Below are 72,089 nucleotides of genomic sequence, written 5' to 3'. Positions count from 1 at the left end.
CTATCAGTAGGTTTAGAAAACGACATTTTATAAATTCTTTCAATGTACGTCTTTGAGGTTCTGGGTGAAACTGTATTACGTTTTTAAATGATAAATTTAGGGCATTGCAATTACAATTTCTAAAAATCCAGCTGCATTACGCGAAAAATGATACCTTTACGAAATTTTAGAAGTGGTTTAATAAATTGTGTGTTCAGTTTATAAATTACTTTACACTTTACAAAGAAAATTTTACATCTTTTTAAGCATTGTGGGCAGCGTGACAAATTGTTTGGGGTAGTCTAAAGAATAAGAAAAGATGAGAAAAATCACAATAATTACTGTCATTACCTGAGTGTTACAGATTGCCAATTAATTTCATTACCTGAATGTTACAGATTTCCACAAAAATTTTGCAATTTTCTCCTTGAATGGTGCAAGTTTTTTGCATTTATTTTTGTGGGAAATAAGTTTATCAGTTTACATTAAAAGAAATCGTCATTATTTCAATTTAAAACTTCCATGTAAAGTTTTTTATATCTATCATTTGCATGACATCGCTGGATTTTAACTGCCAGTAGACTCAAATGCTGTGGCATGGAAGACCGTACGGTTGTGCAGGCTTATGGCTGCCGAAAGACAAAAAAAGCTAATGTGTGGCATGGAAGGAAAAAATGCTGTGGCTTATGGCCGCCTGACTTCCCCCGCTGGTACACTCTTCTTGTCTCGTTTAAATGTTCTTTAACATAATTAAATGGAAATTTAAAATGGATTCATTATAAATTTTCAAAAGTCCTCAATTTGTCACCATACTTTTTATTTAATAATATCATAATTGTTTTTTTTTTGGTATATTGTTGGGGGGAGCCCCCCCCCCCATTTATATTGCCCTTAGATGTGAGATAGGGGAGTGTGATGCATGACCCCAATCCATCCTTATAAAACCAGCTTATTAAAACAAAAGTAGACCTCTTACTTTAATGGTTTGGATGCTCGGACGACGGGAGGTGAAAAAAAGTTTAAAAACTAAAATGTGTAAAAAACGTATTTATTTTTACTTTGACAAATTTTTACAAATGACACATGTTACAACATCCATGTTTCAAATAATTAAACTTATGATAAATATTAATTATTATCAAAAGAATTTACAAGAAATCCTTATCACCTCTTCTTTACTGCAAAGTTAGCCGTGTAGGAACATTGTACAGCTAATGTACTGCACTTTATAGTCTGTTTCAAACTGAACGCTGAATAAAGAGTTTTACTCCTAAATTATCATAAAACTAAATTTTTACTTGACACGAGATAAGGAAAAGCTTATTCATTGTTTGCTCTATATGTTAGGTGCAATAAAAGTTAAACAGAATATATTGCGTAAAACTACCTTGATAACTAGAAAACAATTTTATAAAAATGGGTCTGTGTCCCGTGCTCATTAGAATTTAAAAATTAAAACCTGATTTTTAAAGTCGTCTTCCTACTAGTGTGTTCTGGCTAACATTGTATACAATCAAGTAATTCAATTTTTAAACATGAAAAGTTTAAATCAACCATTTAGGAGTTTCGACAAAAAATTCTACTTCACTTGTTAAATAGGGATTCTTATGAAGGAGGGGGTGCAGATACAAAGAACTAGATTTGTTGATTGTTGTTAAAAACTATCGTTTTTTTCTAAGAAATTGTATCGTTATTGGAAACTGTACTAACGATGGGTAACAACGAACGAACCCTTCGTTTTGAATTTTGATCTTATGAAGAACGAAAATAATCTTTAAAAAAATGTCTCTAATAAATATTAGTTTTTTGACAATTGGTTTCTATTTTTTTTACAGTAGAAAATTTGTGAATGTCTTGTCTTGTATGTTTTTCATTGAGATGAATGACCAGAATGTTTTCTGATCTCAGACCAAAAAAAATGTATTTTGTGTGAAAAAAAAGATTTAATTTGTAATTTTTCCTTTTCATTTTCGAATTTTTTCTTGGTCCCCTGGTGATTTTCTATTAATTGTGATAATAACTAGATCAAATTATTTAATTGTTAAGATCCCTTTAGCTGTAGGGCTGGGCAAAGTTCCGTTAAGGAAACAGAGGTTTTAGAAAAGAAACGGAAGAGTCCGTTAACAAACGGCAAAACCGTTATTTTTAAATCGTTAACATAATTTTAACAGTTGAAAACGAAAACCAAACAGATTTTTTTTAAACGCCAAATTTTTTTTTCTGTTTAAAATTGCCTTAAACTTGTAAAAAAAATTATAAGTTTTTGGATTTTAAATTTTGTTTTTGGCGGTTTCTGTAAAAAAACGGAAAATACAGTTAACAAAACGAAGTTTTGTTCTTGCTCTCCAAAACTAACGGCTAAGTAAGACTTTATTTTAAAACTGTTTGGAACTAGCCGGTAACGAAATGGCTTGAAATGGTTGGAACTAACCTGTATCGAAATGACTTGAAACGGTTGGAACTAACCGGTAACGAAATGGCTTGAACCGATTGGAACTAACCGGTAACAAAATGGCTTGAAACGGTTGGAACTAACCAGTAACGAAATGGCTTGAAAAAGTTGGAACGTGCTCAGCCCTATTTAGCTGGAGCCAAGCATTAAAAGTACAAACTGAATAATGCTAAAAAATGTTTTGTCTTTCTCGCCATCAGTTAAAAATTTGAGAGTATAGATCTAGACTATCCTCCTTATTTCTGAAAATTGGGATATCCTCTTTTGAGAAAAATAAGACTTGTCTTAAACTCTAATTTTCATATCCTATATATTTCAAACTTCAATGATTAGTTCTAGTGAATTCCTATTTTGACATATCAAAACATCGGCTGCAAAGATATAAGGGACAGGCACAGTGACAGAACAGCTAGTCATAGTAAAAGGATCATTGACACGGACCGCCCTGCCTATCTAGCTTGAAAGGGATTTATACTAAACAGTAAACATGTATATATGTAGCTGCAATATTACACAAGTTAATCAATCAATCGAGCTAGGCGCAGAACTTGGGGTTGTTAAATATTTTTAGACTGATTGACGATCTAATATGATGTGGAACACCCTGTAGATAATGAGCGCCATGCATTTTTAAATATCTTGAGTTTATAAACGTTATCAGTATGTATACAAGTTTTATTGTTTTTTACTGTCCTTAAACCTTAAACAAACACAAAAGAACCTTTAAGCTCTACCTACATAAATTGTACGTATTATAAACTTGAGTCTAATCCGCATTTCAGAACAAAGGTCACTTTCATAACTTACAAAATAAAAAACTGGTTCATTTTTAATTTATTAATGTAAATGTTTTATTTATGTAAATTCTAATTCTCACTCCAACTTAACTAGAAAAAGAATTAATTTTAATCTTATTTAATTTTTAAAAAACCTTTGATTAAAGGGACTGTAAGCGTAATTTCATGGGACCCTTCATACAAAGATGGCAATGCCCAATTTGGTCAGCGTCAGTTCAAATTTCCATTGGTTCTAATTCCTCTGTGAGTAAATGACATTCCTTTATAAAAAGCTGGTTTTTTGGTTTAAAACATTTCAGGTGATCCTCCACGCAAAGATGACAATGCTGGATTTACAACAGTACCTAAAACAGCTTTGTCTTATATATCATTTTTTTTTAATTTTGAAAACTGATTATTTTCAATTGTAGTTTATTTACTAAAATGTCTTGCGCATTTCTACGGCAGGAAAACAAATAGGAAACATAAAGCACATGTTAACCTAGAACAACAACAATATATCTTTCCCATTATTGATTAAATAAAGGTTTCAAGGGTATCGTTGTGAATTGGGCATTGCCATATTTGCATGGAGGGTCACTTGATTTATACTTACAGTACTTTTAATGAAAATAATGTTTTGAAGAAATATGCACATAATAGTTTTTCAGTATACCAACCTAGAATAAATATAAAGGAATTGAGTCTTTGCCACAAACTCATATCTTTGTATCCCCATATCTTTGCAATTGATGGTGTAAACCTTTGATATTTCAAACTTACATTAACTAATAATTTAGGAATCATAGTTTGAAATATCTAGGATCTACGACGTTGGATTGCAAAGATATAGGGATTAGAAAACCATAATTTGTGGCAAGAACTCAATTCTTTTGTGCAGAATTATTTTTTCATAATTTTCAAAGAAAATTAAAGCATTCATTTTTAAGGGAGTAAAGAGACCTTTACTGATGTTGTCAGAACTAGTGGATTGTCAGTAAGGTAAGATGTGATTTAATGTTAATGCCCTCCTTGGTTTTTCTACTAAAGTTTCATTATTAAAATGCTTCCCCCCCCCCACACTGTCCTTTGTTCAGTAAATTCAATAAATTTTATTTATCTCAATATTTTGCTGTTCTAGTTTAAAAAAAACTCAGAAGAAGAATATATTTAGAAAATCAAGAGAGCTCTTTAACCAAACAAGAAAAAGGTGGATTCACAATATTCTGGAAGTGTGAACTGTAAAGTAAACCAACATATTGTATTTTCAAGATAACAATTAATTTCGGCATGCTCTATTTCCTCTTTACTAAAATATCGATAATTTGTCAATTTTGCAAATAGGTTTCCAGCAGAATTCAAAATTTGCACTGCTCACTGCATGCAAAAGGGAAAAAGTAGCGAAGCAAAAACAACATTTATTCCCCTAAATGATTCTGGGAACTTAACATCTATAGAAGAACTATTTGTTAAGAGACACTTTAAATATCAAACAAATATATAAGGGAATTAGAATGAGGGGGAGATCAGGTGCCCCGGTATATACAGTTTATCCAGCATTAAAAGTATCCCAAAAGAGAAAATGTTTATTTCTTTTATATTTTAGGAAAAATCAAGATGGAGAACATTGAAGAAGAAGAAGGCAAAAATACATACCAGCTCGAAGGGGGAGAAAAAAGAGAGTGGACACCTGCTGAAGCTGCAGACTGGTTTGCAGAGAAATATCTTCCAGATCTTAGAGAAGTCAGTGTCAGATTTCCAGAAGAATGGATGTACAGTGGTTGTTCTATCCAAACCCCTGATTTACCTCCTGATCAGTTAGAAAAACAGATGTGTGAAACTGTAGAATTGGGAGAGAAGGAGAAAGTTGGCAGCTTCATGGGGAATGTAACTGGCGACAATGCTGAACATGAAATGTATAAGTACTTGACAAGAACTCCTAAAACATCAAGAACAGCCCTCTTACAAAACTACACTGTCAAGAAGTTCCGTTTATTTACTGGTACAAATAAACAGAATCAAATTGAAGATAGCCAAGAATTTGACTTTATATATGTATTCAGTGATCACAAATATGTGCATGTAGAAGTCAAAACAGGAACACGTGGAGGTGGAGGTTTTATAGAACAGCTTGATAAAGGAGAGAAGTTCTTCACTGAAGTACTAGGTGTGCTAGCTGCTGCTGGTTTAAACATGATCAACTGGGAGTTTATACCTGTTGCAGCTTTTCCTAATACTAAAAATCAAAGCGAGGTAGACACAATTTATACATAAAAAACTACTTGAAAGTTCTGTAAAATCTTTGATAAAGCAGAGAACCTTCAAGGTACACAGAAAATTGAAGTAAAAAAATGTAAATATGTCATGCCAAAATGTTAGTATTATGCCTAATTTTATGAAATGTATTTGTACTATTTATCTACCGTTTCTGCCTGAGAAGTAAATTGATAAAGATATCAAGTAAATTTTAACAGCAATAAACTAATACTATAGACATGTCCATAATATATTTTTAAAATTTTTGAAATTGTAGATGTAAACGATATGTAAAAGTGTCTAACAAATAAAATCCAAAATATTTATTCTTATTCTAAATCATTATCATTGAAAACAAATCTAAATACATGATAACATTTAGGTAAGAGGACATCAAGCATTTAAAACAAAGTATCCCAAGGGCTTCATTTTAACTCAACATGAGATAAAAAAGCCAGAAAGGCTGGAAGACCTACTACTGCCCAGAGGTCAAAATTTCCAGATTGATAAAACATACCTTGCACTGGTAAAACTGTTTATGGCCCCAGCACACTGTTCAAAATCTGCTGCTTCTCTCTCCCTGACACCCTCAGACCCTGTCAAGGAAACTAAAGAGAAACTTGTTGGATCCAACACATCAGATCTAGGTGTTGGAGTGTCAGAGGATCCAGGACCTCCTGCCAAGAAAACTAAATGGAAACTTGTTGGATCCAACACATCAGATCTAGATGTTGGAGTGTCAGAGGATCCAGGACCTTCCTCTTCCACAAATACACTCTCTTCCTTGAATAGAAAACCAGTTGGTTCTCAGGAAAGCATTTTGTTCTGGAACAAGGATCAAGCTCAGTTCCTCTTTCATGATAACCCAAGATGTATTATAAAAGGGGACTTTGGTTCAGGTATAAAGAGAATTATTTTTACATTACTTTATTTTTAAGTCTGTAAAATCTTCATGGTAAAGTCTGCAAAATCTTCATGGTAAAGTCTGGAAAATCTTTATGGTAAAGTCTGTAAAATCTTCAAGGTAAAGTCTGTAAAATCTTCATGGTGAAGTCATCAAAATTTTCTGAAGTTACCTCTTGATAACTTATAGTGTCATGTTGGGATACACCTTCCGTCAAAAATATCCAAAGAAAGGATAATAGTCTTTTTAGGAAATTCATTTTACATTCTAATATTTTGCATAAATGAGCTATCTTTACCCTAATGCTTCTTTAATAATGTGGTGAGAACAAATAAATAAGGCGTTCAGTATATGTAGTACACTTATAAAATTATTTCACAATGATAAATATTTTAAGAAGATTCTTTTGATTTGACATGTTTTCAGAATATGAAATGTTTTCAAAATAACAAAATTTTTATGATTTAAATGTTTCCATAAAAAGAAAGTTATTCAATGATAAGAAATGTTTTTGATAAAAAGAAATGTTATCCTAATAAGAAATACTATGATAGTAAGAAATATTATCATAATAACAAATGTTATCATAGTAAAAAAAGGTTGGGGGGGGGATGTTTTCCACCCCCCCCCATCCCCCTTGATTTTTTCTTTAGAGTTGAGATTTGGGAGTGTGATTCATGTCCCTAGTCCAATAAGCAAAAATTCATAATAAGAAATGTTTTATAATACGAAATTTTTTCATAAAAAGAAATGTTGTTATAATAAAAAATATTGACATAATAAGAAATATTATCATAATAAGAAATATTATCAACATAAAAAATGTTATCATAATAAGAAATATTATCTTAATAAGAAATATTATCATAATAAAAAATGTTATCATAGCAAAAAAAGGTTGAGGGGGTGGATGTTTTCCACCCCCTCCCCCCCACATCCCTTTGATTTGTCCTTGAGAGTTGAAATTGGGGAGTGTGATTCATGTGATTCATGATTCATGAGTGTGATTCCAATAAGCAAAAATTCATAATGAGAAACGTTTTTATGAAAAGAAATGTTTAAGTAAGAAGAAATGTTTTAATGATAAGAAATGTTTTAGTAAGTAGAAATGTTTTTTTTTTGATAATGTGAGTTTTTATAATTTAAAATGTTTTGATGTTAAGAAATATATTGTAATACGAAATTTTTTCATAAAAAGAAATGTTATCAAAATAAGAAATGTTTTATGAATAAAAAATGGTAACGTTCTAAGAAATATCATAACGTTATCTGATAAGAAATAATATCATAATAGGAAATGTTATAGTAATAAGAAATGTTACCATAATAAAAATTATTATAATAAGAAATAGTATTATAATAAGAAATGTTATCATAGTAAGAAATGGTATCATAAAAAGAAATAGTATCATAATAAGAAATGTTATCATAATAAGAAATGTTATCATAAAAAGAAATATTATTATAATAACAAATGTTATCATAGTAAAATACCAAATGCCTTTAGAGTTGAGATTTGGGGAGTGTGATTCATGTCCCTAGTCCAATAAGCAAAAATTCATAATAAGAAATGTTTTTGTAAGAAGAAATATTTTTACGATAATAAAAGTGTTTTTAATTTGAATTGTTTATACATTTAGAAATGTTTCATAAAAAGAAACGAAACGCAAAATTTATATTTCGTTGCTAATGTCATTTCGTGCAAAATCACTATTCCATTTTTTTGCGACTCTGCTTTAAGCAATTTTGCTTCTAAGGAAATGGTCATAATAAAGAATTTTTAAGTTAAACTTGGGGGGGGGGGGTGAAAACGTTCACATACTTTTATTTATTTTACAAAACTGAGTAGTTAATTAAAACGTCAATCATTTTGAATGATAAACATTAAACAAGTCTAACTACCTTTAATTAATTAAAAAAGTGACTGTAAGCGTAATTTCATGCAAAGATGTCAATGCCCGATTCACAATGATACCATAATACATTAATCTGAAATGTGGAAGATAACGTTGTTTTCATGATTTGAAAAATGTTTAAATTCTAATTTCTCCATTGTTTCTTGTAAGCAAGAAATTTGCAAGTTACTTTTGCAGAGAAATCGCAATTTAAAGAAACAAAAACATGGAAATACAATTCAGACTTGGTCAGACAAAGCTTTAAAGGGTACCCTTGTGAATCCAGCATTATCATCTTTGTTTGGAGGGTCCCTTGAAATTACACTTACAGTCCCTTTAAAGAATACTGTTGTTAATCCAGAATTGTCATCTTTGTATGAAGGGTGACTTTAAATTACGCTTACAGTCCCTTTAAAGGGTACCGTTGTTAATCAAGCATTGCCATCTTTGTATGAAGGGTCACTTGAAATTACGCTTACAGTGTGGCGGAAGACGATCTATTATGAAGAGACTGAAGCCGGATATTGGAACGCGGCAAGACGTACTCAGAAGCTGCCACGTCACCTTGATATTTAATACTTAAAATCTTAAACTTAAATTTGTACTTTTACCAGTTAATAAAGTAATTATTTATTCCTCGGTCGTGTTAAATTGAGCGTAGCCAAATTGGTGACCCCGAGTTTTTCGCTCTTATAGACTGTTCGTTCAACACTATAAACTATTTTAAAGCTACCCGCTCAAGTGAATATGCCGAAGGACAGTGATAATGTCCAGGTCCGAGCCGAGCCAAGCTCTTTAGACCTTCTAAACACGGTATCAGTGAAGGTTCCGGCGTTTTGGCCTGAGTCTGCGGAGGCCTGGTTCATACAAGTCGAGGCCCAGTTTGCTCTCAAGGGAGTGACGACCAGTTCCACGAAGTTTGTTGGCGGTGTCGGAGGTGTCGGCGGTGTCAGTTCCTCAACCTTCTTCGTCGCCCAGCAATCAATCAATCAGTCAAGATTTTTCAATTCCCGGTTTTAATTTTTCTGAAATATTATCTCTACAGAGGTCTTGCTCATCAGTACAAGCCATGAAGAAATTATCTTCACTCTCAATTGTAAACATTACCCTGGATTCCGGTGAAATTTTAATTTGCGATAATTCTACAGGAAACCTTAGACCATTAGTTCCAGCAGTTCTCCGCAAACCTGTGTTCCTTGCTCTTCACAATATCTCTCATCCTGGAGTCAGAGGTTCACGGAGGTTAGTCTCCGCTCGTTTTGTCTGGCCTGGTTTAGCGTGAGATGTTGGAATGTGGGCCAGATCTTGTCTCCAGTGTCAACGGAGTAAAATACAGAAACATGTGAAAACTTCTGTTCCAACGATTCCTGTTCCCTCGAGACGGTTTTCTCACGTTCATATAGACATAGTTGGCCCTCTACCGTCCAGTCTGGGTTACTATTATTTGTTAACCATGATTGACAGAACTACACGCTGGCCAAAAGCAGTTCCTTTGTCTTCAATCTCCACGGAGGCCTGCGTGAGAGCGTTTATCTCTTCCTGAATTTCAAGATTCGGAGTTCCAGCAACATTAACTTCAGACAGAGGTGCTCAGTTTACGTCCTCTGTGTGGGCTGGAGTCTGTCGAATCCTCAGAATTTCTACCTCTCAGACAACAAGTTTCCATCCACAGTCAAATGGCATGATTGAACGGTTTCACAGATCCCTCAAGTCTTCTCTCCGAGCCAGAGCTGCTGATTCTGACTGGGTTTCTCACCTACCTCTGGTTTTGTTGGGACTCCGTTCAGTTCCTAAAGAAGACACTGGTTTCTCCGTCTCAGAGGCAGTGTACGGACATGGTTCTCCCCTGACGGTTCCTGGTGAATTCTTGGAAGCTCCAGAGATTCCAAATGCACAATTCATCAGCAAGGTGGAGAAAGTTATAGCTGGATTTTCAGCTCCTCCGCCCCACTTCGTTCAGTATTCGCCTCCAGTTGAAGTTCCGGCGGCTCTCAGGACCGCCAAGTTTGTGTTCGTTAGAGAAGATGCAAGCAAACCTTCACTCGTTTCTCTATATTGTGGTCCTTACCTGGTTGTCGAACGGCGGAGTAAGTTCTTCCGCCTCCAGATTGGTGACAAGGTAGATTCAGTTTCCGTGGATCGTCTAAAACCAGTGTTCTCAGATTCTCCAGTGATTCCTGCAGCCCCTCCGCCTCGAGGACGTCCTCCTCTGCGTCAATCAAAGGATCCTCCTGATCATTCTTCCGCCGCAAAGTCATCCGCCTCCAAGAAGAAGTCTGTTTTGTTCCTAACCCAACCTATAGTTATACCAAGAAGGAACCCTCACAAACAAGTCAGGAAAGAAGGCCTTGCTCCGCCGTGACTCCGCCTTGCCTTCTTGGGGGGAGTACTGTGGCGGAAGACAATTCAACAAGAAGAGGCTGAAGCCGGATATTCTGACGCGGCAAGATGTACTTATTTTCTGCCACGTCACCCTTGAAATTCAATCCAATATTTTAAACTTAAAATTTGTATTTTACGAGTAATAAAGTAGTTATTTAAACTAGGCGTTGTTTAAACCGAGCGTAGCTAAATTTGGTGACCCCGAGTTCGAAACTATAGGCAAATAGACTGTTGTTCCGTGCCATTATAGACTTTTTTATAGCTACACGCTCGTCAAGTGAAATGCCTAAGGACAGTGATAATGTCCAAGCTCAAGCTGAACCCAGCTCGCTGGATTTATTAAACACAGTATCAGTGAAGGTTCCGGCCTTTTGGCCAGAGTCTGCGGAGGCCTGGTTCATCCAAGTCGAGGCCCAGTTTATGCTCAAAGGAGTGAAGTCCAGCTCTACGAAGTTTTACTACTGTGTCTCCGCCTTCAACCAAGACACCGCTAACCAGGTTCTCGACCTTATCAAGTCTCCTCCCGCTGCTGGTCCCTATGAAGCTCTGAAGAACCGGTTGCTGAAGTTATTCGCCCTCGACGACTACCAGAGGTATGAGGCGATTTCTAATCTTCCGTTATCTGGGGATATGAAGCCCTCTAGGCTAGTGTCAAACATGCTTGCCTTGCTTCCTGCTGGTCACGAACCGTGTTTCTTCCTTAAGGGAGCCTTCCTCAAGAGATTGCCCGCTGATATTTGTGCCCATTTGATCAGAGACGATTTCTCCGACCCAATCTCTTTCGCCCTCAAAGCAGATGAAATATACAAAAGCAGAGTCTCCTCTTCTCAGGTTTACTCAGTTTCCAGCACGCCGGAGGACGAGCCCTCTGTCAACGCCGTTAGATCTTCAGTTCCTAACCGTTCTCGACGCTCTGCTACTCCTCACGCCTGCAACCGACAGGATAGCCGTTCCCAGTCTCCTACCATGTGCTATTACCATCATGCATGGGGGTCAAGGGCGAAGAAATGCAGAGCTCCGTGTTCCTGGTCGGAAAACTAGTTGACCGGCAGGAGGACCTTCGTACACTTCCTGCCGGGCCGTCTACTTCAACACATTTGGTTTATTTACAAGATTCACTCAGCTCACGAAGATTCCTGATAGATTCTGGTGCATCAGTATCAGTGTTCCCTGATCCACGCTCTGCTTCCACCTCATCAGGAGTCAGGTTGCTTACAGCAGATGGTTCCTCGCTCACATGCTCTGGTTCTCGGATTATACCTCTTCGATTTGGAGACCACAGGTTTGAATGGCCCTTCCAGCTTGCTCCGGGAGCCATTCCCATCCTGGGCGCTGATTTTTTGAAGCATTTCAGCCTGTTATTAGATGTTGCAAACCAGAGGGTTTTCAGCTCCGATTCACCAACCTCCCCGTCCTTCGTCCTTCCAACTGTTCCAGATTCCACGTCAGCTCCGTTCAAGGCAAATCTCCTCACCACTTCGAAGTGCATCCAGGACCTACTCGCCGAATTTCCAGACGTAGCCTCTTCGGACGGTTTCACAGCCTCTAAGCCTTGTCATGGAGTAAAACATCATCTCCTCACGCAGCCGGGTCCTCCAGTTTTTGCAAGAGCCCGTCGATTGGATCCAGAGAAGTTGGCTTCCGCCAAAGCAGAGTTCTCCGCCATGGAGAAGGCGGGTATTATACGTAGATCTACCTCTCCTTGGTCTTCCCCCCTCCACATGGTCAAGAAGAAGGACGGAGGCTGGCGTCCCTGTGGTGATTACAGTAGACTGAACACGGTTACAATCCCTGATCGTTACCCGTTACCTAATATAGCAGATTTTTCATCAAGGATCGCCGGTTCTACAGTATTCTCCAAGCTAGATTTGCAGAAGGGATACTACTAGGTTCCCATGGCTGAAGAAGACATTTGTAAGACAGCGATAATCACACCTTTCGGCATGTTCCAGAGAATGATGGATTCTATCCTTGGCGATCTACCCTATTGTATCACTTATGTCGATGATATCCTGATCTTCAGCAGCAGCCTTGATCAACACATAGATCATCTCCGTGAGGTCCTCCTCCTATGTTGACAGCATGGACTGACTATCGGCCTGCCGAAATGTGAGTTTGCGGTTCCTGAGATAGAGTTCCTGGGTCATCTAGTATCTGCTACAGGTTGCTCTCCTCTGGTCAAACATACAACAGCAGTTTCTGAGTTCCCTGTTCCAGCTGACAAACCTGCTCTGCAGAGATTTCTTGGCATGCTTAACTTCTACAGGAAATTTCTCCGGGGGGCTGCTGGAGTACTAGCTCCCTTGACCAACGCTCTGAAGGGGGCTGGTAAGACTCTCACCTGGACCCCAGACCTCGACGTTGCCTTCCGCCGTGCCAAGGATCTTCTCATCAAGGTTCCTGAACTGACTCATCCTCGTCCATCTGCACCGATCTCCATTGCTGTCGATGCCTCAGATTCTCACGTAGGCGCCGTAATACAACAGAGGATTCAGGATGCCTGGGCTCCGTTGTCATTTTTCTCCAGGAAGTTGTCAGAAACTGAGAAGAAATACTCAACCTTCGACAGAGAGCTCCTGGCTGCCTGTCTGTCCATCAGACATTTCCGCTTCATGTTAGAAGATAGAGAATTCTCGTTATACGCTGATCACAAACCTTTAACATCTGCCTTGTTCAGGAGTTCTCCGCCCTGGACGAGTAGACAGCAGAGACATCTGGCCTACATTGCAGAATTTACAAGTTCTATTGTGCAAGTGCCTGGCCAGGAGAACGTGGTAGCTGATGCTCTTTGGCGCCCTAGCCCAGCTCCAGTCCCCTTCTCTCCGTTGTCTCCACTTCCGCCCCATTCCAAGTCAGCTCCGCCCCCTACCAAACCTTCTCCAATTTCTCCACCCCTGCTCCAAAACTCCACATCATCTNTGTCGGCGGTGTCGGAGGTGTCGGCGGTGTTGGCGGTGACGGCCGTGTCAGATCTTCAACCTTCTTCACCGTCCAGCAATCAATCAATCAGACAAGATTTTTCAATTCCAGGTTTTAATTTTTCCGAAATATTATCTCTACAGAAGTCCTGCTCATCAATACAGGCCATGAAGAAACTATCTTCACTCTCAATAGTGAATGTTACCCTGGAATCCAGTGAAATTTTAATTTGTGATAATTCTACAGGGAAACTTAGACCTTTAGTTCCAGAGGTTCTCCGCAAGCCTGTGTTCCTTGCTCTTCACAATATCTCTCATCCTGGGGTCAGAGGTTCACGGAGGCTAGTCTCCGCTCGTTTCGTCTGGCCTGGTTTATCTCGAGATGTAGGAGTGTGGGCCAGATCTTGCCTCCAGTGTCAACGGAGCAAAATACAGAAACATGTGAAAGCTTCTGTACCAGCGATTCCTGTTCCCTCAAGATGGTTTTCTCACGTTCACATAGACATAGTTGGTCCTCTACCATCCAGTCTGGGTTACTCTTATTTATTAACCATGATTGACAGAACCACACGCTGGCCAGAAGCTGTTCCTTTGTCTTCCATTTCCACGGAGGCCTGCGTGAGAGCGTTTATCTCCTCCTGGATTTCAAGATTCAGAGTTCCAGCAACATTAACTTCAGACAGAGGAGCTCAGTTTACGTCCTCTGTGTGGGCCGGAGTCTGTCGAATCCTCGGCATTTCTACCTCTCAGACAACAAGTTTTCATCCACAGTCAAATGGCATGATTGAACGGTTTCACAGATCCCTCAAGTCTTCTCTCCCAGCCAGAGCTGCTGACTCCGACTGGGTTTCTCATCTGCCTCTGGTTTTATTAGGACTCCGTTTAGTTCCGCCTTGCCTTCTTGGGGGGAGTACTGTGGCGGAAGACGATACAACATGAAAGGTCTGAAGCCGGGATATTCGAATGCGGCAAGACGTACTAAAATACTGTCACGTCACCTTGATATAATTTTAATAACTCAAACTAAAATTTGTACTTTTACCAGTTAATAAATGTAATTATTTAAACCGGGCTTTATTTATCCAAGCGTAGCTAAAAGTTCACTATACGGTAGTTTTGTTTGTTTAAATGATAAGTATAGTTCGGTTCACTATATGGTAGTTTTGTTTGTTTAAATGATTAGAACAGTTCGGTTCACTATACTGTAGTTTTGTTTGTTTAGATAATTAGTACAGTTAGGTTCACTATACGATAGTTTTATTTGTGTAAATGATTAGTATAGTTCGGTTCACTATACGGTAGTTGTTTTTGTTTAAATGATTAGTATAGTTCAGTTCACTATACGGTAGTTTTGTTTGTTTAAATGATAAGTATAGTTCGGTTCACTATATGGTAGTTTTGTTTGTTTAAATGATTAGTATAGTTCGGTTCACTATACGGTAGTTTTGTTTGTTTAAATGATTAGTATTGTTCAGTTCACTATACGGTAGTTTTGTTTGTTTAAATGATTAGTATAGTTTGGTTCACTATACGGTAGTTGTTTTTGTTTAAATGATTAGTATAGTTCAGTTCACTATACGGTAGTTGTTTTTGTTTAAATGATTAGTATAGTTCAGTTCACTATACGGTAGTTTTGTTTGTTTAAATGATTAGTATAGTCTGGTTCACTATACGGTAGTTTTGTTTGTTTAAATGATTAGTATAGTTCGGTTCACTATATGGTAGTTTTGTCTGATCAATTACACAGGAAAGTTCCATCATTTTCTCTTTAAATAATTTTCTCCAATTTAGCCTTTTTTAATAATTTGCAGATTTCTGCTTAGAAAAACAAGGATAAAATTATTAGAATAAAACACTTCTGAAGCTACGAAGATATTTTCCATATTAAAGATAAAGGTTTAAAGAGCACCATTGTGTAATCGTAATTGCTCCTCTTAAGCAGGGTGTTTTTTTATCTATTATCATTGGATCAGTAACATTTTGTAAAGTACATTTTTTATATTAACTTTCGTTAAGGTTTATTTTCGTATTTTGTAGGTCACATTTCGTCTTGGTAACTTTCGTACAGGTTACCTTTCGTACATGTTACCTTCCGTCTGGGTAACATTCCATACAGGTCGCATTTCATATAGGTTACATTTCATCTGGGTAATATTTTGTATAGGTTACATTTTGTATAGGTTACATTTCTTCTGGGTAACATTTTATATAGGTTACATTTCGTCTGGGTAACATTTCGTATAGGTTACCTTTCGTCTGGGTAAAATTTCATACAGGTCACATTTCATATAGGTTACATTTCGTCTGGGTAATATTTTGTATAGGTTACATTTTGTATAGGTTACATTTCTTCTGGGTAACATTTCATATAGGTTAAATTTCGTCTGGGTAGCATTTCGTATAGGTTACCTTTCGTATGGGTAACATTTTGTATAGTCACATTTCGTCTAGATAACATTTCAAATAGGTTACATTTCGTCTGGGTAATATTTCGTACAGGTTGCATTTCGTTTTAATAACATTTCGTATATGTTACATTTTGTATAGGTTACATTTCGTCTGGGTAACATTTTGTAATGTTACATTTCATCTAGATAATATTTCGTATAGGTTACATTTCATCTGTGTAATATTTTGAATAGGTTACATTTCGTATAGGTTACATTTCGTCTGGGTAACATTTCGTATATTTACATTTCGTCTAGATAACATTTCGCATAGGTTACATTTCATCTGGGTAATATTTCGTATAGGCTACATTTCGTCTGGTTAACATTTCTTATAGTAACTTATTGTATAAATGTAAAAAATCATCAAATATAATCTATTTAATAAGGTCTTGAAACTATTTTATTTTTACTGGTTTAACTATAGGTATCCTTACCTTGACGAGAACACACTTATTAAGTTTTATCAGAGAGACATGGTTTTGAAAATGTTGTAATTTGGCGAATTTTCTTTATCATGATTCGCAGATTTCAAACTATCTCTATTCTTTTACGGATAATTGTATACGAATAAATAGCTATCATTGTCCATTTTTTTTACTTTACAAGGGACTGTTTATAGGGTTTGCTATAGGTTCACCGATTTTGAGGTCTTTTTATCTATTATGCAATTCTAGAAAATCTATTTAAAATGTTCTTTTTTCTAGTTTGTTTATTTTGACATGCTTGTCAGCGGCTGAAGCGATATTTTTTGGTCCTATTGCTGTTGGTTTGGCCAGTGGTATTCTTTCTTTATTCGGCGGAAGACGATATGGTGCATCATTGGTCAGATCCAGGAGTCACGGTCACCATGGGACATACCACAGTTATCAACCCAGTCATCACTACGACCATCATCATTCAAGATCAAACAATTATTATACCAGACCACAACCGGTAAACTTTAGATTAAATAGTTTTCAGGACTGTAGAGTGTAGATTGTAGAGTTTAGTGTGTAGAGTGTAGAGTGTAGAGTATAGAGTGTAGAGTGTAGAGTGTAGAGTGTAGAGTGTATCTGTAGATTGTAGAGTGTAATGAGTAAAGTATAGACCGTAGATTGTAGAATATATAATATTTATATGTTTAGTACTACTACAGCTCTGATAGATATCACCATCACAGAGGGAAGCGTAGTATTGTTGCAGAGTTCACTCATGAACAAGTCCTTAGAATAAAGAGAGAAACTGAAGTTTTTGATCTTGATAAATGGACTGCCGAAATGACCAGCAAGGATCAGGACGATTGCAGCAAAAAGTTAGTGTGTGAGCTGTCAGCCAAATACATAACTAATAAGAAAAGTATGACTGATAACGAGATTATTATCAGTGAAACCTTCAACAAGGAAATTGATGTTAAATCTGGAGGGGTTCAGCTGACCCTGGCGGCCCAAGTTGGAATCAAGCAGGGACAGAAAATGTGCAAGGAATATTATGAAAGATGTGGAACTAGCGTGGAGGATATTATTGCTATGGTTGATGTTGAGATGGAATATTATTGTATATTATGAAAGATGTGGAACTAGCGTGGAGGATATTATTGCTATGGTTGATGTTGAGATGGAAGACTTAAACAGAATTGAAAAGGAACTTAAAGGATTAACAGAAGAGGAAATTGAAGCGGATATGGAGAGAGAAAAGGAAGAACTCAAAAAGGTTTTAGTTGATGCTGGAGTAGACCTGGAGAAGATTTGGGACTAAACCTACCCCTGCAGAAGGTTGAGACCTAAACCTAACCCTGAGAAAGGGTTTGGAGAGAGCAGAAATCTCAAATTTTATTATATGTATATTGTTGAAAATAATTATGATAAATTGTTAAATATATAAAATAAGATTTGTTTCTATAAGTGATCAATTTAATTGATAATTTATCATAGTTCAATTTATATGATTTAATTATAAATAATTATAANATATAGTGATTAGAAAATCAGAGTTTTTGGAAAAGACTCAATTCCTTTCCAAGCAGCCTCGACTTTAAAGTGTCGCAACGCGTTGGTCTATGGTTCTAATCACCAACTTACTTCTACATTTTTGTAGCCCTAGATATAAACATTCTTTAATTCTTACGCGTTTGTTTCTAGCTTGGTTTACATGATGATGTCAGGTTTAAAATAGTATAAACCATTTAAACCTATATCTCAACAACAAAAACGATATTTCCTCTCTCAGGAAAAGTCCGTTGTTCTAAAAATACGAGCGCGCATCTCTGAATATTTCAAATAGTTATTTTTAGAGAAAACGACAGAAAAATTATAAACTTACAGAAATAAAAGTGTTATTATCTTATTCATTTTTAATTAGACACAAGTTTAATGGGACAATCGTCTAGAAATGGGACAATCCTCTAGAGAGAGTCACTTTAAATTACGTTCACAGTCCCTTTAATACGACTGAGAGCTATAGAAGTTGTATGGAGGTAAGTGGTGCGAAGCATGAATAGAGAAGTTGCAATAAAGCTGCAAAGTAAGGTTTGAAAGGAATTTAAATGGAGTAAAAGATTTTTATATAATGCTTCAATTTTTCATTTTATTCAAAGTTTGATTTAAACAATAATAACCTAATAAAGAGATTGTTTTCGTGAACTAACAACTAAACTTTTCGTAAGTGATGGTGTCCGTGACGTTCAGATAAAAGCAAACAATGGACGACTGACTTGGATCATTCAGTAAAATAAATAAGCGTTTTTTTTAAAAACAATTAAACCAACTAACTAAGGAAAAAAAGAAATCATTGATTTAACATAGTTTGAATTGACTTTTTGAAAATTATCGTTAATTTTTCAAAACCAACGAATTTTACTGAAGATTTTGAAATAAATGATAAATTGGACAGATATCACAGTTTGAAATATCTATAGTCTGCAACATTGGGCTGCAAAATATAAGGATTATAGGCAAATCTAGTTTTGCAAGGATAATCTAATCCTAAATCTTGTATTCCATGTGTTAGGATTGAAATGAATAGAGTTCCTACTTGTGTAAATCTAGTTTTACAAGGATAGTCTAATCCTAAATGTTGTATTCCTTGTGTTAAGATTGAATAGAGTTGTATGAATCTAGTTTTACATGGATAGTCTAATCCTAAATGTTATATTCCTTGTGTTAGGATTAAATAGAGTTCCTACTTGTATAAATCTAGTTTTACAAGGATAGTCTAATCCTAAATGTTGTATTCCTTGTGTTAAGATTGAATAGAGTTGTATAAATCTAGTTTTACCAGGATAGTCTAATCCTAAATGTTGTATTCCTTGTGTTAGGATTGAATAGAGTTCCTACTTGTATAAATCTAGTTTTACAAGGATAGTCTAATCCTAAATGTTATGTTCCTTGTGTTAGGATTGAATAAAGTTGTATAAATCTATTTTTACCAGGATAGTCTAATCCTAAATGTTATATTCCTTTTTTTAGGATTGAATAGAGTTCCTACTTGTATAACTCTAGTTTTACAAGGATAGTCTAATCCTAAATGTTATATTCCTTGTGTTAGGATTAAATAGAGTTCCTACTTGTATAAATCTAGTTTTACAAGGATAGTCTAATCCTGAATGTTGTATTCCTTGTGTTAAGATTGAATAAAGTTCCTACTTGTATAAATCTAGTTTTACAAGGATAGTCTAATCCTAAATGTTGTATTCCTTGTGTTAGGATTGAATAGAGTTCCTACTTGTACAAATCTAGTTTTACAAGGATAGTCTAATCCTAATGTTATATTCCTTGTCTTAGGATTGAATAGATTTCTATGAATCTATATTTACATGGATAGTCTAATCCTAAATGTGGTATTCCTTGTTTCCTTGTGTTAGGATCGAATAGAGTTGTATGAATCTAGTTTTACAAGGATAGTCTAATCCTAAATCTTGTATTCCTTGTGATAGGATTGAATAGAGTTCCTACTTGTATAAATCTAGTTTTACAAGGATAGTCTAATCCTAAATGTTGTATTCCTTGTGTTAGGATCGAATAGAGTTGTATGAATCTAGTTTTACAAGGATAGTCTAATCCTAAATGTATTCCTTGTGTTAGGATTGAATAGAGTTCCTACTTGTATAAATCTAGTTTTACAAGGATAGTCTAGTCTTAAATGTTATATTTCTTGTGAATAGAGTTGTATAATCTAGCTAGATAGGATAGTCTAATCCCAAAAAAATTTCTATTACAGTATAATTCAGAATATATTAAGCAACGCTATACAATAGTCACAGATTATGTAGATAGATGAAAACAAGGATAAACACAGATAGGACACTGAGATATATAACACACCTATAGGACACAGATAGAACAAAGACAGAACACATATTGGACACAGATAAAACACATTTAGGATATATGAAACGCATATAAGACACATAATGGACACAGTGAGAACACAGATAGAACACAGACAGAAAACAAATAGGACACAGATAAAACACAGATAGGATATATGGAACGCATAAAAGACATATATTGGACACATAAGACACAGAAGGAACACAGCTAGAACACACAAATAGGTTACGGATAGGATCGAAACAGATAGAACTGAAATATGACACATCTGGGACATCGACAGAAAAAAAGGACATTGATAGGACAAGCAGGACTTATTAGTACAATGGGGACACATATTGGATAGAGAGGACTTATTCAGTTTTGAAAGTCAAAATTATTCAAAGAATGATAGATTGCCAATTTCACAAAAAAAGATAAATAAGAAAGAAAAAAAAGTGAGCGAAGTAAGTCACAAAATTTGATAAAGTTTCAAAATAGAAATAAAACCTTTATTTCATTCATTTAATTAAAAATCTAGAATTGACATTTGAATGATAACGAACAAAACTGTCTCATGCTTATTGTTCTAAATTTGTCTTTAAAATAAAATGAAACCATCATCAATGTCAGGAAACAATTCTATTTTCTTAATTTGAAAGAGGAAGTTTTGTAGATGTCAAATATACAAAAATATACAAAAAAGAACCAACGAAACCAAACAATCATAAAAGATAGAAAGAAAATGAGTTTTTGTCACAAACTTAAATTTTCCAATCCCTATTTCTTTGCAAACTGATGTTGTAAATCTGTGATATTTCAAGCTTAGATTTCTTGATATATCAGAATTCATAATTTTAAATATCTAAGGTTTACGACATAGGATTGCAATGATATACGAATTAGAAAATCATAGTTTGAGGCAAAGACTCAATTTATTTAAAAATAAATATTTATTTTAAGCGCATACAGTTAAGGATATAGGAAGTTTTATTATGATTTATTATGATTCGAGATTTACTTTTGAAAACATTCATTCCTGTTTCCAGGATTTTGATAATGAAGATGACATTTTCTTATTTTCCAGGAATATTAGAAAATCCAGCACCAGCCGGGAAACAAGTTGAAGCGAAATATTCATTGAAAAAACAAAAATATTATGAAATATCAGCTTTATATACTAATGCGTCAAAAATATTATGAAATATCAGCTTTATATACTAATGCGTCAAAAATATTATGAAATATCAGCTTTATATACTAATGCGTCAAAAATATTATGAAATATTAGCTTTATATACTAATGCGTCAAAAATATTATGAAATATCAGCTTTATAATGTTTTTATAGGTTGTAATATCAGAATGATTTGTTTGGAATTAAATTGATTTTTTACGATCCAAGTCGAATATTGCAACTCTCTGATTTTGTAAGTAGCGATCACAATCAATAATTTTTCGACGTAAGCCTATACCCTATTTCATTTTTTTGCAGGGAAAAAATTCATTTAAATAGAGAAATTTTGAAAAGAAAAACATTAATATATTGTAATGTTCTGTATTACTTTTACCTAAATTTATAAAAACATTTATAAATAATAAATTGTTAAAAAAACATTTGGCTATGTAAAATTTCAGTTTTTTCGTCTGAATAAGGTACAAGTTAAAAGATATAAGAAAGAAACTTTCTTTTTATATTCCTTGTTTACCAAACATTAATCTAGTTTGTTTATTCAACAAATCTCTGTAAGGAAAATCAAACACAATTTTAATCAAGAAATTGAAGAGAAATTATTAATTATTAATTTGTTGCAGTTCTTGCATAAACTTTTCTAGAAGAATTTAAACTAATCAATTCACTTTTAGGAACGAACTCAAACTCTGATTTAAAAATAAATTAAAATGTCAGACCCCCCACTTCCCAGGGGTTAACATTTTCTACATTTAATTTATTGCAGAACGCCCACTTCAGTTTCAGTAGAAGTAAATATTTCCATAGGATGTTTAGCGCGTTTTTATGGATTCATCTCTAATTGGATGATAAAATAGATAGAAAGATAGATGTTACCGCCATACTATTTCTGTTGATTCAGAATAGACAACAAACACATGACTGAACCCTGATCAGTCGCTAATGGAATCGGCACACAAGTGTGCGCCACAGCCTTTCTGACCTTTTTCAGCTTGAAGTTAAGAAGCTTATGAGAATAGAAACTTGAAACATTCCAATTTTTCGTATACAGTGTGTGTCGATTAAGCCATGAAACCAGATTAAGATTCAGAGTCTTAAATTGACCCTGCACCGCATTGCAAAAGAAAAACAAATTTTTAATAAAGCTTAATAAAATTAAGTCAAGAACACAATTGCATATAGCTGGACATTCAGTAATCGGCGATTATATCAATACAATGAAGACGACCTTATTTAACTTTTGATTGCAAACAAGCCCGATAGAAATCATTTTTAAAAGACCTTGAATTTAGGACAATATAATAAGGTAAATATAAAACAAATTGCTTTACTATTCTATTACAAACCTTAGTAAATTAAATTTTGGATATTTTATTTATATCTATATTTATCAAAGTAGTAATCTCTGTGTATTTGTATGTCCGACCATAAGTCTATAACTCAAAACCCCTTTGACCGATTTTCCTCCAATTTTGATTGGGTAACTTGTTAAAGGATCTGGTATGTTCTTAGCTTAATGTAAAAAATAGCTAGTAATAAAATTTCGACAAGAAAATGGTTAATCTTTATCTTCTGAAATGTTCTGATCTTGAAATCTGGTGGAGAAATCACATTTATCCAGAATTGCCCATTTTATAAATTGGACTTTGCATTAACATTGTTATTTGGTAAATTATGCTGCAGATAGTTATACAGACAGTATTTACCAGATGAACCTGAAATGATCTACATAATCTTTGTATATTGTGTAATGTCGGTCAGACAATGTATAACTGATTTATTTCTAAAAACCTGTTTTGAACATTTTAAAACCCTATCATTAAAAATACTTAAACTTTGTAAATGATAATTGGTATTTAGAATTATGAATGAAAGTTTAGATTAATTTTAATTTTTAATATTTTAAGGAGAATAGAAAATATAGATTCAAAGTTTGAATAAATTGGTTCTGTTTGATTGTAGAGAGATTAATCTTAATACAAAGTTTGAATAAATTGGTTCTGTTTGATTGTAGAGAGATTAATCTGAATATTACAAAGTTTGAAAAAATTGGTTCTGTTTGATTTTAGAGAGGTTAACATTAATAAAAATAATTTTTTTAATAAATTAAAAATCAGAAAAAAATAATATTTTCTTAATTTTCGTAAAATGTAGGTAACCATGATGGACTGATATATTTCAGAAAATGTGCTCTGTAATTAAAACTTTTGCGACTTATATCTCGGGATTATGCTTAATCTATATATAATTCCTCTTAAATATCCAGTGGTGGTCATACCATGCAGAGATAAATTTAATTAAGGGATCAATTATAAGTTCCCATTGCAGAAATCAAACGTTTATCATAATAACGATACTTCACAAGTTGATACCTCTTGTTACCTTTAACAACAAATTCTTTGAACTTACTTTGGTAAATTTTTAGTAAAAAAGTGTGATCTTATAAGGAATATATAAAATGACAAAGAAATTAGCGCTTGTGTGTTTGGGTGTTTATTTATTTAGATGTGTTTTGTCCAAGGTCAGGAAGCAATACAAAAGAAATAAAGACAAACATTTACAAAAGAAAAAGTTTGAAGTCTAGTAAGTTTATCAACTGCATACATATTATATACTTTTGTGAATGAGACAAAATTATGCAAGTTAAGTGTCATTTAAAACTGTGTCTTCTGTTTTTTTAAAGACAGACCTAGCTGTATATCAAATACTGCCATTTTTATTTTATATTTTGACTTTGAAGAAGTTTCAACCTGAAATGTTGTCAAATAAATCATAACTTTCAATATTTTAGCGTTAGGTTGCATATTTTTTTGCTTTTTCATATTTTTAATATTTAACCTTGATGGTAAAGTTGTGGAATTTAGGTTGATGCAATAATTAATTTTTCTGAAAACTTTAATATAAATGTTGCCAACGCAGTTTTTTTTATAATTCGAACCATTGTAATTTAGATTTTTTCCCTTTTCCAGGTAAAAAAAAGGATGGAATTTTCAGAAATTCTCTAACTTTTAGTCATGAGAAATTATTTGGAATTGGCTACACAAAATTCTCCTTAACACAGCAGCAAATTTTTAAGCTTTTATTTTTTTTCCTTCAACAAAAAGAATTTGAATGATTTAATCAAGCTATATTAAAAAATAGTTTTATAAGAAAATATTATCATTAACAGTATTTTTAAAATTTATTTTCTTAATCATTTTCTTACTGAGATCGAGCATATGAATATATATAGTTGAAAAATTATATCATCTTATAGATACACGGAAACAGAAAAAATATTGATTTCTTTCTTTTATTACAAAATGTATATATAAGTATTTTGTATTACGAACTGATTTCAAAACTTTTCAGATAAATTTTCCTTAACAAATTTAGGCCTCTGTGAAAGACAAACAGAACGCTCTTAAAACTTTTTTTGTCCATTAACACCTTTTCAGCGTTATATTGAGTTTCATTGAGAAAAGTTTTTTTCTATTAAAGTTGATAAAACTATTTTCTCTTTTCTAATAGTAATAGCAAAATTTAGTGACTTTGTATTTCATTGAGAAATAAGAAATTGGCTACCCAACTTTGACTTGAAATCTTGACCAATTTTTCTCTCAACAATCTTCTATGAGAGATGTAAAATCTAGTGAGATTAAAAAGTAAAATTAATTCAAATGATTCAACAATGTTTAAAATGTACCAATGAAATCAGGAAATCCGTGAAAGAAAATGTACGAAATATAAGAACTCACTTTTTATATCTTAGAGTGAAACAAACCCTAGAAGCCTAGTATAAAATACTATTTACTATTACTAAAGAATGCGACAGTTTGGTGTTTCTGAAACAAATGACGTCTCAATGGTCTAAGTAACAGCACATTATTTTAATAGTTCCTTGAGTATCACATCTTTTATATTGTCATATATTTGACGATAAAAGCAAAAACATAGTTTCGTAGACAGAGGGCTGAATTGTAACCCATAAATTAAAATGTTATTGTCCTACAGAATTGTGCAGTAAAGTAAGACAATATTTAAGCAATCTTATTGTAATTTTAATTTTAATTCCAGATTTACAGTGAGGGACTTGCTTGCTTTATGCAACGATAGTCTTGAATCCTTTATATGAAAAATAATGTGACAGATAACATATTTCTTTCAAGCTTAAAAATTGTTTATTGTATGAAAGTTAATCTATACGTTTAATAGAAAGAAATGTCCAAGTAACAAAACAACAAGAACAAAATAAATTGGACAAATGTTCATGGAAAGTCACGTTTACGGGCCCTACATGTGACATAATCATCATTGCAGTGTTTTTTGTTCATCACATATCTTTCAACAGTTTAATAAGCCACTCCAAATTCCATACTTGTTTTAGTATCATTAAATCAAATAATTGAATACACCTTTTTTTCTTAAATACTAAAACCTAATTTTGAGGTTCTAACTTTGTTAAACTTCCTTTTTGATTAAAATATCAAAAAGAAACAACTACAGCTTGTCAGAGAAATTTAAGCATATTTTACTAAACTTGTTGAATTCTTAAAACATTCATCAAGCCATGCCAACAAATCATACAATGAAACTTTTAAAAATTTAGATTTAAAAATTGCTTCTATTTTTAATTTTTGTAAAATTTATATATTTCCTAAATCTAAAATTATTAAAAAATCTGAAAACAATATCTTATAGTATCGGGAAATGTGTCTTACTTCATGGTTATAATTCAATATTATTTATTACTATTGATAAAGAATTCTGAACGAGATCTATATTTTTATTCAATACAGAGAATACAAAGAAAAGAAAAAGACATGAAGGAGAGTAATAAAAAATAAAATTTTCAAAAGTTGCATTGTGAAAATACTTTTCATTGACATTTACGTGGACCGAGTTGGAAAACAGGAAATATTTTTAAGAACAAATTATTTTTGTTTTTGTTTTTTATTTAGAAAGAAAGAAATCATAAAGATTATTGTTTGTCATAAAAGATCCATTTCTTATTATTGAAACGTAAAAGGCATAATGGGCTGGGATTTATTTAAAAACAATGTCTATAGCATATGTGTACGTACTATTGTAAATAATACGAAAGGTCCTTTAATAAAAAAATGCTTATTGTCTAATACTAAATTGTATAATTGGTCCCCAAAAATCAATAATATTGGATTTCCAATACGAAATCAGAAAAAGTCAATAAAAAACAGTCCTTGAGTTTCATTTATTTAGTTAAAATCAATGCTTAGTTTCTCATTTCAATTTAAAGAAAAGCGCATGGCACCCAAGTCTAAAAGTTACATGATCTGTGCCGGTCCAAAACGTACAGTCGTACTGTCCAGTCAGGCTACCGAGTGTAGAGTCTACCCAGCGGGTTTCCGCAACAAATGTAGCCAGAACTGAAAACTTTAGAATGAGATATCCTTAATCCCGATTACTACTTAATCTGAGTATCCAATGGACACACTTTTGATTTTCTTCTTAAACCATTCTTTCTTGGATAAAGTAGAGAAAAATCAAAAACCGGTTTTTTAAATAAGAGAGTCCCTCCCGTGTCTGTACATAAATCTTAAATCATAAATCTTAAAATTTCAAATTTATTGGCTTCTTATACGCGACTCTGATTGGTTGAATTTTATACACTTTTCAGGATACAAGTACAAGATTAAGTTATTCTTGATATTAAGAAAAATAGAGGATCAAGCATTAATCTTGACACCCATCATTCTAAAGTTTTCTGCTCTGGAAAAGATCACAGTGATATTGAAATATTTCTGAGAATTTAATACCAATTTACGATTTTTAAATTACAAACGACCAATTTTATGGTATGGCCAATTTTCTTCATATTTTTTAAAAAGGGTTCCTGAATCAATATTGGATCTAGTTTGTGCGGAAAAATTAAGCATACTCATGAAGAATAATATATCCAAACCTTCTGCACTATGGATATAACAAAGGAAATAAAATTAACATCATAAAATGCAACTCTGTAAATTTAAAGATTGCGATTAAATTAAAATTTAAAAATCAAACGCATTCAACCCTTGTCACTCCTGGGTGTTTCGGTACTTTGATATTCCACACAAAATATTACAGTTTTCTTCTACCATTGAGGTATTTAGGTATTTGTTGAACATGACATATATTAATTATTCTCTTGTCTTTTCTTGTATTCTGCATGGAAGCATAAGCTAAACAAAGAATAGACAAATATAATATAAATATTTATAAATGTATATATATACATTTATTATAATGTTTGTTCAGAAACGAAGATAAATTCTATTTATCAAATAACAATAAAAAATGATAGCCACCTGCCTTCACGCTTTGAGGTTTTAGTTTAGGTTTAGAGATGGGGATAGTTCTTGTGAAGGATGGCGTCGTTCAGGAAATAAATATAGACAAACGATTTGGATCGTTTAGAGAAATAAATAAAAATGATAGCTAAACCATTCAATAAAATAATCGTTTTTTTTACAAAAACAAAGGATTATTTTAACAATTGTCGTTTTTTCATAAACCTATAATTGCAGCTGGGCAATTTTTATCAAATTTCATAATTTTTCCTTTTAAGGCTAGGGTGCAAGAGAGGATTTTTAAATAGTTCAAAATGCTAAGAAAATTGAATTTAAAGCAATTTTTTTATAATATTCATATACAGCATAAATACCAGAAAAATATGGCATAGAACGACGACTTTTAGACATTTAGACATGCACTGTAATAGTCTTCCTTCACCATAGTGTTCTGGTTCTCACTGTAGCAAAATATCTAATTTTGATTAAACAAACCTTACAATTTTACCAAAAAAGTTTTCAATTTTAATGTTCATCCAATGTGAACGAGTGAAAAATGCATCATATTAAATTATTAATATAGTATCTTAACCACAAGAAACTTGAAAATTTCGGATATCTAAATGTAAGGCACAGTTCAAAATTATTGATTTTTAGATGAAAAAGCAATTCCTTTGCACACAATTCCGCACAATTCGCCAATATTTAATTGATTCCTAGTTTGCAATCATAGCGCAATTCCGTTCAATGAAATGGCGCAAGCGGAAGCAAAATTGTTTATAATTTCGCACAATTACGCGCAACGGAATTCCGATTGGAAACCCTTAGCTTAAGGTACAGGATCGACGTTTAAAAGGCCGGTCCATGTAAAAAATACCCCCCAACTTTTTTTTTTTTTTATAGCTTCAGATCTAAAAACTACATATTTGAAAAGGCCTTAGAAAATGGAGGGAAATTGTGCATCACATCTTAATATGTGTCAAAAATAAAAACTATGTTTTACATTTTTCTGACCTTTTTTTTTGTAACATTCAAACCTCCCTAGCGCCTAAACTGGCCTTAGGAATTTGGCTTTAAATATGCATAGCAACCCTATACCTTTACTAAAAGGAATTTTATAAAAAGTGGCGTGGAACGCCCACCCCCCCAGGCTATAGATAGATTCAGACCCCGAAGCCTTTGTAAGGTTTAAAAAATCAGTCACTAAAACTAAGGCCACCCCTATATTGTATCTGTTATGTGATTTAAATTGGAACATAAACTTATTAAGTAGCTTCGGTTTGATAAAAGCCTTTTACTTTCTGGTTTTCTTTTATTATGCCTATTTATTGATATTTAATGCTTGAAATCTGACACTTCGTTTATTGTTTGAATAATATGCATCCTAAACTATTTTTAGTGTAGACAGATATACTGACATTACACTTCATTAACTAGCTGTTGGTGAAATTTCAAGTGAATGAGTGATCAATTATTTTTATTTACAAACATTTTGATATCAACAGCATGGCGTGTTTTTGAAACCTTGAAAATTCTCTAACTTATTTTACAGACTTGACAGAACAAAAAAGTAAGTAAAATGAGATATAAGCGCAGGGTTAGGGTTTATTTACATTTAAAGTGCAACTGTGATCTGAAATCTCAACAAGAACTTCTTCTGTTTTTGGTTCTTAATATATTCATTCAGATAAAATGAATATGATGAAGAAAATAGGAATTATTTTACTGCTTACAGGTAAAGTTGACGATTGCGCTTTACTTGCATACCCATTGTGAAACCTGAGCTGGGAACTTTAGAATGGGATACCTTTAATCCCGACTGCTTAATCCGAATATTCAATAGGGACACTTTTAATTTCTTGTTTAATCCACTCTTTATGGATATAGTACAAAGACAAATCAAAAATCGGTTGTTCATAATTAGAGAGTCCCTCCCGTTTCTTTACACTAATCTTAAATTGCACGCAAAATTTCAAATTTCACGGCTTCTGATACGCGAGTCTGATTGGTTGAATTTTATACACTTTATACAAGATTAGGTCAGTCTAGAGATTAAGAAAAAGAGAGGATCAAGCATTGATCTTGATGTCCACCATTCTAAAGTTCCCAGCTCTGATTGTGTAAACCTTTGAATATTAAATTTTGACTGTTTGACCTAACAACTTGAAATTATGACATTAGAAGATACAAAACTAAATGAATTATCCAATCAAAGTTTGATCAACTATTTAAACTTTGTCTATGTTACATTTGGTCAATTCATTCGTTTGAACATTTTACATTTGGTCAGTTCATCCTTTTTGACATTTTACATTTGGTCAGTTCACTCTTCTGGACATTTTACTTTTGGTCAGTTCATTCGTTTGGATATTTTTCATTTGGTCAGTTCATTCGTTTGGACATTTTACATTTGGTCAGTTCATTCGTTTGGACCTTTTTACATTTGGTCAGTTCATTCGTTTGGACCTTTTTACATTTGGTCAGTTCATTCGATTTGACATTTTACATTTGGTCAGTTCATTCGTTTTGACATTTTATATTTTGTCATTGCATTGGTTTGGACATTTTACATTTGGTCATTGCATTGGTTTGGACATTTTACATTTGGTCAGTTCATTTGTTTGAACATTTTACATTTGGTCAGTTCATTTTTTTGAACATTTTACATTTGGTCAAGATGACTGTTTTTTTAAGCTTAAATTGTTTAATTCAGAAAATTATTATTTTTTTCCTGCAGTAAAAATGTGCAAGTCATTTTTGTAAAGAAATCAAAATTGAAAAAATAAGAAAAATTTATATTTAATTCATTAATCCATACTTGATCAGACAAAGTTTTTCAGGGTAATTTTGCCAGTTTTGCGCCAATTTTTGTTTCAAGATGGCTATCAAATAATGAGTCAAGTGGTCCTTAAAAATTGAATTTTTTGTCACTTTTGCACATTATTCTAAATTTATTTACAATTCTGCATGTACAATAATAGTTATTAAAGGGAGTATTTGCAAAAAAAATTAAAGAGGGAATAGACTTACAGACAGCGAAAAATTATGAAAAGTAAACGCTTATAATCTCACTCTATCTGTTGCGTCTTAAAGGAAAAAATTGTTAAAAATTACTCTTACCGAAGAACGTAGCGTCCACACGTTGAATCATTCAGAGCATCAAGAGCAGAAACACCTGGGGTAAAACTAATCGACGTTTTAAGTATATTTTATATAAAACAAACAAAAGTATTGTGAAATATCATCTTTATACGAATGTGCCAAAAAATTACGATTATGTAATTTCTGAATGATTTGTTTGGAAAAAAATGAATTTTTTACAATCCGAGTTGCAACTTTCTGAATTTGTATGAACGCAAAGTTTTTCAGTATGAGTCGTGTTTCACAATTTTCTCCTTATAGACACAACACTAGAAGTAAGATTAGTAGTGACCACCATTGATAATTTTTCGCGAACACTCCCTTTAAGTTTGTTCTCTATTACCTGGCACAACACTTCAAGCATCTGAGATCACAGATACGACTGAAGGAAGTTCTATTGGAGATACTTCGGCTGATGACACTACTGAAGGATCTTCTGAAGATACTACAAAAGATATTAATGAAGATGATACTACTGAAACAGAGAGTAGTACTACTGTAGATACAACTGAAGGTACTACTACTGAAACTTCTGAAACAGAAGAAGAAAAAGATGATGAGTATGAAGGAGACCCTAAGAGTCGAGATTATAGCAACGACAAAATTTCCAAGAAGAAATCTGGTAAACTCTTTAAGTTAAAACAATCTAAAAATTATGTAAAAGCCAAATTTCACTTTTATTCGCATGTTAAGGATCGAATTTGTATAAATATGGGAACATGAAGTGTTCTTGTGGTGGAGGGCAAAAACCTGAGGAAATAATGTAAGTTTGAAGACGACCTCTAATCAGCCTTTAAAGTTTAATTAATCTTAAATTTAATCTTATTTAAAAAAAAATTATACAGACATATTTCAATAGTTTTTTTTTAATTGTCCCTCAACGGTTTTTTCATTTCTTTCATGGGTCAATTATCTTCATTTGTACCAAGGATTTAAGGCATTTAACTTCTTCATTAAAAGTTTCACCAGAAGATATTGAGCTCAGTTGCTAAACTTGTCCCACATACAACAGTTTTGTCTTTGTTTAAGTACAGGAAAAAACAGCACTATTCTATTGGATTATGGAGTCAGCTGATATTACAACTTCTGTACAGTGTAATTGTACTATTGTACAGCACACAGTGTGCTTGAAGGACCTCTAAGAGATAAAAACTCCCATGTAAATTTTTTTGAGATTTTGAAAGAGCTCATCAAGATTAACATTTTGCGATATGTCAGCACTTTTTCCTAGGGCGAATTTTCCCGCTAATTGCATATTGGCAAAGTAAGGATTTATTCATTTATTATTCAACTATTTACACAGAAACTTACCTTGACAATTTTGATAAACATACCAATATTTAGATGTAGTATGTACTTCAGGATACTCTGTTTTAGCTGAGGATATAATTAGAGTTTTTTTTACTCTGTACTCAAGACCTTATCCCTAAACTTTTACCCTGAACCTTTTCATACCTTTTAATCTTAACCCTATCTCTGCTGGGGTACTTGAAAACCAGAATACGCTGGGGGGGGGGCAATTTGACCCCCCCTCTAAATCCCATGTTTGATGTCCAAATATGACAAATGATACATCATTAGAAAGCTCTTGTGCTCTACTTTTAGAATCTGCAAAAAAATTTGCAAATTTGCAAAAGTTGAATTTTTTATCGCAAAATCCAGTTATATAGTAAAAATGTGTGCAAAAAAAAATTTGTCAAAAAAATGAAAAATTATACATTTTTGAAAAGCCCTTGACCATGCCAATTCAAATATGCAAAAATTTTTGCAAAATTTTAAATAACATGATTTTTAATCAAGAAAAACTAAAAATGTGCAAATTTCCTTTAGCAGGTTGTTTGCAAAAAATTTGCAATTTTTTTTCGCAAAACTTGTGCAATTTGTTTCCTTTTGTCAAAGGCTTTCCAAAAAGCTAAATTTTATCAAAATCTGACAAGTGAAAGTGGGTCAAAACAAAGATTTAGTTTGTTACAGGAAAAAGCAGTCATTCAGGCAGTGTGCCTGAGGACTCAGGCAGTTAGTATTAAAGCCCTGTTTTAGGCCTAAAGGGAGGGCTATGGGTATGTAAGAAAAGTCAGAAAATTTCAACAGCCTCAGACCAATACTTTTTGAGTTATGTAAAAAAAACTACCGGGGGGGGTCAACCCCCCCCAGCGGGAATAGGGTTAAACCTTTCCTCTTATTCTTTATCCTGAACCTTTCTATACCCTTTAATCTTAAACCTTTCCTCTTATTCTTTATCCTGAACCTTTCTATACCCTTTCATCTTAAACCTTTCCCCTTATTCTCTATCCTGAACCTTTCTTTACCCTTTAATCTTAAACCTTTTCTTTTTATTCTTTATCCTGAACCTTTTTATACCCTTTAAATCTTTAATCTTTCCCCTTATTCTTTATCCTGAACCTTCTATACCCTTAAATCTTAAACCTCTCCCCTTATTCTTTACCCTGAACCTTTCTATACCTTTAATCTTAAAACTTTCCCCTTATCCTTACCCTGAACCTTTCTATAATTTTAATTTTAAATCTTTTCCTCTTATCCTATATTCTGAACCTTTCCTATACACCTTTCCCTTTATCCTTTACTGTCAACAATTCCTTTAAATTTACTCATACCATTTTTTAAAAACTCTTTTTCTTGAAAATTATAGATATTAGAATATAAATATTATAACTATATCCTCAGCTAAAACAAAGTATCTTCAAGTATATTTTACATCTAAATACGGGTAGTTTTCCAAAATGTTCAACCAAGGTTTCTATATAAAGAGCTAAAAATGTCAATAGAACATTACTTTGCAAACATTCTAATTGCAAGATCGCCAAAGGAAAAAGTGCTCACATATCGCAAAATATTCGTCTTGATGAGCTCTTTCAGAATCTTAAAAAAAGTGACATGGGATTTTTCTTATCTCTTAGAGCGTACTGTGAGCATTATGGAGTAGGTTGATATTACAACTATTGTACATGCACTATAGTACAGGATTATAAAGTAGGCTGATAATACAACTACAGTACATATACTATTGTACAGGATAAGGGATTCAGCTGATTTTACAACTACATTAAATGTACAGGATATTGGAGTCAGCTGATTTTACAACTACAGTAAATGTACAGGATAAGGGATTCAGCTGATTTTACAACTACATTTAAGTACTATTTTACAGGATAGAGTCAGATGATGCAACTACTACCACAACTACAACAACAACAACCACAACAAAACCAGAAGTTGAAGATAGGATAGTTGGGGGAATTAAAGCAAAGGAAAGTTAAATACACAGATGTTTAAAATAAATTAAAATAATTCAAATGATTTATGTTAAATACAATAATTATACGATGATTTCCAATTTATACCTTTCTCTAAATCATGAAATTTCTATTTTGAAGTTTGAAACTTTTAATTGTTACAACTACAGATATATTTCTAGAATAAAAATTTTGGTACATATTGGAAATAAATAGGTTGCAATAAACAAACTTTTAAAAACAGAAATTCACCATTCCCCTTTTTTCTGGTTATAACTTTAAAATTATTTGTTTTAAGTTAATGAACATACAGGTTATCCACAACAGATGAGACTTCGGAGAAGACTCTAAGAACTTTATACTTTTTCTTAATATTCATGATTCTCTTTGAATTGCTACTTTTCAAAATTATTTATTAAGCCATTAAAAGGCTAAATTAAGACAGAAGTCTCAATTTAACTTAAGATCGTCATATCTTACGAGTTTCAAGTCGTCTTTACTGTCTCATTCTTTCTGGGTAACCCTGTATTTAGATAAAACCAATGTCAAAAGCTCCAAAACATTGCCGAACAATTAATAACATAATAATTTATTGTTCATGTTCTAGATTAAAATTCATAAACAATCTCTTAAAAAGTTTTACTACAGCTATTAATCTTGTTTAACGGTAAAAGTCCCCCATCATGAGTTTGCTAAAATATTCAATTTTCTGGTGGAACAGATTGCTCTCCAGTCTGCAACTTTTTTTGCATAATTTACTTTAATGACATTTTAAGTTCGGGAAAATGCCGCGTCAGTCAAGTTCAGAATTCTAAAATGTTTTAGTAATCTTATAATCAACGAAAAAGGTTCAACTATTCAAATGAACAGGAGTTTCTACTGCTAAATCCTTTAAAAGCATTAATCTCCATCTTTTTTGGTGTGAAAGTTTAAGATAATTTCTTAAGGAAAGTTCAATGTTGATCTTGGAAACATAAACGTAACACAAACATAAATTTTAAGTGTTAAGTACTTGCCAGTGATGGGTTGCCAGGAACCTAGTTCCCACCAACAATTTGCGAGGTAGAACTTTGCCATGTAACACTTTTACCATGTGACAAAGTTGCCATGAGACGCTTTGCCAGTTCATAGTTTGCCATATGTAACAAGTTTCCCATGTGCCCATTTTACCAGTTTATCATTTTTTCAGTTGACAATTTGCCAGTTCAAAGTTGTCCAATCAACACTGGCAAATTGTCAACTGGCAAATTGTTAACTGGCAAAATTGTTAACTAAATAATAGTTAACTGGCAAAATCATCAACCACGGCAAATTGTCACATGGCAAAGTTTACCTTGGAACATGGTTACCTGGCAAACTTTGTTACATGGCATGATGTAAACTGGCAAAGTGTTGCCTGGCAACTTTGTCCCATGGCATAGTGTCAATTGATAAAGTGTCAACCGGCAAAGTGTCAACCGGCAATTTTGTCACATGTCAAAGAGCCACCTGGGAAGTTAATACTTGGCAATTTTACACTTGCAACTCGCCGCTGGCAAGTACCTAATATGCAATTTTGAAATATGCAAAACAAATTTCTTGCCACACACTCAAATATTATAATCCAAATATCTTTGCAACCTTTGATATTTCAAAGTTAAAATATTTGATCTAACATCTACGAATACCTTTGGTAACATCCACAATAAAATGAAAGGACCATTTTACGATCATTGTTATATTTTCAGTGTTTTAACTTGATAACAGTTTGCTCAGCCTTGGCTTGCATATATACTTATCTTTTATACGCAGGTAGAGGGGGGGGGAGGGCTTTAAAAAATTCAGTAAAATTATTCTAAAAAAAAATATTGATGTTTTTCATTTTTATTTTCAATGAAATTCTATATGAAAAACAATCCCAAACACGTGATTTTATAGCAATACTTAAAGCTTGAAAAGAGAAACCTAGTAGTTTAAATATTTTTAGAATGGATTGTCCAATCAAGCTACTTGTGGTGGAGCACTTATCAACAGGTAATATTTATTCTCACACTTGAACTATTTTCTCCTAAATAGGCTTCAGGGTTAAAATCTGTGTTAAGAATACTTGTGCATTCAAAGTTTTAAAAAAACCTTAATTAAGTTTTAAAAAGGGCCAAAAAATGACCAACAAATGAAAAAAGTAATATTTGTTTGTTTTGATATTAATTTTCAAAGTGTCAAAAATGAAATAACTAGCGCAAAAATGAAATAACTAACGCAAAAATTAAATAACTAGTGAAAAATGAAATAAGTAGTGCAAAAATAAAAAAAAACTAGCTCAAAAAACGAATGGGAAAGTATCAAAAGTCCCCTGCCACAGCTTTTAGGGCTAAACAAATGTATCTAAAGGGGAGTGTTCGCGAAAAAAGAAAAGGGGGTATAGGCTTACGGTGAAAATAATCGTGTTTGATCGCTACTAATCTTACTCTTATCTGTTGTGTATATAAGGAGCAAATTTTTAAATACGACTTATACTGAAGAACGTAGCGTCCATACAAATCCAGAAAGTTGCAACATTAAACTCGGATCGTAAAATAATTAATTTAATTCCAAACAAACCATATAGATATCACAAACAGCTGTCATCGATTATTTTTCGACGCATTCGTAAATAGTTAATATTTCATAATATTTTTAATTTTTAAAATAATTTTTCTCTGGCGCTGGATTTTCGAATATTCCTGGAAAATATGAAAATGTTGTTTTCATTATCAAAAATCCTCAAAACAGGAATCAATGTTTCAAAAGTAAATATCTGATCAAAAGAAAATATCTGAATGATTTGTTTGGAATTAAATTTATTTTTTTACGATTCGAGTTGAATGTTTCAACTTTCTGAATGTGATATGGACGATATGTTCTTAAACATGAGTCGTTTTTAACAAATTTCTTTTTATAGACGCAACAGATGGAAGTAAGATTAGTAGCGATCAAAAGAGCTTATTTTTCGCCGTAAGCCTGTACCCCCTGTTATTTTTCGCGAACACTCCCTTAATAAACCATTTTTTTAGCAAGTTTATTCTGACTGCCGCACATTGCCTCTGCGATGAATCTAAGCAAATGCCTTGTCCTGTCAAAAACAGAGATAATCCTAAAAAATACAGGAAAACCAAACAAAATTTAAATATTTCAAAAATTACATCTTTTGTAGTGGATGGGGGGGGGGGGAGGTTCTTTATTAAGGATTCCGGTGGAAATAAAAGGTTGATCTATTATTAATTGTTTCAACCCTTCAAGTCTGTTATTTTCCACATCAGCGATATAAAAAAGGCTTCTTCTTGCCACAAATTTGTCATCCGGGGTGAAAAAATGGATTTTAAAACTATTTTCATCAATCATTAAACATTATTGAATAACTAAGAATCTTGCAACCCAATTTCAAAATTTAATATGGTTTCTGTTTTAGTATAAAAATTGATTATAATGTTACAACTAAGTTCAGGATATCAATTGGAATGAAAAATCAAATGGTAAGGTATTATCTTTTACATTTACGAACAAAAATAAAAATTACATATTTCAAATAATAGGTCATTTATTATCAATGATAAAAACAAGCTTTTTAATCTTTACAGACGCTAAATTTAAGAAAGTGTTTGCGAAAATGAAAGGGAGTATAGGCTGATATTTTATAGATACACAAAAGATAAAATTAAAATTAGTAGCGATCACTATAAAATTCAACTCGATATCAACCTATCTTTCCCCTTTCATTTTTCGCCAACACTCTCTTTAAGATACATCTAACAAATAATTTATCTTAAATTATCAAAGATAAAAATAAATCCTTTTTAAATTTACTTATTTACTGCAAAATGGTTACTTAAGTATTTTGGGATGTCTCTATGTCTTAGTCTTAGACTTTTAAGGATTACAAAAACCTTCCCAGATTCCGGGGAGAAGGAGATAACCTACCTATATTCTTGGGAATAGGAGATAACCTACCTATGTTCTTGGGAGTAGGAGATAACCTACCTATATTCTTGGGAGAAGGAGATAACCTACCTATATTCTTGGGAGAAGGAGATAACCTACCTATATTCTTGGGAATAGTTGACAACCTACCTATATTCGTGGGAGAAGGAGATAACCTACCTATATTCTTGGGAGTAGGAGATAACCTACCTATATTCTTGGGAGAAGGGGATAACCTTCCTATATTCTAGGAAGTAGGAGATAACCTTCCTATATTCTTGGGAGTAGGGGATAACCTTCTTATATTCTAGGGAGTAGAATATAACCTTCCTATATTCTAGGGAGGTAGAAGATAACCTTCCTATATTCTTGGGAGAAGGGGATAACCTTCCGATATTCTAGGGAGTAGGAGATAACCTTCCTATACTATAAGGAGTAAAAGATAACCTACCTATATTCTTGGGAGAAGGGGATAACCTTCCTATATTCTAGGGAGTAGTAGATAACCTACCTACATTCTAGGGAGTAGGAGAAAACCTTCCTATATTCTAGGGAGTCGGTTATAACCATACTTTATTCTAGGGGGTAGGAGATAACCTTCCTATATTCTAGGGAGTAGGAGAAAACCTTCCAATATTCTAGGGAGTAGAAGATAACCTACCTTTATTCTAGGGAGTAGGAGATAAACTTCCAATTTCCTAGGGAGTAGGAGATAACCTATCTATACTCTAGGGAGTAGGAGATAACTACCTATATTCTAGGGAGTATGAGATAACCTATCTATACTCTAGGGAGTAGGAGATAACTTACCAGCAGCTGAGATTGAGAAAAGAGTATTCACCGCTATCTCTGGCATTGTTCACTTCAAATACAAACCCCAGTGTAAACTTTTTAAAAACTTGAATTTTTAACCTTTGGTCATTCCAGTTTTTACCCACGACAATTTATTCAAGTGAGCAGAAAATCATTTCTGAAAGTGAATCATCTTTTTTGTTTAAATACGTATTTTCAACTGACGCTCCAGTTTTATCCATTTTTACAGCAGTAACGTTTGTCTTATTCAAAAAATAAATATTTTCTGTTTATTCAAATTCCTCGTCTTTGCTGTATCAATCATTTGAATAAATGGGGTTTCCGCAATGGAAGATTGATTTCAGTTTCCAGAAAGAAGATCATTTATCTGTTAGTTTTGCATAGAAAGAGAGTATTTGGTGTCTTTGTGAATCGAGCATATAACAACTCTTTAATTTGAAATTACTTTTCAGTCCTTTCAACCTTGAGTAAAGAAAGAAGGCTTCTGTCTTAAAGGGACTGTAAAGGAAAAATGAAAGGGGGTATAGGCTGAAAGCTAATCACTTTAGCTCACGATCGCGACCCATGAAAGTCATATCTGATGTTCCTATCTCGAGAAATTGATATACAACATTGTCAAATTTATACGAAAATTAATATATATTTAAGTTTGTATAAAAGTAGTAGGTTTAAAAAGATCAAATTCAGCAAATAATCAACAAATCTGAAAACGATGATATCCCAGAGAAAGCTAATTGTAAATTAGGTTTACTTTTATATTTTTTATTTCTATTTTTAATAGATTTTATACCTCCGTATTACTTGACCAGAAATTCCACCAATGGCAGTGCATTAAAGTGGCCACGTGATACAGGCGGAGACACGTGATCAGTATACTGCTCTGCCATTGGTGATAGTTCTGGTTACGTGATTTAAGTTTAAGATTTTATCAATTTTACATATATGACCTTTCGTACAATTTTAACACAGTTTTACATCAATTTCTCGAGACAGGAATATCAGATAAAACTTTCATGGGTCGCGATCAAGAGCTAAAGTGATTAGCTTTCAGCCTATACCCCTTTTTTATTTTTCCTTTACAGTCCCTTTAAGGAAACCTTTTTTTCTCGAAACCGATACGTAACTCATGTATTCGTGCGCCAACATCATTCATGTTTAATTAGCACGAAATCTTCTTTCGAATTCATTCTTCAAAATAAAAATTGCAGAACTGGAAGTTGTCTGCTCTCTATAGTTGAGCTTTTCTTTTCAAATTGTTACTTTCGTCTAACGGATCGTTTCAGCTTAGTTTCATAATAATGTTGATTAAATTTCAATTTTCTTTATACTATATATAAACTATAAAAACCGAATAATTTTGAGCTAGTGTTATACAAAGTATTTGTTAAAAACGAGGCATTGCTAACATACAAGGGGCTGTGACGTCCCGCCTCCCCCCCCCCCTGCACTGTTTGAGTTGGTTGAATTCTAAGGATAACTTTTCTTGCAGACAAAGCTGGGATCACAAGTTTGTCGTTAATCGATTTCCGATCATTTTCAGAGTTTTAATTTTGTATTTAGCAAAATAACATATTAGCCCTTAACAAATGGGAGGGGGGGGGGTGCCTCCTAACTCTATTTTTACTGTGGCAACTCTATGGTTAACACTTTCCACCTTGAAACTTCTTAACTTTTAAAAAAAGTTATTAAAAGGTCGCCAGGATACTTCTATAATTTATAGCTTGTAAACCGTATTTTTGAATGCATAGCTTGTATACCTGTGTTCATTTTTCAGCTGAGATGTTGATAAGCTGATAAGCTGATAGGCAAAATAATATATCAGCTGAAGGGTTAATTGATGGTGCTTCTGTCCGTTCACGTGTATAACAGAAAAACAACAATTCAAAAGCAAACCAGAATTTCTGTTTTTAATCTAAATTACGTCACTCACCATTTGACAAAAATAAGAGGCTTCAAAAGAAACCTAGAACTTAATGCGCATTAATTTTAAACCATACAATACCTTTTAATACGTTTTAATAAACCTAAGCAAATAAAAAATAGAAAATAAAAACGTGTTTTCAAGCAACCATCTATTTACAGTTGGCGTGTTTGATTCACAACAGTTTTAAAAGTTTTGGTGATTTTTAAATCTTTTGATGAATAATTTTAAAAAAGGGACCTCTAAAAATTTCGGAGGGCCAAAGATCTTTTCACTTCTTTTCTTCAGTTTTGTCTATATGATTCAATATTTAAATGAAATCTACTGAACATGAACTGAAAAGAGATGTTCCAAATCGAAAACGGAAAGATAAATTTTATCCACAATTTCCAACCATTTCGTCTATAGGCTTCAATAGAATTCAAAGATAAGAAAGAAAATAAAAAAAATTTCAATTTTATAGAAAACAGTTTCTGTATTTCATCCTACACATTTTTTGCGCCCATATTTATTTATTTGACTTGTCTATCTGGAAAATTAATTTACGTTTTTTGTGGCAACTTACATGAACCAAGGATAGGTTTATGAATAGTCAGAGAAAAAAACGCTTGCCCAGAAAAGCATTTTTAAAAGAGAAAAATACGCAAAATTTTTAATATGGTAAGTTTTAGAGCAACAGTTAAAACCTAAGATTGTTAATGGAAAATTGGCTATATTCACATTATAATTCATATAAATATATATATATGAATATGAATATGCATTTTGGGTTAACTATGATCCTATGCACACAGTAAAGAAATATTTGAGGGGAGTCTTTCATATGGTAGATAATTAGTGTAAATGGATTACTATTTCATGATCTATTTTCTACTTTCTGGAGAAAACTTGTAAAAAGATAAATAATAAAGTTTAATCTGATTTATCATCATTCTTATGTTTAAAATGTACAATGTACATTGTTTTTATCTGCAATTCTCATTCGTTTATAGTGGGCCAACCAATTAAAGCAACCTACTCTGGTTAGGCGTGTCCGAACTACATAGTAAATTGTGATTTTTTTATTTGTATTATCTCGTGCTTTGTAGTTGAATAAAAATATGAAATGAAATATGAAATCTTATTTAAGACTTGGACCCAACTCCGGAGGAAAATGGGCGTGACATTGCTTTGCTAGAATTAAACAGGTTGGGAAAATAAAATTTAAAAAAGTTAAATAAAAAATAAAATAAAAAACTTGTAAGTATAGCACAGCTCTTAAAAAGATTGAATTCATGGTTTCCTGCCTCAAAAATGGCTCCTTTAACAATGACAAATGTCCTTATATATAATTATTGATGATATGCATTTGATTGTTTTTAATTACGTATAATACACGTTTCAAAAACAGAAATTGGCATATTATTAGACAATATACGGTGGTACGCGATTATATCAATACAATGAAGACGACTTTTGATTTCAAATTTGATTTATACTTGTTAATAATAAAAACTTAAATAAAAAAGTCCTCTTCATCATATTGATATAATCGTCTACCACTGTAAATAAATAATATTTGCAATTTTATTTGATTTTGTTAATTCAAACAAAAGCTGTTTTAACTTTTAGAGAAATAAATTTTGAAGATGAGACATACCTGAGGCCTGTTTGCCTTCCCCCTGGTAAATTGTTTGAAATTTTTTTTTTCATTTATCTCTTCTTTTTAGATTTTCTTTTCATTTCCAGTTTAAAACAATACAATATCTTTAAGATTAAACAAATCATTTGTTAAAGGTTAATCAATGAAAATTAAAACATGAAATCTCTTTTAAAGATTGTTTCCGTTAAAGACCAAGAAAGAATTGTTACTGGTACAGGGCGTTACACGAAACATGAGATATTTAAGAGCGTTTTAGGTTTTTAAATAAGTTGCGCATTTATTAATGTAATTATACCTTCACAAGTATTATTCTGAAAAGAACCCAATTGCCTTGAAATATATTTTTTTTGTAATTTCCAAATTACTTGACTTAAGCTCAGATTTCAATCAGAACTGAAAATTTATGATTTTGAACAAATTCTTTATTTTTTTTGTATTACTGTTTCAAGAACTTTACTTGTAACATCAGGTTTAGAAAGACCATATTGTAGTCGTCTATCAACTCTCATGTTTGTTGGAACACCCTGTATTTGAGAAGTGTTGTGAACCTGTAGGTCCCAGGTTCCCTGACAATCATGGGAAGTTTATGGGCTATGTAGAGGGCTGGGGGAAGGATGCTGATACATCAGGGAAATGTATGACCAATGAGGTAATTAATTCACATAGAAAGTTTAGAAAAATGATTTTCATTTAAAGAGAATTGGAATTTTTTTATCATTAGAATTGATTATTCATGCACTGCACTGGTTTGTGAGGCACAGGATGGGAAGGGTGTTCGACAATATTAAAGGGAGTGTTCGCGAAAAATGAAAGGGGGTATAGGCTTAATGCGATAAATTTGATCGCTACTAATCTTACTTCTATCTGTTGCGTCTATAAGGAGAAAATTGTTCTTAACCCTATAACCCCTTTCATTTTTAGCGAACACTCCCTTTAATATTGTCGAACACTCTCGATCCTATCCTGTGCCTCACAAACCAGTGCAGTGCATCAATAATCAATTCAAATGATAAAAAAATCCAATTTTTTCTATATATTTGTTGAATTTATTTTGAACCTTTTTGTAAAAAAGATACTCAAAGTAATGTGAAACTAAAAATATTTAACTGAACATTTTAATTTAAATTTCATTAAAATTTACAAAAATAAAAAAACAAAAATTTATATGTTAGCTTGGACCTTCTCCTTTCGAACCTTGCCAGAGAAAAACAATAATTCCAGGAAGTAAGTTTTAAATGGACTGCAGAACAAAATACCAAAGGGAGCCCGAGCAAATAACAATTTAAAGGAACTGTGGACAAAACACAAGAGGGAGCAAATAACAATTTGAAGGGACTGTGAACAAAATACCAGAGGGAGAAAATAACAATTTAAAGGGATTGCAGAACAATATACCAGAGGGAGCAAATAACAATTTAAAGGGACTGTGGACAAAACACAAGAGGGAGCAAATAACAATTTGAAGGGACTGTGAACAAAATACCAGAGGGAGAAAATAACAATTTAAAGGAACTGTGGACAAAATACAAGAGGGAGCAAATAACAATTTAAAGGGACTGTGGACAAAATACAGAGGGAGCAAATAACAATCTAAAGGGACTGTGAACAAAATACCAGAGGGAGCAAATAACTATCTAAAGGGACTGTGAACAAAATACCAGAGGGAGCAAATAACAATCTAAAGGGACTGTGGAAAAAATACCAAAGGGAGCAAATAACAATTTAAAGGGACTGTGCACAAAATAACAGAGGGAGCAAATAACAATCTAAAGGGACTGTGAACAAAATACCAGAGGGAGCAAATAACAATTTAAAGGGACTGTGTACAAAATAACAGAGGGAGCAAATAACTATCTAAAGGGACTGTGAACAAAATACCAGAGGGAGCAAATAACAATCTAAAGGGATTGTGGACAAAATACCAGAGTGAGCAAATAACAATTTAAAGAGACTGTGGACAAAATAACAGAGGGAGAAAATAACAATTTAACCCTATTCCTGAGGGAGCAAATAACAATTTAAAGGGACTGTGAACAAAATACCAGAGGGAGCAAATAATAATTTACAAGGACTGTGGACAAAATACCAGAGGGAGCAAATAACAATTTAAAGGAACTGCTGACAAAATACCACAGTAGCAATAAAAAAAAAAACATTTTAAAAGTTTTTACTTTGCCTTTAATTTGGATTTTTTTTTTCTATCAATCTTTGAGCAATGTTAAAATAACTAAGGTTCTGAACACTTGCAATATACATACATATTCTTACTTGTTAATCCCTTATTGCATCCTGATGTTAACATTCATTGATTTTTCTAACTTAGAATATTTAATTTAACAGATGTCATACAAAAAATATCAAAAGTCAGATTACAAAAATATAGGTAATTAGAACTTATTGCAATTACTTTCCATTTATCTAATAAAAAGCATAAATTACTGCGAATAAAGAATTCCTTTCTTTTTTAATAAACATTAGTTGAAATAAAACGTGTAAACTATGTTAATGAACTCCAAAGCTAGAAATGTAGTGATGGAGATCGTTTTAAACAGTCACGGTTTTACAAAACTCAATTGTTTTTTCAAAAAATTTAAAAATTGTAATTTCTTTAAGTTCGCTTTGGTTTTTTTTTTTTTTTTAATCAGTGATTTTAGATCGGTTTTTTATCGTTCTGGATCGTTATGGATTTATTTTGTCCTACATTTTCTTTTAGGATCAAAATTTGGCACAGAACCAATTTAAACAAATGTTTGGAATCGAATTTTTTTATTTCAAACATTTGCTCTCCCTTTTTTCACTTAGTCGAATTTTGACCTAAAAAGTAAAGGCAAAAAACGAACCAAAAATGTATAAGTAACCTTAAAAACAAGGCAAAAAAAATATGATGCCCAGTACTAAGCAGGCGGGAAGAAAAGCAACGTCAGATCATTTATCTTCTTTTCTTCTAGATTCATTCCCTGGTTGCTCCAACCTTAGAAGCCCGACAGGTAGACCTGGAGATAGATAAATAGAACTAGAGATAGATAAATAGAACTGGAGATAGATAAATAGACCTGGAAATAGATAAATAGACCTGGAGATGGATAAATACAACCGGAGATAGATAAATAGACCTGGAGATAGATAAATACACCTTGAGATAGTTAAATAGGTCTGAAGATAGATAAACAGAACTGAAGATAGCTAAATAGACCTGGAGATAGCCAAAAAGAACTAAAGATAGCTAGATAGACCGGGAGACAGATAAATAGACCCGGATATAGATAAATAGATCTGGAGATGGATAAGTAGACCTGGAGATAGATAAATAGACCTGGAGATGGATACATAGACCAAGCGATAAATAAATAGAACTGGAGATAGATAAATAGACCTTGAGATAGCTGAATAGATCTAGAGATAGATAAATAGAACTAGAGATAGATAAATAGAACTGGAGATAGATTAATAGACCTGGAGATAGATAAATACACCTTGAGATAGTTAAACAGGTCTGGAGATAGATAAACAGAACTGAAGATAGCTAAATAGACCTGGAGATAGATAAATAGACCTAGAGATAGATAAATAGACCAGGAGATAGATAATAGACCAGGAGATAGATAAATAGACATGGAGATAAATAAATAGACCAGGAGATAGATAAATAGACCCAGATACAGATAAATAGACCTGGAGATAGATAAATAGACCAGGAGATAGATAAATAGACCCGGATATAGATAAATAGATCTGGAGATGGATAAATAGACCCGGAGATAGATAAATAGAAACTAGATAAAGATAAATAGACCTTGAGATAGCTAAATAGACCTGGACATAGCTAAATAGACCTGGAGATAGATAAATAGACCTGGGGATAGCTAAATAAACCTGGGGATAGCTAAATAGACCTGTGGAAAGATAAATAGACCTGGAGATAGGTAAACTCAAGAAATTAATAAAACCACCAAATTTATTCAAACTCATGTTTCTCTCACTTAGGCAGAATGTTATTATGGAACCAGAGATGGAATTTAAAGAAATTGAGCCGCGGTTTAAATCCGCCAAAACCCGGTTTAAATTAAGCGCCAGCTTAAATCTTGAAACATTTAATACGATTTTAAGTGGAACCAACCATATTTACACCAAGGCATAAATTAAAACCGCCGCTCAAATTCTTTAAATTCGGCCTCTGGTCCTTAAAGAACTCTTGTTGGAATTTCTAGTGACTAGTCATTCCAATGCAAATGGAATTTACTTGCCCGCAATTGCAAGCACTGTAATTCAATGCAATTCTGCGAAATTCCGCGCAATTATGCACTATTCCACGCAGTTCCACAATTCTACGCAATTTCGTGCAACTGAATTTCGATTGGAAACCCTAATAGTGAATCTTTAATAATTGAATATTTTCCATTGATTGCTAAAATTCATTGCTGATTTTCAAAAAAAGAATTGCTAAAAGTTTAAAAAATAATTGGTTTAATCAATGATTGCTAAAAGTTTAGGAAATGATTGGTTTAATCAATGATTGCTAAAAGTTTAGGCTACCTAATGAAGGAAGAAGATAACCCTTGTAAGAAGTTAAAGGACTATTACAAGGAGAAGGAGAAACAAAGGGGATTCCTGCCAAACGGTAATTTATTAAAAGGAGTGTTTGCGAAAAATTTAATATAGCTATATTAATTTTTTCGCAAACACTAAAAATGATGGTTGTCTTCGTTCTTATTTTTAATAAAAACAGATTATGTAAGAAATTGCACTAAATTACATTAAATCCATTATCAAAAGAATACTTTTCATTATACCTTTGTTTTTACTCTGTCACCGACCGTTAAAAAATGAAAATACTGACAAATAGTTGCAAATTTCTCTAAAAATATGAAAAAAGGTCTGCGTGGAAAAATGTAGGCATTCTTGCAGTATTTATGATGTATTGGAAAGTGGAATTCAAAGCCAAATTTGTTGTCCCAATGTGAGGCATAAATTGTTAAATCATCTTGGAACATTTATGTTAAATTAGAGAAAAATCTCATGTAAGAAGTTTAATTTTGATACATTTATATTAATTTATTTAGGTTTAACAGAAGTAAAGGTATTTAGGAACAAACTTGTCCAATATTGCTTTAATGATAATGTAAACAGAAACAAGAAGAAATGGTGTGCCACCTGTAGGTAATTTTTACAATGAAAGAATCGAAAGTACTCCTCATCTGTCAGCATAAAGTAGTATTTCCTGTATAGGATGTCCGGCATAACTCATAAATCTCTCGACTGATTAGCCTCAAATATTTATTGGGGAACTCGGTAGCATCAAGGATATGTTCTTAGACTGGTTTAAAAATTCTAAGTGGAGCGGGTTGACTTTTTAGACAGATAATGCATCAATAAAAGTTGTCTTTCCATATATTTCACTACATTCTTTTTTATTATTTTGTTTGAAGCTTTGTTTCTAATTGAATCAATTGTATTTCAGATTGTAAAATTTCAATTTAGAGAATTTTACAATAGCATAAAATATAAAATAAAATACAGCCTTTTATTTGAGTCTGAATTCTATAGCTGCAAAAAACAAGGGGTATAAAGAAAACATTAGGACAGATATATGTAGATCAAAAGAAAAAGAAAGAAAAAATTAAAGCTCCCTTTCTACTAGTTGTGTTTATAAACAATTAATTCATACAATTAATAGCTTTCATTCACATAAAAACTATTGTTAAAGAAATTGTTTACGTTTTTGTAGAAAAAAACACATTATTTTTCTTATTATTAAGGAAAACAATTGTCTTCCTCCGCAAAAAGTTAGAGTGAAAATCTGCCGTAAATGTATTCAAACTGTAACCTTAGAACTGTCAATATGACTTCAAAAATACAAAATTTTAGCTTAACTTTTTGTTAATCGCATTCAATTTTTGATACATTTTTATGAAATTTTGGAAAACAATAGAATTAACAATTTCAGAACAATCTTTTTAAAATTATAATATTTGAAAAAAATTTTGTTTCGCGTATTTTTCTTTCAATGTTCCCGAAAAATTATGAATTTTTTTATCATGTTTTATTCTTTTCATGCCTAAATTTTGAAATTTGTTTAAAACATTGATAATGTCTTTTTTACTCACCCTGTATATTGCTGCTAAACCCACAAGAGAGGCCATTATTCAGTTTTTATTTTATAAGAAAACCAAGAACTTGTGTTATTAAAGTAACAAAAAGCCGTAACCCAATTATACGATAAAAGTACGACCCTGGTTGAAAACAATTGAGTTTAACCATTATTTGAAAATGAATATCATACTGATAAATTATATTTATTTCAATTTTTTTTAATTTAACGTCAGACAGCAGGGGCGGATACAGGATTTAAGTGAGGGGGAGGGAGGCAAGATTTTTTAGGAACAAAAAAATTCATAATTAGGAACAAAAAATCGCAGTGCAGGCGAAAATTTTTTTTGACTTAAAAGACTCAAAAAGAGTCAAAATTAATGGCTAAAGACTAAAAAACTAGATTTTTAACTTTTCACACATTATAGTTTATTAAGACAGATATTTTTCCTGTTTTGCACTAGGGTTTCTTTCCCTTAAGCGTGCTATTGAGAAGCTATTCTGAAAATAGGAACAAAAAATTCCAAATTCAGGGGGGGGGGCGAATGTCCTAATGCCCCCCCCTGTATCCACCCCTGTCAGACAGATGTTACTTTATCCATTTTTTCACCTGGGCTATTTAAAAAAGAAAAATACATAGATTTGTAATTCAAATAATAAAAAAAGTAATTAATTAGTTTAGATTTTTTTAAAACACTAATCGAGGTGGTTGGTTATTTACCCTTCCCATGAAATTTCAAAAATAGTAAGCAGCACTGTATTTAATGATCTCAAACAGCTTTTGAGGTATCTGAATAAAACCTATCCCCCAATCCCACTAGAAGAACAACTTTTCTATGAATCTGTTTGTTTGGTTAATTTGAGGAGTAAAATATTCCTATAATGGTGTTTCTGAAATAGTGCACACATTTTAAAAGTTTAAATGTCATATGTGTTAATACATTAATTTTTAAAGGCTTTTAAAATAAGTAAATTAATGATTGAAAGTTTTCATGTGTAATATCTTTTAGCTTAATTACGCGTATCTATAAATACAATTTTTTTACTTACGCATAAGAATTAGAAAAATAATTCCAAATAGGTTTAATTGCGGTTTTAAATGTATTTAAAAGTTTAAATATGCAACAACTTTTTGTTTAAGGAGCAAAGCAGAACCAGGGGAATCTGGGTATTGTGGAGAGAATAGTGTTAATGAAACAGCAGAACAATTTCTAAATATGACTGCTAAAAACTGGGGCTTCTGCTTAGAATCAAGTGCATGTGAGAGGTAGAAATAATTTTGCTTAAAACTAGGAAAACTGCTGTATAAAAACTTGTGAGTTGATAAGGCCAGAATTATTATAAAAGAGGAACAAACTTGCAGCCATTTTTAGACGTATTGGAAGTATAGAGAGAACATTTAACATACAATTTTTAACCAAACCAAATTTAGTCCATTTGAGGCATTTTATTTGCAACAGGTTGTCAGGAAAACAGTTTACTGGAAGTGGAGAACTCAATTATATTCTTCTGGACATTCTTGGCAGGAAAGTGTTTGGACAGCATAACCTGGTTTTTACAATTTTCCATACCTGAAGATTTTTACACTTTAAGAAGAAATTTACAAATAATTAATGGCCTTTTTTATTACAATTTGAGTTTCGTCCAAGACCCTCTACATATTAACTGACGCTTACAATCAACAAAATTGGACATAGTTGTTCCCCTTTTTTAAAATAAGAGGCTCCATAAAAATCTAAGAAATTAAGCATTGCATTGCTCCATAAGTTTTAAAAATGGTAAGTGGGTAAGAATAAGCACCTTCAAACTGAACGATCGTTTTAGATCATTTGTTAAAAAAGTTATATTTTTTAAAATTATTTTATTGAGAAAAAAACACATTAGTTTTCAAACTTGCGTTCTATAATTTCTTGCTGCGGTCTGAACGCAAATCCTAGTAAGGAATGTGAACTGTTTGGGAACAAAAGTAGTATAAATACGAAACGGGAGATCTGTGCAGGGAAGAAGATTAAACCAAGATTGGGATATTTCAATTTAACAGGTATACCAGTAGTAATTGGTAACTAAACATGTTTAAAGTGGTTTTTGTCTTTGCTCTTTCTTCTCATCCTGTTACTTTTATTATTATTAGTCTTATTATATTTATGGTCAATTGATTGATTGATTGATAAATGTTTATTTCTATATACCTTATTACTGGTATCTTTTTTGACTATAGGGTTTCCAACGCAAGTGGATTTTACCTGCGGGCAATTGCAAACCCTGTTAACTTCGTGCAATTCCACGCAACTGTTCCAATTGAAGCCATAATTTTGAGAAAGGATCGTCCGGCCCTGACTTTTTTACAAAATTCTGGTTGATTGTATGCTTGTTTTGTTACCCTTCCATTGCCCAAAATACCCAAAGCTTATCCAAAAGTGATATAGATATTATAGGGCCAATAAGAATTGCATGTTAATAAAAAGGAATTATGCAGTGTTTAAACTGTTATATTTGTTAAAAAAGAGTTTATGACTTCATTTGTATTCCAAGTAAAAATTTTAAAAAGTGTAAAAAGTTCAACCTTTATTATCACAATCATCTAAAGAACTAAGCTTTCATGACACTTTGCGTCCCTTTTCTAGTAACTATTTTAGCTGTAATCCGTTGCTCTTCAAGCTGCCATTTTCTGTGTTAAATTGTATTCGCGGATTTTTCTGCTTTAATTCACGTATTTTCAAATTAATAAATGTTTACCTTTTTGGATGTGACATCAGTTCAGTTGTTTGAGCGTTTTTTAAGTAGGGCTGGGCACGTTCCAACTTTTTCTAGCCATATCTCTCTGTCAGCCTTAATCTATGAAAGTCAGGGTTTGGACCTCAACATTTTTTTATTCTTATTTCTTTTTTCCAAGGAGACCAAGTGAAAAGTTTAGAACCTAGGGAAGATGATCTTCCCTTAGCTCTGATGAATACAACCTCTATTCATCTTGGATATATTATTGGAGGAGGAGACACTTGTCAGGTTAGTAAACAGTTCCTTAATCTCCGCTGAATTTAGACTCTACATCTTGGATATAATATTGGAGGAGGGGACACTTGTTAGGTTAGTAAACAGGTCCTTAATCTCCGCTGAATTCAGACTCTACATCTTGGATATATTATTGGAGGAGGGGACATTTGTCAGGTTAGTAAACAGCTCCTTAATCTCCGCTAAATTTAGACTCTACATCTTGGATGTATTGTTAGAGGAGGGGACACTTGTCAGGTTAGTAAACAGCTCCTTAATCTCCGCTAAATTTAAACTCTACATCTTGGATATAATATTGGAGGAGGGGACACTTGTCAGGTTAGTAAACAGTTCCTTAATCTCCGCTAAATTCAGACTCTACCTCTTGGATATATTATTGGAGGAGGGGACACTTGTTAGGTTAGTAAACAGGTCCTTAATCTCCGCTGAATTCAGACTCTACATCTTGGATATAATATTGGAGGAGGGGACACTTGTTAGGTTAGTAAACTGTTCCTTAATCTCCACTGAATCCAGACTCCACATCTTGGATATATTATTGGAGGAGAAGACACTTGTCAGGTTAGTAAACAGTTCCTTAATCTCCGCTGAATTCAGACTCTACATCTTGGATATATTATTAGAGGAGGAGACACTTGTCAGGTTAGTAAACAGGTCCTTAATCTCCGCTGAATTCAGACCCTACATCTTGGATATAATATTGGAGGAGGGGACACTTGTCAGGTTAGCAAACAGTTCCTTAATCTATCTCCGCTGAATTCAGACTCTACATCTTGGATACATTATTGGAGGAGGGGACACTTGTTAGGTTAGTAAACAGTTCCTTAATCTCCGTTGATACATTATTGGTGGCAGGGACACGGTCAGGTTAGTAAATAGTCCCTTTGGCTCTCTTGTGACTATGTGAAAATTTCATTTATGCAATTTTTAACGAATGACTAAAATGAAAGAGATGACTAAAATTATTTTGTGCGTATAATATATCAAGGACACTTGGATTTCATCCTAGTATAAAATTTTGTATTTCCGTGACTAGAAAGGCTACCGGGGTCGAGCTAGAATGTTTAACCTCTGCTAATACCATTTAGTTAACCTTTTAAATTTTGTAATTTCAGGGTGACTCTGGTGGTCCCCTTTTGAAATGGTTGGGTGACCAGGCGGTGGTAGTGGGAGTAGTTTCTAGAGGTGCATCTTGTGCTGAAGAGAACCAGGCTGGAGTCTATACAAGGGTTAAAACTAAACTAAGGTTCTCCCTACAATAAACTTAACACTTGTTTATAAGGAGCGGGTGGCTAGGGTTTGGATGGGACCCTCAAAGAAAAGAAAACTATAAGGATTGGGGGGAGGTGGGTAAAAAGGCATAAACCGGCCGGAACATCAAAGTTTTGGTGGTCTCATAGGTTGATGCATAATTTCTTAAATTATGTTTATGAGTGAGACAATTCAGGAATAGAATCTGTTTAAAGGGACCGTTCAGGTAAAATAGAAGGGGGTATTGGATGAAACCTAAAAAATTAGGAATTAATTGGATCCAATATTAGTTCTATCTGATGTCCATGTCTTGAGAAATTGAAATTAAACTGTGTCAAATTTATACCGAAACTCATATATACTGATATGTAACATGGTATATGAATCAAAGTTTTAAACAGATACTATTCAGCAAATACAGAACATATCTGAACATTAGGTTAATACAGAGGTGCCTAAAACTGTCATATATACTCCTGTCATAATTTGAATATAATACTTATTTATTTTATATAGATAACTGATAATATAATTGATACATTTGTATTAAATGACTAGATTTTCCAGCAATGGCAGTGTAGTGTCTGGCCATGTGGCTATGTCTGCATTACATGACCAGAACTTCCAACAATGGCCGTTCAGTATCTGGTCTCAAGGCTCCATTGACAAGATTACTTATATATGAATTTTTGTATAACTTTGATATAGTTTTATATCAATTTATCGAGACTGGTACACCAGACACTAGATAAAAACAATATTGGTCGCAATCAACTCCTAAAATACTTAGGCTGCAGTCTATACCCCCTTTCATTTTTCCTTAAAATTCCCGTTAAAATCTAAAATAGACTGTTGAAAATTTAACTGTGATGTGGATCGTTAAACTGTACTATTTAAATGTTTAGGACTGTTCACCAGGTTTGTAAATTTAAAAAAAAATATAATGCAATTTTTTTGAGCAAGAATATAAAGGGGACTCTTACATATTTTTACAAGATTGTGTTTTAATCCAACAGTAATTTCTATCATGTTGGATTTCCTACATAAAATATAAACTTGAGAAGCTAGTTTTTCGCACTATTTAATATTACATTACACCAAGGTAAAAACCAGGAGAGAATTTAATTTTTTATTAATAGAAGGAACAGGGGTTGTATTATTTATATTTAAACTGACTCTTATCCAATACTAAACTATGGAGAATGATATTTAAATGTTAGTTTAAAGTCTTCTATTTTTTATTTCATTTGCAACTTTCCGAATTCCGATACACTTATGGATTAAACTGGCAATTCGTATTAAGAATCCATTAATTATTCACAATCTTCTCTTTTAAAGTTAATTATTTTCAATTGTTATTTCTCTAAAAAGGGACTTTCTAAACTGTTAATAAAGGGTTACCCCTTATACTTTTAAGTAAAATTTTGCGAGACAAAATTCATCATTGTTGATCATTTTTGGCATTTTTACTTTTCTTTTATATTTGGATGATATTACAGTCTTACAATTGTTTAAACAAAGTTCTCATATTTACTTATTTATTGTAAAAAGTAAAATTTGATTTATTTTTTTCAAACACTTCGTCTTTTTGACTGAGGTTAAAGAGTTTAGAACATTTTCAATTTTCCTTTTCCTATCAGATTTTAATTGAATTAGATGGATTTGTAGATAACATTTTTTTGAGAATTGTTGACCATCACCTATATTTGTTGTCTAGGTGGATTTTCAAATATGCTTCCAAGGGTAAATGTGGAAACAAAAAGGAAAGTAAAACTCCTCACTTTAGATCTCAAGTAGAACAAAGGTGAGTCATACATTTTTGTATTAAGTTAATTAAATAAAAAACGAAAGTGGTAGACGATTATATCAATACAATGCAGACAACTTCTTTATTTAAGTTTTTATTATTAACTAGCGTTTATCTAATTACAAGTTTATACATAAGTAAAAAGTTCATTAAATTGGCAGCTTCTCTTGAATTCTATATTAGGGTCGCGGTGTATCCATGCTGTTTAACAGTTTGATAAAGTAAAAATTGTGTTGATACAATCCCATCTATATATAAATTTGGCTTGTCTGTCTGTTTGTTTGTATCCAATAAACGTCAAAACGGCTGAACCAATCGGGCCCAAATTTTTTGTGGGACATCACGTGACCACAGGAAAGGTTTATGAATGATTAAAAAAAAAAAATGTGTTTTAAAGGTTTTTAATTTTGTAAAAAATTTAAATTCTTGAAAATCCGCGAATTTATTTTTAAAATCCGCAAAATTTTTTTCTTCTTTGTTTTAAAATGTAAACAAAAAGAACATGTTCACAATTTAAAAAGAAGATGTTTTAAAGCCTAGTACCATATAATCGCCTACGTCACTGTATGTCTATACAAAAACAAAACCAATGGTGGACATATTTTGTTAATGAATGTATTATAATCGATTAAGCAACACAGAAACGGATACAACAAATAAAATCTTGTTTTATTCTCACATTTTGTAGCATTTTAAAATAATAATGATTTTATTTATATATTTAGTCCGAAATCTTCCACATCAACCACAACAACTGTATCAACATCAACAACAACAACAAGTACAACAACATCTACAACAGATCCAAACCTTCTCTATTCATAAATATATCAAAAATTTACAAAAAGATCTTTGTTTAATTGAAATTAATGCAACTTAGTATTATTGTTACCTTGCAATGTTTAAAATAAAACTATTGAAAATAAACGATTTCACAGACCCCAAAAGACTCTACTTTTTTTAATCTTTATATATTTGCGACCGAAAGGGGTAACTGTAAATTTTACAATATTAGATTTTGAACAAAAGCATATCAGGCGTCTGTGTAAAAACGTATGCAAAACTACTTTGCAAATGATGTGCATTCTCTTTCCTTTAAAAAAAAAAGCAACAAAATATCGAAATAATATAGGTAGGGTTGGTCACATTCCAACTTTTTCTTGTCGTTTCATTAACGGTTAGTTCCCACCGTTCAAATGTTAATAAATTTCAGTTAGCTATTAATTTTTTAAGATAATAACGGAGCGTTCGTTCCATCAACGCCATTTTCCGTTTTTTTTTTAATTGCCGTTAGTTAATGATCTTAATTTTATTTACGGCGTTTAAACAATCATTAACGGCTCTAGCTGTTAATAGTACCGTTATTGCAAAATTAACGGGATTAACGAAAAAATTTTGTTTACAGTGTAAAAAATTATTAACGAAACAGCAGTAAAAAGTATATATTACAGTATTAACTGCGTTAACTGCAAAGAATATTTCGGTAACAGTTTATAAACACAGAAGACAACACTTAAAACATCGAATTTACAGTTTTAAGCTTTTCAGTTAACGTTTTTAACCGAAATTTTTTTCTTCAAAAACAGCTAAATTATTTACTTAACGATTTGCTGTTAGTTAACGGACTTTTCCGTTAATTTTCGAAAAAAATCCGTTTCGTTAGCGGAACTTTGCCCAGTCCTACCTACAGGCCTTTAGTCTCTGTCCAACAACGATATGCTACTGAAATATGGTAATATATTATTTACTTACAGGATTAAAACTATTTAATATACACCTGAAAACAACAATTCTGTGACTTTTCCAAGGTTGAAACTTCGTCAAAGTAAAAACATAAAATACAAATGGCAGTATTTAATATATGCAGCTAGGTGTGTCTTCATAAAAGGACATAAGACTCAGTTTTAAACTACACTTAACTTAAGGTTTGAATGCGTTTTAAAATGTTCAAAACGCGTTTTTAGAAATAAATCAGTTATACAATGTCTACCCGACATAGATTGTTTATTTAGTAAATACTGTATGTCAGTATCATTTTATACTGCATACATATATAAATGATGTAACTGTATAAGTGGAAAGGGTTGAATGAGTTTAAAGCAAACTATCTGCATAATTTACCAAATAACAATGTTAATGCAAAGTCCAATTTATAAAATGGCCAATTCTGGATAAATGTGATTTCTCCACCAGATTTCAAGATCAGAACTTTTCAGAAGATAAAGATTAACCATTTTCTTGTCGAAATTGTATTACTAGCTTGGGAATCCAGCAATGTTCATGAGTTGAGATCTTACCAAATTTAAAATCAAGCTAAGAACATACCATGGATCCTCTAACAAGTTGCCCGATCAATATGCTTCCAAGGGTAAATGTGGAAACAAAAATTTGGTTGGTTTAAATTCTTCTAGAAAAGTTTATGCAAGAACTGCAACAAATTAATAATTCATAATTTCTCTTAAATTTCTTGATTAAAATTGTGTTTGTTTTTCTTTACAGAGATTGTTGAATAAACAAACTAAAATAATGTTTGGTAAACAAGGAATATAAAAAGAAAATTTCTTTCTTATACATTTTAACTTTTACCTTATACAGACGGAAAAACTGAAAGACAATTAATGAAGAACATTACAATATATTAATGTATTTCTTGTCATGATTTCTCTCTTTAACCCTATATAGGCTGGGGGGTCTGAATGTATATATAGCCTTGGGGAGGGGGCGTTTGGCGCCCCATCTAGAAAAAGGCCTTAGAGAATAGGTATAGCTAGGGTTGAAATGCTAGTTATAGCCCAATTTTTCATGGCCAGCTCAAAAAAAGTTAGACCGATAACTTTATTAGTTTGGTTGCTAGCGAAGGGTGGAAAAAATGCTTAAAAACGGGTCAAAAAAATGAAAAAAAATAGCAATATTTTTTTTGTTTCTAACAAATATCTCGTCTCTCTCATAACCTTTCAGTCTCTCTCATAACCTTTCAGTCTCTCTCATAACCTGTCCAGTCTCTCTCATAACCTGTTCAGTCTCTCTCATAACCTGTCCTAACCTGCTCCCGTCAACAACAAGCAACTCTCTCTCCCTCTCCCAAACCAGATCTAACCGGCTGACCCGGCTGTATCATGGCGGGAAATCCAGTTCAACAAACATGAATATTACATACAGGCTCCTAGAGTTGTATAAATCTGGAGTGAGTTCTGGACTAAATTTGAAACTTCAGCTGTGGTCTAGAGATTGACAAGAATTCTTCTCTTTTACTCGTTTACCCGGACATAGGCACAAGAAAACCTATAGCTCTACCCAGAAAAGAAGATGGAGGAGAGAACGGTATTTAATATCTGAAACCAAGAAAACCAACCAAGTTAAGGATAAGGAGCAGAGACCCACCCTAGACGATGTGAGAAACCCCCTGAAGGAAAAGAGACCCACCCTGGATGAGTGAGGTCCCCCCTGAAGGATCTGAGACCCACCCTGGATGAAGTGAGGTCCCCCTGAAGGAGAAGAGACCCACCCTGGATGATGTGAGGTCCCCCCTGAAGGAGCTGAGACCCACCCTGGATGAAGTGAGGTCCCCCCTGAAGGAGCAGAGACCGACCCTGGATGAAGTGAGGTTCCCCCTGAAGGAGGAGAGACCCAACCTAGACGATGTGAGGTCCCCCCTGAAGGAGCAGAGACCCACCCTAGACGATGTGAGGTCCCCCTGAAGGAGCAGATACCCACCCTGGATGATGTGAGGTCCCCCCTGAAGAAGCAGAGACCCACCCTGGATGAAGTGAGGTCCCTCCAGAAGGAGGAAAGAACCACCCTGAAGGGTGTTAGATCCTCATTAAAGGAGGAGAGGCGCCCATGGAAGGAAGGAGGAACCCGTAAAGCTAAGAAGGATGTATGTCCCCTTAAGATAGGAATTATAGTGAAATATTTGGAACTTATTCCCCAGCTGGATGGAGGTTGTACGCCAGACATACATATTCTTACTCCTGTTACACTCTTCCAGAGTAAACCCGAATTTAAGCTTGATAAGGAAGAACAAGAATCTGATCCTAAACCACCTCTTCCTCCAACTAATATAATCAATCCAATATTCGGGTATTGTCAGGATAAAAACTGTTTTTTGTGTCCAACAAAATCTACACTAAAAATTGGTGAATTTTTTACTTGCTTTCCCCAAAAGGATGACTCGAGAGCTAGTTGTCAACTTATTCATTGGCATTCTAAAAATAACCAATGTCTACAAGCTACGGCAGACGACTTTAAGTGATATAAATAGTAAAAAGTCATAATGTGTTTAATACATGCATTTTTTAGATTGTAATTCAAATTTTATAAACCATGAATAAATATTTACATTTAAAAATTTTTTTATGAGATTTCTTTATTTTGCGAGACCCAGTTTGTTGTATATTTAATTATTGCCCCCAACTGTTGTAATATATCAATATGAAAAAATCCGCAATGTTTCCTAAATTGTGGAATGCAATTGAAATTGACCTTAAAGAAACTAAATCTGTAAAAATATGCAATCAAAGGGTAGTCAATATTTATCTTGAACATTATGAGAGGTTTAAACGCGAAAAAGTTGTATATCATGTGAGTAGATTTTATAAAAAAGCTGAAACTTTATTAGATTGTTTGTGTTTAGCATATCCAAATAAATTCACTATCGTTAACTAACTTAAGGCCAACCACTCAAAACAACCTACCCTGGTTAGGCGGGTCAAAACTGTAAAAAGTAAATTGTAATTGCTTATTAGTAATATCTCAATCTTTATAGATGAATAAACATATATAAAAATAAATAAACTTGTATGTAGGGTTGTTAATCGTTTTTGAAAACGATCATTAAACGATCGTTTTTTTTTTCGTTTTCCTATCGTTTTTTTGTTTCATTTTCCGATCATTTTAAAAACAATCGTTTTAAAAACTTTTTTAAAATATGATAGTTTTTAAAACGATCGGAAAACGATAGAAAAACGAAAAAAACGATCGTTTTTCAAACAAATGAAAACGTTAACATCCCTACTTGTATGTTTAGATGCGTGTTTAAATAATATTCTAACTCTCCTAAATGAGAAAAGGATGTCACATATTTGTCCGATATTTTTTTCTCTGTATTAGTGAGTCCTGCTTGTCCTTTCCATGTCATTTCCGTGTCCTATCTGCGTTCCATATATGTCCTGTCTGAGTCATATCTGTGTTCTAAATGTCCTTTATGTGTCATATCTATGTCTTATATTAATGTCCTACTTCTAACTGTGTCCTATATGAGTACTATCTGTAGTCTATCTGTGTTCTATCTGAGTCATATTTGTGTCCTATCTGTGTCATATCTGTGTTGTATCTGTGTTCTATCTGTGTTTTATCCCTGTCCTATCTGTTTCCTATTTGTGACCTATCTAAGTCCTATATGTGTATTATCTGTGTCCTTCCTGTGTACTTTCTGTAGCCTAATCGTGTCATATCTTTGTCCTTTCTGTGCCCTATTTTTACTTGTTTGTATCTATTTATATAATCTGTGTCTGTTGTAAAGCGTTGTTTAATATATTCTTAATTTTGCTGTAAAAGAGAATTGTTTAGGATTAGACTATCCTTGTAAAACTAGATTTAAACAAGTAGGAACTCTATTCAATCCTAACACAAGGAATACAACATTTAGGATTAGACTATCCTTGTAAAACTAGATTTATACAACTCTATTCAATCCTAACACAAGGAATACAAGATTTAGGATTAGACTATCCTTGTAAAACTAGATTCATACAACTCTATTCAATCATAACACAAGGAATATAACATTTAGGATTAGACTATCCTTGTAAAACTAGATTTATACAACTCTATTCAATCATAACACAAGGAATATAACATTTAAGATTAGACTATCCTTGTAAAACTAGATTTATACAACTCTATTCAATCCTAGCACAGGGAATACAATATCTGAAGGCTTATGTTAAATAAGTGGGGGGGGGGGGCATATTTATAAACCCCGCAATGTTTTGTTTGAATCCAGGTAAAAAAAACATTAGAAAGTAAATTCAAATTGGGAATTTTTTAATTGTAAAAGATAATTTTGCTAACCAATATATTTATTTGAATACTATTAATGGGGTTTTTATTATCAGCACATGTTAATGATTTTTGCAAGAGTTCCTCATCATTTTGATGAAACTTCTAATTTTAAGTTTTCAGAGCTGTGATTTCAAAGTTTTGAGAACTTGATAATTGCAAAACAAACTTTGCATCTGAGGTTCAAATGTACTTTGTTCATCAAAGATGTAATTTTATATTTTTGATGATTGCACGAACTTGCAGTTGGCCGTTGGGGGGGGATATTTAATTTCTATTTAAGGCAACTGTATTCTTTTACATTCCACTGGGGGGATTCAGATATCTTTCCAGGGGGTTTCAAATTCCACTGGAGGGAATCAGATATCCTTCCTAGGAATTTATAATTCCACTGGAGGGATTCATTCATCCTTTCCAGAGGCTTATAATTCCACTGGAGGGATTCAGATATGTTTCAAATTCCACTGGAGGGAATCAGATATCCTTCCTAGGAATTTATAATTCCACTGGAGGGATTCATTCATCCTTTCCAGAGGCTTATAATTCCACTGGAGGGATTCAGATATCCTTTCTGTGGGTTTATATAATTCCACAGGAGGGATTCAGATATTTTTCCAGGGGGTTTATAATTTAAGTGGAGGGATTCAGATATCCTTCCTATTGGCTAATAATTCTACTGGAGGGGTTCAGATATCTTTCCACAGGGTTTTTAATTCCACTAGAGGGATTCAGAAGTCTTTCCAGGGGGTATATAAATCCACTGGAGGGATTCAGATATCTTTTCAGGGGGTTTATAAATCCACTGGAGGGATTCAGATATCCTTCCTATGGTTTTATAATTCCACTGGAGGGGTTCAGATATCTTTCCAGAGGTGTATAATTCCACTGGAGGGATTCAGAAATCTTTCCAGGGGTTTATAAATCCACTGGAGGGATTCAGAAATCTTTCCAGGGGGTTTATAAATTCACTGGAGGGATTCAGATATCCTTTCTATGGGTTTATAATTGGTGGAATTAAAATCCACTAGGAAGGATATCTGAATCCCTCCAGTGGAATTATAAACCCCCTGGATAGAAATCTGAATCCCTCCAGTGGAATTATAAAACCCTAGGAAGGATATCTGAATCCCTTTAGTGGAATAATAAATCTCTAGGAAGGATATCTGAATCCCTCCAGTGAATATATAAACCCCATGGAAAGATTTCTGAATCCCTCCAGTGGATTTATAAACCCCATGGAAAGTTTTCTGAATCCCTCCAGTGGATTTATATAACCCCTGAATAGATATCTGAATCCCTCCAGTCGAATTATAAACCCCCTGGATAGATATCTGAATCCCTCCAGTGGAATTTTAAACCCCTAGGAAGGATATCTGAATCCCTCTAGTGGAATTATAAACCTCTAGGAAGAATATCTGAATCCCTCCAGTGGATTTATAAACCCCATGGAAAGATTTCTGAATCCCTCCAGTGGATTTATAAACCCCATGGAAAGATTTCTGAATCCTTCCAGTGGAATTATAAACCCCTAGGAAGGATATCTGAATTCCTCCAGTGGAATTATAAACCCCTAGGAAGGATATTTGAATCCCTCCAGTGGAATTATAAACCCCTAGGAAGGATATCTGTATCCCTCCAGTGGATTTATATACCCCCTAAATAGATATCTGAGTCCCTCCAGTGGAATTATAAACCCATGGGAAGGATATCTGAATCCGTCCAGTGGATTTATAAACCCCCTGAAAAGATTTCTGAATCCCTCCAGTGGAATTTTAAATCCCCTGGAAATATATCTGAATCCCTCCATTGGAATTTTAAACCCTTAGGAAAGATATCTGAATCCCTCCAGTGGAATTATAAACCCCTTAGATAGATATCTGAATCCCTCCAGTGGAATGTAAATCACCCTGCGTAAAGTTTTAAATTTTAAAAAGCATTTTTTCAAACCCCTCCAGTGAAAATAAAATCCCTCCGGTGGTCTCCAGTAGAATCGAAATCTTACTACGAACTTCTTTGAGTGAATATCCTTACATTTACAAAAAGATAAGTTTAGATAATAAAAGTATTGGAAGCAATAATTATATTAGAAATTTATTTGTAAATGACTAAAGCAGTTTAAACCTTTTAACATTTAAACAAAATTCAAAGTGTCCATAACATTTTAGAGAATATATCGTGAAAACTATTATTTTATAAGGACATAATAAAAATATACTTTACAATGAGATATCAACTAACTGGTGCAAACATTGTGATACAGAAATTAAATAGTTTTCATTGGTTTGTTGTACTAGAGATTTCTTCAACGTTTGAAATATTTAAACAGTCTTAGTGTAAAGCTGATTTTACGGCTCAATGGTAGAATTATAGATTTAAAATCCTTAAAGTTTAGTTTAAACATTAGAAAATGTAAGGACAATCTTTGTATTTTCTATATTTCCAAATTTTTTGTTTTTTAAATTATGTTCTTTATTTTAAAATAGTTTAAGTAAACAAGTAAGTACATTGATGTCAAAAATATTTAAAGTTTAAATGAATTGCTGATAATTTTTAAGTTTTGAAATTTTATTCAATAAAAATGAAATGCATTACCTTTAAATTGGTGTATTACCATTTTGATACATAGTTATAAAATAAGGGTTAGTTTTTTTGCCATAGTACTCTAGTTTTTGACATTATCACCGTTACCTTTTTCACTTTTGAGAAATAGTAAGTTTTTGATAAACAGGGTACGGTACAGGACGTTACAAAAGTCGCGGTCTGTTTTAAGCATATCTAAGATAGCCTTTTACTTTTTTGTAATTAAGCTACAGATTTAAAAATTACATTTTTGAAAAGTCTTTGAAAATCAATATAAAAACATTTGTAACATCTTAATATTTGGCAAAAAAAGAAAAATGAAAAATTGGGAATATTTGTCCGACCTTTTTATCAACCTTTTCATCAACCTTTTTATCAACCTTTTTATCAACCTTTTTATCAACCTTTTTATCAACCTTTTTTTCAACCTTTTTATCAACCTTTTTTTTCAAACCTTCCGAGCACCCAAAGTTAGTAATTTAATTTTAGGTTTTTAATTTTCTAGGCTTTACATTCAGACCCACCTAATACAGGGTGTCCCAATAAACATGGGAATTCAGTGACAAATTCGATATCGTCGTCTTAAATAATTCCTTGATTTAGTAAAGTGATACCTACTGAGAAAGCTGTAATCCGTAAGATTTTAGTCTGCTATGTTAATAATTTGTTTGTTTTTACTGTTAATCTTGCGAAGACATTAAAGACACGTCTTTATAGCCATTTATCGTTTTCATAAAATGAACTCTAGTTGACATAATAATTTTCTGATTTTGGAAATGAGGTTTTACAATACAATGCTAATTCATAAAAAAGACGATATCGAATTCGTCACTGAATTCCCATGTTTATTGGGACACCCTATGTCAAACTATTAAATTTAAAATTTAAAATGGGAAAGCCTGTTTTACTTTAATCAATTCTAATATGCAATTAAAAATAAAGTTTGTTGAAAGATTTTTTAAATAAGTAATTGCTGCATTCGATAATTTGATTTTAAATCTCTTTAATCAATAGATATTTAAATCACATTGTTTTGTTAATGCATATTTTTCAAATTTTTCTTGAAAAGTTTTTATTTAAAAAGTTGTTAAAATTTTTTAGTTTTTGAAAATATATTTATTTTATTAAATTAATTAGAAGTTTATCAGTATCCAGGGTGGACTTTTCGATACACCAATATAAATAATTAGAAGTTTATCAGTATCCAGGGTGGACTTTTCGATACACCAATCTAAATAATTAGAAGTTTATCAGTATATCTAGGGTGGACTTTTCGATACACCAATCTAAATAATTAGAAGTTTATCAGTATCTAGGGTGGACTATTCGATACACCAATCTAAATAATTAGAAGTTATCTGTGTCCAGGGTGGAATATTCGATACACCAATCTAAATAATTAGAAGTTTATCAGTATATCTAGGGTGGACTATTCGATACACCAATCTAACTAATTAGAAGTTATCTGTGTCCAGGGTGGACTATTCGATACACTAATCTCAATAATTAGAAGTTTATCAGTATATCTAGGGTGGACTATTCGTTACACCAATCTCAATAATTAGAAGTTTATCAGTATCCAGGGTGGACTATTCGTTACATCAATCTAAATAATTAGAAGTTTATCAGTATATCTAGGGTGGACTATTCGATACACCAATCTAAATAATTAGAAGTTTATCAGTATATCAAGGGTGGACTATTCGATACACCAATCTAAATAATTAGAAGTTTATCAGTATATCTAGGGTGGACTATTCGATACACCAATCTAAATAATTAGAAGTTTATCAGTATATCTAGGGTGGACTATTCGATACACCAATCTAACTAATTAGAAGTTTACCGCTATCTAATCTATGGTGGACTATTCGATACACCAATCTCAATAATTAGAAGTTTACCGTTATCTATGGTGGACTATTCGATGAAAAATCTATATTTGCTTGTTTGCATGCAAGAAAGTCGATTTATCCACAATTTTTTTTTAGAAAATTCAATTAGAAAAATACATATTAAATATTCATTTGATATTAGAAGAAAGACTATTGGAGATCACAATCCTAAAATATGTAAGGGGGAAGAGAGGTGGGGGCTTATCTACTATTTGTATTACTAATCTTTTAAAATCAAAAAGACTTAACCAATCGGTAACAACTTTTTTAAACAACTCACAAACCCAATAATGGTTCAGGGATGGTTACAGAAGATGTTTTGGCCTGGGAAATATTTAAGATATTTACTAAAAAAGTGGATAAAAACACTCTGAACGTCTTATATCGTGAATTCATAAGTACTTATTACTTAATTGTTCATTAATTAAAACAGTTAAAGCATTCTAGTCCAAGCTATTACTCATCAAGATAAGGAAAACGAAAATCTACTTAAAAAATTGGACATTTTACTATGAAAATTGCATTTTTCTTGTTTTATTCTGCACAATATCCTTGAAATAATATAAATGTTATATTTTCTAAAATCTTTAATCCAATATTAAAGGGTATTAAGAACAAGAAAGTATAGAAGTAATCAAATATTTAAACTTTTATAACTTTCTAATTTTTTATATCAATATATAAATTTGTTATGGTTTTATTGTAAAATATGACTTTTCTCCCATTGCATAAAAAATCATTTATGCAGCTAAAAATATACACTATAGGATGATTTCCAACCATTCCATTTCAATCTTTTCCATCTTAATCTGAAACGAGTCCTGATATTCTTATTTTAAACGTGATAAATAAATAAGTTTACTGAAATATATCCTATTCCTACCAAGTCCTTCCTTTAGGTCTAAAACCGTGCTTTTATACTAAATGCCTGAGTCCTCAGGCACACTGCCTGAATGACTACTTTTTCCTGTTACAAACTAAACCTTTGTTTTGACGTACATTCAGTCCTCAGATTTTAATAATTTTAAGCTTTTCTAAAGCCTTTGACATAAGGAATAGGATTGCACAAGTTTTGCAAAGAAATTTTGCATACAACCCGTCAAAAGAAATTTGCACATTTACTATATGTATCTGGTTTTTGTCTTTTCTAACTTAGAATGGAGGAATTCCCACAAGAACGAATTAGTCAAATTAACACATATTAAATTTGATTTTTTTAAAATCTATATACTTAGTATAAATCTTTTTAACCCATTTCTAAGGCTGAGTGTGTTCCTAATTTCTTTTGAATTGTTCCTTCCCCTTTCCAGAACTCAAGCCTTTAGCTGCATTTTTTGATCCGTGTTTTAACCCTTCGTTAACGGGGATAATCATTAACAATAAAAAACATTAACAATTTTAATCCTTCCTCGTTCTAGAACAAGAGCCTTACGCAAAAAGTTGTTTATTACTTTTAATTATTGGAGCTACAGTTCTAAAACTTGTATCACTGCAGCACACATGTCAATATTGGAGCTACAGTTCTAAAACTTGTATCACTGCAGCACACATGTCAATATTTGTCAAAAATTAGAATTAAGATTTTTAAAGATTGTTCGACGAACTAGTCAGTTCCTTTAGATCTCGAAAGATTTATAAAAGATAATGTTTTTCATTTTCCTTTTATCAACCAATATATCTATTTATGGAAGGTGAAAATACATCATATATTTTCCTTTTATCAACCAATATATCTATTTATGGAAGGTGAAAATACATCATATATTTTTCATTTTCCTTTTATCAACCAATATATCTATTTATGGAAGGTGAAAATACATCATATATTTTTCATTTTCCTTTTATCAACCAATATATCTATTTATGGAAGGTGAAAATACATCATATATTTTTCATTTTCCTTTTATCAACCAATATATCTATTTATGGAAGGTGAAAATACATCATATATTTTTCATTTTCCTTTTATCAACCAATATATCTATTTATGGAAGGTGAAAATACATCATATATTTTTCATTTTCCTTTTATCAACCAATATATCTATTTATGGAAGGTGAAAATACATCATATATTTTTGCTCACAAATTCGAGTCTTAGAACAAAATTTACACAATTGTAGTTACTGTTTTCTTCAATTTTGGTAAAACAAATTATTTACAATTTTGATAGAAGCTTTAAGAGGTACATTAGATGAAATGCATTATTTTATTGCAAAGCTTTTAAATTTAAAGGGAGTGTTCGCAAAAAAAAGAAAGGGGGTATAGGCTTAATGCAATAAAAAAGCGATTTTGATCGCTACTAATCTTACTTTTATCTGTTGCGTCTATAAGGAGAAAATTGTTAAAGACGTCTCATACCGAATAACTTAGCGGCCATACAAAATAAATAAATTGCAAGATACGACTTNTTTAAACAAAGCTTTCAAAATTCTTAAATAAAATAAAGAGTGTGAAGTTTTTCTTAGAAGTTTATATGAAACTTGAGACAAATGTAGTTTTGTCCAAGACCATATATACTGTTGAACAATGTCGGTTTTCTATGTATTTCTAGGGCAGAAACATGTTGAAGAAATGATGTTTAGGATAAATTATAAATGAAATTATCAATGTTCCCATAATCTTCTCAACAACTCTTCACCCTTCCCAGGCCCACCCACCCTTCCCCCCTTACTGAAAGATGTCCAACAAAAGGCGAAGAATATAGAGATTATTATCCCCTGTCTCAAGATACACTTATATTTGATCATATTTTAACATTTTTAATGTAGACAATTTTTTTTACCACGGTTAACGCTGGGCCCTCCAGCTTTATTAAATATTAATGTTTTAATTCATTAAATAAAAGTATAACAACTTATACCATTCATAGAAACAATCAATTTGACAATCAAAGGTGAAAACTATTATGAAAACATTAATTGTTAATTAAACATTTTATGAACTATTACCACCTATAAAAAAGAAAAAAATACTTTATAAACATGTTATAGATTTTGATTAAAATGGACATCTCAGTCACATCTCTTGTAAATGTTTACAAATTTTTAAAAAAAAAACTTAAAACTGCTTCTTTAAATTCATTTAAACTTGTCCTTTGACACTTTTGCTTTAAATTAAAAAAGCTTTAAAAGTGGAAAAATCAAATTGTTAGGGCAGTTACAACTTTATTCTTGATGTATTTGAAAATGTATATGAAAATGTAAAATTGTAAAAATATGTTTTTAACCCTAAAAAGGCTGGGTGGTCTGAATCAATGTTTTGACTTTTTCGAGGGGAACGCCTCCCCCCCGCTCCTAATAAAACCTTATCGTAAATGCATAGGGTTGCAATGCCTGTTCAGTGTTCATAGCCAATCTCTTAAAGGCCAACTAATTGAAAAAAAATATTAGACCGATTTCTTAATAGTTTGGGTTTGAAAATTTCTTAAAAAAGGTGTAAAAATGTAAAAATAAATTCTTTTGTTGTTGACAAATATTGAGATGTGAATGATGTGACACATGTGTGTACTGTACAACCGTTTGTCAAGGGTTTATCAAAAATGTTGCTTTATATCTTTAGCTTTAATAACAAAAATGGTGTAAGGTACTTTCCCAAAGGCATTTCCCCAAGGGCGACTTCCCAAGTGAAATTTTCCAACTGACAACTTCACAAGTGTAAAGTCTCCCAAGCAGCAAATTCCCAAAGGTTATGCTAGACCCTCTGAGGCACCGAAGGCTGCAATGGGGGCCGAGGGCTGCGGCTAGGATGAGCTAGGGGGCCGATCAATGCGGTTAGAACAATGGCCAAGCCCTGCGGCTAGGACAACCTTGGAAAGTTGTCGCTAGGAAAATCACACATGTGGAAAGTTGCCACTTGGGAAAAATCCTTTAGGAAAGAACCATTATCACAAAAATGCAGTATGGGCTATTTCAGATTTATTTTTACACGGACCGACCTTTTTACCGTCTTGTACCCTGTCCTATCAATTAAAAACAAATTGTATTATAAAAAATCCTTTATATTATTATTCTTAAAAAGTGGTAAGATTTCAAGGTGATAGTGTCAAAAATGAGAGTACAAAGGCAAAAAAACTAGACCCTCTTCCCCCCCTCCCCCCGCCTGTTTAGGATTAAGCACACTTCAGCAATTTGTTATCCTATGTTTTCCTGTGTATGATTACATGATATGATATTTTTTTGTTAAATAATTGGTACATTCTTTTATTTTATTCTTTTTAAGATCTGTACTTTCAAGATCCGTACTTTCAAGATCTATACTTTCAAGATCCGTACTTTTAAGATCCGTACTTTCAAGATCTATACTTTCAAGATCCGTACTTTCAAGATCTATACTTTCAAGATCTATTCTGCATTATTAGTTTTAATATCTGTACTTTCATAATCTGTACTTTTAAGATCTATACTTTCAAGATCCGTACTTTCAAGATCTATACTTTCAAGATCTATACTTTCAAGATCCGTACTTTCAAGATCTATACTTTCAAGTTCTGTACTTTCAAGATCCGTACTTTCAAGATCCGTACTTTCAAGATCTATACTTTCAAGATCTATACTTTCAAGATCCGTACTTTCAAGATCTATACTTTTAAGATCTATACTTTCAAGATCTATACTTTCAAGATCCGTACTTTTAAGATCTATACTTTCAAGATCTATACTTTCAAGTTCTGTACTTTCAAGATCCGTACTTTCAAGATCTGTACTTTCAAAATATATACTTTCAAGTTCTGTACTTTAAAGATTTATACTTTAAAGATTTATACTTTAAAGTTCTGTACTTTCAAGATCCGTACTTTCAAGATCTGTACTTTCAAAATATATACTTTCAAGTTCTGTACTTTAAAGATTTATACTTTAAAGATCTATACTTTCAAGATCTGCACTTTCAATATTTGTACTTTCAAAATATATACTTTCAAGTTCTGTACTTTAAAGATTTATACTTTAAAGACCTGTACTTTCAATGTCTCTACTTTCAAGATCTGTACTTTCAAGATCTGCACTTTCAATATTTGTGCTTGCAAAATTTTTACTATCAAGATCTGTACTAACAACATCTGTACTTTAAAGATATGTACTTTCAAGCTCTGTACCTTCAAGACCTCTACTTTCAAGATCTATACTTTCAAGGTATGTAATTTTTGTAATACATACCGTAGCAAATCACATATATATAAACCTGAACACACCGAGATAAATTACGTTGTACTTTGTAACCTAACTGTGCTTGTAAATAACTATGTAACACTTGTATTGTGATAAATCTAACTACGATTGTAGATAAAGATATGAAACATTCATTAACTTAACCTGTATTAAAGAATTTAAATTATACGTCAGTTGGAATAATACTCCGTTTTGATTACTTTTCAAGATCTGTATTTTTATGCTCTGTACTTTTAAGATCTGTACTTTCAATATCTATACTTTCAATATATGTACTTGCAAGATCTGTTCTTTCAAGATCTGTACTCTCAAGATCTGTACTTTCATGATCTGTACTTTCAAGATCTGTACTTTCATGATCTGTACTTTCAAGATCTGTACTTTCAAGATATGTACTTTCAAGATCTGTACTTTTAAGGTCTGTACTTTATAGATCTGTACTTTCATGATCTGTACTTTCAAGATCTGTACTTTCATGATCTGTACTTTCAAGATCTGTACTTTCATGATCTGTACTTTCAAGATCTGTACTTTTAAGGTCTGTACTTTTAAGATCTGTACTTTCAAGATCTGTACTTTTAAGGTCTGTAATTTCAAGATCTGTACTTTCATGATCTGTACGTTCAAGATCTGTACTTTCATGATCTGTACTTTCAAGATCTGTACTTTTAAGGTCTGTACTTTCAAGATCTGTACTTTCATGATCTGTACTTTCAAGATCTGTACTTTCATGATCTGTACTTTCAAGATCTGTACTTTCAAGATCTGTACTTTCAAGATCTGTACAATATTTTTCAATATTCTTGAACTGTACATTTCCCTTGAGTGTGTCATTAAAATTAATGGAAACTATTTGAATCCAACAAAATGAAAATAATTAAATTATAAAAGTAAACTTTAATGTTCCTTTTATAATATATTTCATTCTTCATATTTTTATTCAACTACAAACCACGAGATAATACAAATAAAAAATCACAATTTACGATGTAGTTTGGACCCGCCTAACTAGAGTTGGTTGTTTTGATTGGTTAGCCCATTATAAGCGAATACGAATTTTTAATAATTAGATGGATGTTCACTGCATAATATTAATTATTGCCTTACTAAATTAAACGTACTCTTCTGTATTTGAAAATGAATGAAGAAATTTTTTCATAAACTTTAAAATATTAGAAAATTTTGCAGGAAACATAATGCTTCAAGAAGCATATAGATTCAGCCTACTTATAAAAAGTCTCATCAATTTCTAAGGCAGTGTCGACTTTAAAGTGTCGCAATTCCTTGTTTGTTTGATTTTACCACTCTAACTCACTTATGCTTTTCTGTAGCCCTTTGCAAGTACATTTTAACACTATACACCACTTGTAGTTAGCTTTAGTTTTTAGCTGTAGGCTAATCATATGATAGATCTATAAAAATAATAAATCTAGGAGCATACATTCATACCAAATTATTTAATGGGTCCAAGGAGTAAACTGTGGTTACTTTAATCTTTATTCAACTGTTGAAGATGGAAATAAAATTAGATTCTGAACTGATTATTTAAAGTTTAAAGATGAGGGTTTAATTTTAGCTTAAATTTAAAATTCAGAAAGTTATGGATTGAATGGTTTAATATTTAAACACTTGAAATTGGAATAGGAAAATTGGAAATTAATTATTCTTGAAAACTGATAATTTTTTTGGGAAATATTACTTGTTTTGAAACTGAATTTGAATAGTTACAGAATTGAATCAATTATTATGC

General features: G+C 32.4%; 4 protein-coding genes and 1 long non-coding RNA gene across 5 annotated transcripts in view; 3 read left to right on the top strand and 2 right to left on the bottom strand.

Annotated features, from left to right (window-relative positions):
* LOC111713252 (uncharacterized) overlaps nucleotides 1-1,255 on the bottom strand; it is a 5,868-nt gene extending 4,613 nt beyond the window's left edge. The window contains exon 1 of the mRNA XM_023488085.1: nucleotides 1,148-1,255. The gene's annotated coding sequence lies outside the window, so the exon portion shown is untranslated. The remainder of the gene's footprint in view (nucleotides 1-1,147) is intronic.
* Nucleotides 1,256-4,114: 2,859 nt separating this feature from the next.
* On the top strand, nucleotides 4,115-4,856 carry LOC111713251 (uncharacterized). Its single transcript, XR_002767642.1, has 3 exons — nucleotides 4,115-4,209; nucleotides 4,382-4,453; nucleotides 4,814-4,856. It is a non-coding gene; the product is annotated as an uncharacterized LOC111713251 (long non-coding RNA).
* Nucleotides 4,857-16,686: 11,830 nt separating this feature from the next.
* LOC111713249 (uncharacterized) lies at nucleotides 16,687-17,887 on the top strand. Its single transcript, XM_023488082.1, has 3 exons — nucleotides 16,687-16,945; nucleotides 17,137-17,520; nucleotides 17,594-17,887. Exons 2-3 carry the CDS (start codon nucleotides 17,269-17,271, stop codon nucleotides 17,744-17,746), a joined length of 405 nt encoding a protein of 134 aa, XP_023343850.1. The 5' UTR covers nucleotides 16,687-16,945; nucleotides 17,137-17,268; the 3' UTR covers nucleotides 17,747-17,887.
* Nucleotides 17,888-29,427: 11,540 nt separating this feature from the next.
* Nucleotides 29,428-55,584, top strand: LOC111713250 (uncharacterized). The gene is made up of 23 exons (XM_023488083.1): nucleotides 29,428-29,511; nucleotides 31,246-31,539; nucleotides 31,611-31,680; nucleotides 34,087-34,186; nucleotides 35,918-35,962; nucleotides 36,138-36,184; nucleotides 37,204-37,296; nucleotides 37,599-37,662; nucleotides 38,899-38,989; nucleotides 41,971-42,028; nucleotides 42,453-42,505; nucleotides 43,038-43,132; nucleotides 43,656-43,707; nucleotides 45,432-45,470; nucleotides 47,012-47,101; nucleotides 47,544-47,640; nucleotides 49,712-49,837; nucleotides 50,031-50,096; nucleotides 50,508-50,611; nucleotides 51,464-51,573; nucleotides 52,695-52,825; nucleotides 54,548-54,634; nucleotides 55,363-55,584. The coding sequence occupies exons 1-23, from the start codon at nucleotides 29,469-29,471 to the stop codon at nucleotides 55,460-55,462; spliced, it is 2,055 nt and encodes a 684-aa protein (XP_023343851.1). The 5' UTR covers nucleotides 29,428-29,468; the 3' UTR covers nucleotides 55,463-55,584.
* Nucleotides 55,585-69,514: 13,930 nt separating this feature from the next.
* Nucleotides 69,515-71,119, bottom strand: LOC111713248 (uncharacterized protein slr1152-like; the record flags this gene model as incomplete). Its single annotated transcript, XM_023488081.1, has 3 exons — nucleotides 69,515-69,905; nucleotides 70,540-70,714; nucleotides 70,781-71,119. Coding segments are annotated over 3 exons (905 nt in total), but the record flags the coding sequence as incomplete, so codon positions are not given.
* Between the last annotated feature and the right edge of the window lie 970 nt (nucleotides 71,120-72,089).

This window comes from Eurytemora carolleeae, unplaced genomic scaffold (genome assembly GCF_000591075.1).
Source record: "Eurytemora carolleeae unplaced genomic scaffold, Eaff_2.0 scaffold1394, whole genome shotgun sequence".
NCBI lineage: Eukaryota > Metazoa > Arthropoda > Copepoda > Calanoida > Temoridae > Eurytemora > Eurytemora carolleeae.
This window is presented reverse-complemented; position numbering and strand designations above follow the sequence as displayed.

Excerpts from the sequence above, each read along its gene's own strand:
- LOC111713249 (XM_023488082.1), top strand. The coding sequence starts at position 17,269 with ATGACCAGCAAGGATCAGGACGATTGCAGCAAAAAGTTAGTGTGTGAG. Across the intron at positions 17,521-17,593 it reads TGGAGGATATTATTGCTATG|GTTGATGTTGAGATGGAAGA; the intron begins GTTGATGTTGAG and ends ATTATTGCTATG.
- LOC111713250 (XM_023488083.1), top strand. The coding sequence starts at position 29,469 with ATGAATATGATGAAGAAAATAGGAATTATTTTACTGCTTACAG. Across the intron at positions 34,187-35,917 it reads TTGGGGGAATTAAAGCAAAG|TTTGCTCAGCCTTGGCTTGC; the intron begins GAAAGTTAAATA and ends ACTTGATAACAG. Across the intron at positions 50,097-50,507 it reads CTTCTGGACATTCTTGGCAG|TAAGGAATGTGAACTGTTTG; the intron begins GAAAGTGTTTGG and ends CGCAAATCCTAG.